Below are 72,089 nucleotides of genomic sequence, written 5' to 3' on the forward strand. Positions count from 1 at the left end.
TTGTATCTTTTAACGAAATGGTCCATACTGTACCTTATTAATCCATATTGTACCTTTGGGAAAGTGTTCATGGTACTTGTGTAATTCTTTTTAGTTTATTGTGGCATTGATTTCTTCAAAAAGTTTGATTTTACAAAATTATTTCTAAAATTGGGTGCTTGCTGCCCTATCAAGGGTTCGGAGCTCCAAAATGACTCCACTTGATTAATCCATGCTTGGGATCCCACAATATGGATTCAGTCAAGTTTTTATTCATGTATATACTATACATATGCTCTATTTTGTGCCAAGAGTGTGGATGGAAGAAGAACTTGAGTGAATACTAAGCAAATATTGGTTATTTGGCTAGTAACATGAACAAAAACTCAAGATTTGCACCCAAAAGCAATTTGGAGTGAACAAATGAATGAGGCAAAGGTTTGGACATGTGAAAATTGGTGTTGAGAATCATTTTGGTTTGTTATAGTAGCTTGATCCTTTTAAAAATATTCTCAATTTGTAAGCAAACAGTGAGTTCACTATTTTTGCAACTATGTTTGTCAAAATGCCAAATGGAATGCTTCAAAAGCATTATCCAAGCCTTGTAACTCTAAAGGAAATGTAATAAGAAGATTGATTGTTTTTTTTCAGAGCTTATTGAGGTATATCTCTAGTACAAACTCCTTGATATGCAGGTCCAAAGAAGTGGCAGCAGCTGACTGGTAAAAGGGCAGTTTTTGACAGTGAAAGTGTCAATTTTTTTCTACTTCGTCAAAGGCTTGCTAGTGTTTGGAAAAATGACAAAAGGAAAGGAATTTTATAGTGTTATATAGCTTAGGGAAGACCTACTCAGTCAGTGTTAGGCCTTGATACATCAAGGAGTTGGCAAAACAAGCCTTACATCCTCAAAACCCTCATGAAACCCTATGCTTATGCCTAAAATAGTGAACAATCACTAAACTAGGTTCAGTAAGCCTAAAACCACAAAAATATCTTAGCCTAGACTTAATCCACACCATCCAAATCATCTCCCATGGTCAAGAAGCCCATCATTGGGTAGGGTGAGCAAAACTAGGCCAATTAGGCCTCCACGGGCTAGTAGCCCTTTTTGTTGCATAACACACATTTTTCTAGAACCCGATTGCAAAGAGGAGTTTGAGGCTCTTGAGACTTGGTGTGAAATTTTTAAAGCAGTAAATCAAAGGACCAATAGGACCTTGGAGAGTGCATGGCCAGAGTTGGAGTTTTGACCCTTGGTTGTTGAGTTGAGTAGGCTAAGGCTATGGGCCTTCAACTGAATTGTGAACATCAAAACTTGAACAAAACTTTGTTGCCCCTACATGTACATGTAAAAGACTCCTAAATAACTTTGAAACATAGGGTTGAATGCCAATGAACATAGATTGAGGGTGTGTAGATGGATGGAGTGAGCAATTTGAGTAGATTTGGAGCATGGATGTGAGCAAACACCAATAGGGGAGTTTGTTAGTGAAGACTTGGAGAGAGACCTATCAAGTAGGACTAAACTAGATGTTTGCAAACATAAGGAGCAAACACAAACTATACATCTTGTTTCATTTTATGGCCTATTGAGAAAATTGGCCTTTTGAGTACTTTTCTACCAAACTCCCTATCATAGTGGTATCAGAGCCAACAAAAGATTCAGGAGGAAAGGAACATTAGGCAAACATGGTGACTAATGTAGAATTGGCCAAGAAGGTTGAAGATCAAGAAGAGGAAAATAGGGCACTCAGAGATAGATTAGATCAACTGGCAATGAAACTAGTTGAAGTATAGATTAGATCAACTGGCAATGAAACTAGTTGAAGTAGAAGTCAAAACTGAAGAGGTCCATGATAAGGTTGGTGATAAGGGTAAAATGGTGGCCATGGAAGATGAGGTTCCCATACCTGACCTTGTCATTGAGCTAGAACCATTCTTGAAATCCCTGAGAGCAATGAGTGGCAAGACCTTAGAAGGAGTTGCTCTTTTCAGTGGGAAGATGGATCCAGATGCTCTAATAGAGTGGATTGAAGGGCTAGAAAACATTTTGAATGTGATGGAGTGACTGAAGCACAAAAGGTTAAGGTGGCAAAATAAAGGTTGAGAGGGGTAGGCTTAACATGGTGGAAATTCATCCAAGAGGAAAGGGTGAAAGAAGGTAAGCAACCACTAGCCACCTGGAAAGTAATGGTAGCCAAAATCAAAGAGACCTATCTTCCTGAAGACTATGAGATACAACTTCACAAGAAAAGATAAAACTTGAGACAAAAAGATCTAGATGTCAGTAGCTACACTGAAGAGTTTCAGAAACTGTGCATGAGATCTAGAGTAGTAGAGGATGAGAGTATCAAAGTGTTAAGGTACTTGAATGGGTTAAGATGGAACATCCAAGAGGAGATTAGCTTGTTATGCCCACAAATAGTACACAAGTGTTATCAACTAGCACTTAAGGTGGAAGAGAAAGGTAGGAGGAAGCAAGAACAAAACAACAGAGGCAGAGGTAGGGTAAGAGATAGTAGAGGCCATAGAGGTAGTTTTGGGGGAAGGAGCATAGATCAACGATCCCAAGGAGAGTCTAAACTTCTAGAGTAAAGTGGGGACTCTCAGAGAAAACCCAACTATAGGGGTAGGGGATCAAGCAACCCGAGTAGGGGTAGATCTAATGGATGAGAGAGAGGGTCCTACTTCTCAACCATGAAGGGCTATAACAGCCAAAAGTTGGCCACCTTGGCCATCAGCCAACCAAACATAAACTAACAACAAAATAGGGGAGCACCCTAGTCCGAACATAAAAGAAAAAATAAACACAGGAAACAAAATGAAAAACACTCAAATAAGCGAGTGCACCGACTCCTTGATCTTTTGGATGGTAACCTTGTTGATTTCCTCAAATTCCTCCATAATGAACTTGGAGGTACCCTTACTGTTGCTCTTGCTTTTGGTCTTGGAACTAGGGCACGTATTTTTATTGCCACTAACAAAAGAGTCTTCACTACCCAGATCTTTCTTCCTATTACTATCATCATGATCACTATTAATAGGATTAGATCTGTACTTTGCAACCATGGAATTGATCTTTTACAACCCCTCCATACTATTATTCATGACCTCCTTGCTTATGTCAACCAGGTTCTTAAGGATTTTCTTGATCTCCTCCATAGACCGCTGAACCTTCTCAATTCTTTGTTCATGGTTACATTTCATAACCTCGACATCATGGGAGAGCTTCTGGGTCATGACAATGAGCTTCTCAGTTTTCCTAGGCTCAAGAGAATCCGTGAAGATATTGTTAGGTCCCAGAGACAACTGAGAGGGGGGGGTGAATAAGTTGTCTAATAAATTCAAACCAAAAACAACTTAACCAACCTTGATGCTTAATACCTATAAACCAAACATTATATCGGTAGATAGTTTATGAGTTAATTATAGTACCGGTAAAGATTAATTCATGAAACAAAAAGACAATAACATCCACAACACATAACACCAATATTTGTACGTGGAAACCCTATAAGGGGAAAAACCACAGTGGGAAACCTTACCCATAATTAGATGATACTACTGTAGATAGTATGTGTATACAAATGGGGTCTGCACATGCAGAAAGGCCAAGCACCTAGAGCTCATTGCTCAAACACAAATAAGAGTCATACTGACTACAATTAGATGGTTAAATCCAATAATGATGTACTGCTCAAAATAACATCTTCATATGTTGGATTCAGTACTGGTGTAGTTCTGATTGTCTTCACAAAAACCTTGTTTCACCTTCAAATGATGTCTGTGTGTATAGCTTTGCTTATTCTCGCATATACCTTCTTATAATTCTTTTTCCCTATCGCCTATCGATCTTACAAATAAGATCTTACATATATACCATAACCTAAGACCAATTTTAGTAGGTCGGCTCTAAAAGATATTACAATAAAATAATTACAAGTAAATCAATAACCGGTGTAATATCCGATACAAAATGTCGGCTTAATGCATTTACAATAACAACGAAATCATCTCCAAAGCGTGTCGTGCTGATTTGGAATAGATTAGCCTGTCGGTGTATAACCTGGACCTATTTACCAGTAACAACAAATATACAAATACAAATATACCAATGAACAAACCTCCAAGACAAAGTGTCCAAACAATTTATTCGACATAACTAGATGTTTTCCATGTCATTCCAAGTGCCAGTGAAAATATATCCTACCGGTGTACTAGATACCAGTGACTGTGTATAAGTGACTTGCTTGCTAGTGAACATTGTCAATTCTCCAAAGTGCCAGAGTTGATAAGTGTTGATAGGTGTTGACATCAATGACAAAACCATACCAAAAGACAAAAATCTCCCCCTTTGGCATTGATGGCAACACAAGATGGAAAAGCCATCAAAGTGCCAAAATAGAAATGCCAAATACCAAAAATCAACAATCTCCCAAAGAGATCTAAACCAGAGATCAAAATATAGAGAGTAATCAATCTTTCCTAGAGTAACAATCTCTCCCCCAATGAATAATCTCTCCCTAAAAGATAATGTGTTTGTCCATAAATATCTCTCCCCCTTTGACATCAAATGCCAAAGTTAATACAAAACCAAGTTCAAATACAAAATACCATTCAATTCAGTATGCCAACTACTCCCCCTGAGAAGTAGCTCTCCTCATCAAAGCTGGAGTAAAATATTTCTCTATTAATTCTGTCGGTTGGTGACAAACATCAACTATCTAAGTCTCTACCGGTGGGGGTATGACCCCAAGTTGGTCTCTGAGATATTCAAAAGTTTCCTTAGGCAAAGGCTTAGTGAAAATATCTGTAATCTGCTCTTTAGTATTCACATAAACTAGTTTTACTTCTTTTGCTTCAACATTCTCTTTCAGAAAATTCAGTTTGATAGAGACATGTTTAGTTTTAGAATGTAATACAGGATTCTTAGATATATCAATTGCCGTAGTGTTATCACAATAGATAGTTATAGGTTCCTTTCTTTTTACCTTTATGTCCTTCAACATTTTCTTAAGCCATAATACCTGTGTACAGTTAGTTGCTGCTACAACATATTTTGATTCTGTTGTTGATAAAGATGTACAACTTTGTTTCTTACTCAACCAAGAAATTAATCTACTTTCAAGAAAAAATGCTCCGCCGGTGGTGCTTTTTCTGTCATCCACATCTCCTACCCAATTTGCATCTGTATATGCACACAATTCAAATTTTTCATCTCTAGGATACCATAAACCAAGATTTGTAGTGCCTTGTAAGTACCGGAAAATCCTTTTTACACTCGATTCATGATTTTCTCTAGGATTACTCTGAAATCTTGAAACAATACATATTGCATTCATAATATCAGGTCTTGTTTGTGTCAAATATAGTAGGCCTCCTATCATAGATTTGTATCTAGTCGGATTAACAAGTGTAGATTCATCCCTTAGTGATAATTTGTCACTTGTAGTCATAGGGGTGCTTACCGGTTTAGAGTTCTCCATCTTAAATTTCTTAAGTAACTCCTTCAAGTACTTGGATTGACTCATGAATATACCTTTACCAGTCTATGAAATTTGTAGTCCTAAAAAGAATTTTATCTTTCCAATCATAGACATTTCAAATTCTTGTTGCATTTCAATAGAAAAGTCTTTACATAATCCATCTTCTCCTCCAAAGATTATATCATCAAGAAAATCTTCTATAACCAATATGTCATCATTAGTCACTTTATAGTATAAGTTGATGTCAACATTACCTTTTGAAAATCCAATAATGATGTACTGCTCAAAATAGCATCTTCATATGCTGGATTCAATACCAGTGTAGTTCTGATTGTCTTCACAAAAACCTTATTTCACCTTTAAATGATGTTTGTGTGTATAGCTCTGCTTATTCTTGCATATACCTTCTTATAATTATTTTTCCCTATCGCCTATCGATCTTACAAATAAGATCTTATATATATACCATAACCTAAGACCCATTTTAGTAGGTCAGCTCTAAAAGATATTACAATAAAATAATTACAAGTAAATCAATAAATGATGCAATATACAATACAACATGTCATCTTAATGCATTTACAATAACAATTAAATCATCTCCAAAGCATGTCGTGCTGATCTGGAATAGATAAGCCTACCGGTGCATAACCTGGACCTATTTGCCGGTAACAACAAATACAAAAATATGAATATACCAATGAACAAACCTCCAAGAAAAAGTGTCCAAACAATGTCTTCGACATAACCAGATATTTTCCATGTCATTCCAAGTGCCGGTGAACAATATATCCTGCCAGTGTACCAGATACCGGTGACTGTGCATAAGTCACTTGCTTGCCGGTGAACATTGTCAATTCTCCAAAGTGCCAGACTTGATAAGTGTTGATAGGTGTTGACATGAATGAAAAAACCATACCAAAATACCAACAGATATCATTTATCTCCTTAATCCCCTCTTTGAGGGTATCAATCTCCTTCCCCACCCACTTCTTGTAGTTCTCCTAGCTTCTAGTCACTTCCATCACCAGATTTATTAGAGTACTTTCCTTCTGTAAACCACTATCCAAATCTTTAGGTAGATTCCCCTGCTTCTCCTTTAGGACATTAAGAGGAATTTATATTTACTTCTTTTTAGAATAAGGCTTAGTTTTAGAAATCATCTTTCTAGGTGATTTATATTTACTTGCCACCCATCTAGGGGGATTCTTACTACTATGGGTTCCAGGAGTGACCAACATCTCACCCTCTTCAACTAGTTTATTATTAGGGTGAACAAGAGGTTTGGTGCTCCCACTATCCTCCATCTCCATATTTGAACCAAAGACATCTTGAATATTAGTATTAGGGATTTATCCTTTCTCAGAGAGAGAGGACACAACTTCATGGGATTTGGTGTACTCCATAATGAGCACAATAAGCCCTTCATGGAGGACTAGATTATTTAGATTCTCAGCATGTTTTTCAAGACTATTTTCCAAAGAAGAAACCAAATAGAAAGGAATCGAAATAACTTTTCCATGCCTAAAGTGATTAAAAATGGTAAAAAGATAAGAAAAGATACTGGCATATCTGCCATACATCTTAATGTACCTCATTATGATTTCGGCCATATCCACCTAGGGAGTAATTAGATCCTTTCTTTTGTAGCCACAATTAGCCCTTTTATTAACTCTTGAATGCTTCGTATCTTTATCAAAAAAATTTTGCATGTCTTCCTCCCTTGTTTTTTGTCTCTATAAAACCTTCTGCCATTCACAGCCAAACCTGTAACCATAGTCGCCAGGGTTTCATCAGGCTAGAATTCAGCACCATAATCCCTCAAAACCCCTTTCTTCCACCCATTGACAAACGTTTCTGTGAGAAGAGGAGAAGGGCCATGGAGTCTTTCCAAGAAGGGAACTATTCCCCCATCAATAATTTCCTACCACACCTCCTTATTTTTCTTCCATTTCTCAAAAGTGGGCAGTTCTTGCCTATTCTTGTCCACACCCATAATGATCTGGGTCACCAAACAAAAGCAAGAAATGGGCCACAACAGACAAGTCTCCAAATAAAATTAGGACATGGGCCATATAATAAGATAAAAAATCCAGGCACAAGGGAAGTTTCTAGATCTTCGAATAGGGAAATCAAAAGGCAACCATTTCCCCAACAACTTTAGCAAATCATGATTATTTTTCATTGATTGCCGCAAATGGATGGTATCATCATATGCCATGTCGCACAAGTTTTTTGGGAAAGAGTCCCAATTGGTCCACCATTTAGCTGCCATGTAGCCCACTGCCATATTGGCCAATAAATCTGCCTCTTTATTACCTTCCCAAAATACGTGATTTTTTTTGAATTCATCCAACTCTTTAATCAGATCACAACAATCTTTGATCAGGTTGGAAATGATCCAACTGGGATCCGTATGCCCATTCAAACAATTGATAATGTTGAGTGAGTCAAATTCCAACCATACCTTTCTACATCCTTCCCTTTTAGCCATGTGTAACCCAAAGTGGGAAGCGTTGGCCTTCGCAAAATGGTTGGACTGGGTGCCCAGAGGGAGTGCCGCCATAGAAACCAGGAGACTCATATGATTCATAGCCACTCCCCCACACCCAGCCAGCCCAGGATTCCCTATAGCCACCTTGTCCACATTGATTTTGATCCATCCCACATGAGGGGGGATTCCATACAATATTTTATCTGCAGTGTTTAATTTTGTGCACAGGGATGGAGATATTCCAGCCAGTTTGCCACCATTTGATAGTATCCCACTCCTCTTAGAGAGTAGGGAGGGGATTGTCATTCCTTCTACTGGGGCAGGAGTGAAGAAAATTCTCCTTGATAACATTTCTAATTTTAATAGACACAACAAGCGCAAGAGATTGCAAATCTCTAAAAACTCTATTGTTTCTTTCTTTCCAAATACCCCAAGCAATATGAGGAAGAGACATATTATAGAAGACTCCCAAAGCCTGATTGTCGAAGGGGAACTTCCATTCAAATCATATCCTTTCAATAGAATAAGGGAAGACCCAATTAGTGTTCCAGATATCAAGGAAGAAACTCCAGATATCCATGGCAAAAGAGAAGTGCAACAACAGATGACCAGCATTTTCCTCCACTTCTTTGCTTAGGAAGCATCTTTTAGTAAGATGAATGCCTCTTTTAAAAGGATTATTAATGGTAGAAATCTTACCCTGCATAAACAACCAAAACAAGATGTTACTTTTTAGAGTTAAATACTTATTCCAGATACCAGCCTAGAAGGAAGAGGGAGAGAAATTCTCGGAGATGAGCTTGTAGGCATCGCCAATCTTGAATTTCCCTCAAGAGGAGAAATTATAGAACACTTCATCCTCCACAGGAGAGCGAGGGATACAAATACAGTTTAACCAAGGTTGCAAATGTATTCAAAGAATTATCCATAGAATTAAGATCTAACCAGGCTCCATCTCTAATATAATTAGCCACCCAAGAGAAAAATTTTTAGAGACATAATTATTTGAAAGGAGGAGCCCAGGGCCATCACCAATCCACCAGTCCTCCCAAAATCTGATTTTGGTTCCATTGCCCAGCACCCATCTACAACCATGTGAAATAATATTGGTGGAACCAAATAAATTTATCCATAAATCCGAGACTGAGTTGGGAAGGTCATAAGATTCCAACATGTTTTGGATACCCTGAATGTGGTATTTATGTTTGAGAATCTCAATCCATTCATTATTCTCTTTAAGACATTTCCATAGTTTCTTGGCCATCAAGGCTTTATTGAAATCTCTCAGATTTATAATGCCTAGCTCTCCCATGGACTTGGGAAGGAAAACTTGTTTCCAAGCCACAAGATGCAATCTATTCTTAATTTCAGTCCTTGTCCACAAATTGTTTTTTGATTTTTTTCTAGTTTATCAACAATTTTGATGAGAATTTTGAATAAGCTCATAGCATACACTAGGAGGCTCTGTAGTAAATCTTTGAGTAGATGGAGCTTACCATCTTGGATATACTGATTGTTGAAGTATTTGTTGATGACATTATTTTTGGAGGTGAAGATAAATTATGTATAGAATTTTCTAAGAATATGGAGAAAGAATTTGAGATGTCTATGATTGGTGAGATGAAATTTTTCTTAGGTTTACAAATTACTCATGCTGACAAAGGCATTTTTATCTATCAAACTAAATATGTTAAGGAATTGTTGAAGAAATTTGGTATGGGAGATTCTAAACGGGTTAGTATCCCTATGGTTACAAGTGAAAAATTGACAAGAAAAGATGTTTCTGCACCGGTAAATCCTACAAGATACAAATCTATGATTGGAGGTCTTCTTCATTTGACTCAGACTAGGCCTGCCATTATGAATGTTGTTTATATTGTTTCAAGATTTCAGAGTGATCCTAAAGAAAATCATGAGATGGTGTTGAAAAGGATTTTTAGATACTTGCAAGGTACATCAGAATATGGCTTTGTAGCATCCTAAAATTGTGACACTTGCAATTTTGACTGCATTTCGGTCTTCACGATGGTGACACAACACGCAACCTGAATGGAGACCCCGAAACCTGATTATGACACCAAAAACTGCATTTTCAAGCACCCTGGCCTGAACCTCCTTTGCACCCTGCTGTCCCGGGAGGTGGGACCAGAGTGCCCAGCACCCTGGTCCTTCAGGACCAGGGCGCCCAGCGCCCTGGTCCCCCAGGACCATGGCGCCCAGTGCCCTGGTCCCTGGCCCTATTTTGGGCCCGGTCTCCTATGGGACTTCAGGTCTTTTTAGTTTGCAAATTGGAAATTATCTTTCTTGGTCGGCCTAAGGTCGGGAAAATCAGTGTTTTAACCCTAATTGGAAAGTATATAAACTACATTTTCCTCTCCCATTTGGGTAAGAAGGGGATATGTGTACAAGCGTGGAAACTATACTCAAACATTCAAGCATTCAAGCATTCCTTCAAGCAATTGATCATTTCAAGTCTCCATTCAAGGCTAAGTGTTGCATTCAAGACAAGGATTCAACCATTGAAGAGGAGATCACTTACAACATACTACTACAACATACAACATACAACATCTATACCTTCACACATAAGGATACAAACATCCTTACAACAAGGTATTAGTACTTGTTTTACATTATAGACATTTACATTTACAGCATTGCTCATTTCTTGGTTAATTCCAAAACCGGGGTTTGACCTAAAGGCGAACCCCTAATCCCTAACCCCCCAATCGTCTTCGCTTTTCTGTGTGTAGGTTGCAGGTACGCGGCTGAAATTGAAGATCTGGAATCCTTGTGCAGAGACGAACAGATCCCCCTTCATTTCGCGGATTTTTCGGAGGACCGTGGCGCTCGGGCGCCATCGTCCCAGCAACTTTCGCTCAAATTTGTAGGACAGCGCCGTATCGACATTTTACTGCTAATTCCAGGTCCACAGCTTCATCCTATATCCCTAACTCAGTTTATAAGCGAATCTTTCTCACTTTCTATGCATTCCTAGCTTAATTCTTCTATGCACATTCTTTACAAATGAGGGTAGCCTTGCTGTCATAACCCTTGAAACTCATTTAGCATCCAATCTTGCATTGCGTGGGATTGGATCTTGTGGGTTTCAACCCCTCTTTTGAATTTAAAGTCTCCCAAGTGAAAACCATCAACCCTAGCGACCTCCCTTCTCTCTCCTTGGAGTTGGAAGAGGGGAGAGCAACTAGGGTTCGATCGCGATTTTCCACTTTACATTTTGGTGAACCCGATGTGAACATCCTTTCTGATTATTCATGGTTAGATCTGAAAATTGGATTCCTTGATTACATTTCCATGTTGATCTTTTGCAAAATTTTAGAGGTTAATTGCATAAAAACCCTAAATTTTCTTTTTAGTAATTAAGCTTGTGAAATGTCTAAATGTTAATGCTTGTTTCAGATCTACCCTTCTATTACAAATTATCAATTCATATCTATGCTTTAATTTTGAAAATTAAGTGGTTAAGTGTCAAAACCCTAATTTTTGAAACCCTCTTGATTCAACCTTTGTCCGACAATTTCACTGATCAAAACATCTCCAAATCAGCTGTAACTTTGGATTCCGCAATAAAATCACAATATCTTTCATCCCTGAAAATTTGGAAAAAAGTTGCGAGGACCGTGTGCACTCCGAGCGCCATCATCCCCGACATTTTTTCCGAAATTTCGGGAGCTAGATCTTACTGTATTTTCCTGCTAAAATCTAGAATTTTGGCTGATTTTATCAAATCTAACACTTTCAAAATTACAGTCAAAGTTGGTCTTGTGATTGCTTGGATTAAGGCTTCTAAACATTCAAAAATCATCGAAATTGAAATTTTGTGTCAAAATTGTGTTCTTACTGTCCTAAATTTGAAAAGTGTCTTTGCATTCATTCGAAATTTCAGTGCTTTATTCAAATTCTTGCAATTTGTGACTTTTGAAATTAAGTGCTTAATTACAACAACTTTAATTTCCGCTTTCAAAATTGAATTTTGTGTGAAATTGAGTCAATTTTTAAATTTCAAAATTTGCATTGCTCTTGACATTCCCTCTAAAATCATAAAATTCAAAATTTCAGTTTCCCTCTCTTTTTCAAAATTCAAATTTTTGCATTTTTTGACAATCTTGGTAGGGTTCAATTTCAAGATTGCAACTTTAATTTGGCCTATCTACAGATCGTAAAACCACTCAATTTTTTCAGATTAGCTCTAAAATCATCATAACTTTCATCCCTGCAAATTTCGAAAAAAGTTGCCGGGACCGTGTGCACTCCGAAGCGCCACGGTCCCTGACATTTTTTCTAAAATTTCGGGAGATTGTCCTGATTATATTTAACAGCTTAAATCCAGAAGATTGGCTGATTTTACTAAAAATTGTTACCTCTAAAATCAAAATTTTCTCTCCCTCTCTAGTGCATGAGTTTTACAACAATAATCCCTACTTACACTATTCCCGTTAGACGAAGCCGTAGATTTAAGTCTTTCTGAGGTTTAATTACCAAGGAGATGGAACCTAATTTGAATAGCCTTTTTAACGAGGACATGGGTAATTCCTCTAATCCTCCTAATGATGAAGAAGCTCTCCATGAGGTTTCTGAAGAACAACTTTCGAAATTGGATAACCAATTTGACGATTTTCGACAATGGATGTCTCAAGAATACCCCGATAGTCAAGCTCTTCCTTTAATTGAGGGTCTAAAATGTATGCTTCAAAGTGATAAGAATGGAATTGATATTTTGCGTGGTATTGCACACATTGTGGATTCGAATGTGATGCCTATGAAGAGTTGTGCTGAGAATTTGGGTTATACACAACCTCCTACTCAAGTCAATCATTCTATTCCTTTGATGACTTCTATTGCTAGTGTACCTACCTTTACATCAAACATAATGGCTACTTCTACACAAGACATTCCTCCTGTGATCACCAGTCATGGGGGCAATCCTTCTTCTTCAATTAACCCTCTTCCTTCATTTAATCCGACTTCTTCATTCATTCCTTCAATGAGTGTCCCTATTATATCTCCACAAATGAACATGACGCAAGGGGGCAATTCGTTTAACCATTCCATTCCTCCTTGTAGTGTTCCTCCTATCCAATCATCTCCTATGACTAACTATCATAGAGTCCCACCACCTTACTCTTTACCTTCTTTCAATAACATAACACCTCCATCTCAATCTAACACATCTAATATGAATTCTTCGACTGAAGCGACCATTAACAATCTTGCACAAACTGTCTCTTCTTTACAGCAACAAATTGCCTCTATGAATCAATCTAAGTTTAGTGTGCCCACATTTGATGTTGCGAGCCCACTTTCTCTTGACATTGTTCGAGCTATCCCTCCTAAACATGTTGAAATCCCGCATTTGGAGCTTTATAATGGTAAAGGTGATCCTCTAACACATGTTAAGACTTTTCAAACAATATATACTGATGTAGCATCCTAAAATTGTGACACTTGCAATTTCGATTGCATTTCGGTCTTCACGATGGCGACGCAACACACAACCTGAATGGAGACCCCCAAACCTGATTATGACACCAAAAACTGCATTTTCAAGCACCCTGGCCTGAACCTCCTTTGCACCCTGCTGTCCCGGGAGGTGGGACCAGAGTGCCCAGTGCCCTGGTCCTTCAGGACCAGGGCACCCAGCGCTCTGGTCCCCCAGGACCATGGCACCCAGTGCCCTGGTCCCTAGCCCTATTTTGGGCCCGGTCTCCTATGGGACTTCGGGTCTTTTTAGTTTGCAAATTGGAAATTATCTTTCTTGGTCGGCCTAAGGTCGGGAAAATCAATCTTTTAACCCTAATTGGCAAGTATATAAACTACATTTTCCTCTCCCATTTGGGTAAGAAGGGGATATGTGTACAAGTGTGGAAACTATACTCAAGCATTCAAGCATTCAAGCATTCCTTCAAGCAATTGATCATTTCAAGTCTCCATTCAAGGCTAAGTGTTGCATTCAAGACAAGGATTCAACCATTGAAGAGGAGATCACTTACAACATACTACTACAACATACAACATACAACATCTATACCTTCGCACATAAGGATACAAACATCCTTACAACAAGGTATTAGTACTTGTTTTACATTACAGACATTTACATTTACAGCATTGCTCATTTCTTGGTTAATTCCAAAACTGGGGTTTGACCTAAAGGCAAACCCCTAATCCCTAACCCCCCAATCGTCTTCGCTTTTCTATGTGTAGGTTGCAGGTATGCGGCTGAAATTGAAGATTTGGAATCCTTGTGCAGAGACGAACAGATCCCCCTTCGTTTCGCGGATTTTTCGGAGGACCGTGGCGCTCGGGCGCCATCATCCTGGCAACTTTCGCTCAAATTTGGAGGACAGTGCCGTATCAACATTTTACTGCTAATTCCAGGTCCGCAGCTTCATCCTATATCCCTAACTCAGTTTATAAGCGAATCTTTCTCACTTTCTATGCATTCCTAGCTTAATTCTTCTATGCACATTCTTTACAAAAGAGGGTAGCCTTGCTGTCATAACCCTTGAAACTCATTTAGCATCCAATCTTGCATTGCGTGGGATTGGATCTTGTGGGTTTCAACCCCTCTTTTGAATTTAAAGTCTCCCAAGTGAAAACCATCAACCCTCGCGACCTCTCTTCTCTCTTCTTGGAGTTGGAAGAGGGGAGAGCAACTAGGGTTCGATCGCGATTTTCCGCTTTACAGGCTTGTGGTACCTTAAGGATGATAACTTTACTTTATGTTCATATATAGATGCTAATTGGGCTAGAGATGTTGATAACCAAAAAAGTACTTCCGGTGGAGCTTTCTCTCTTGGAAAGAAGTTGGTTTCATGGATCAACAAGAAACAATCATGTACTTCTCTATCTACTACTAAAGTTGAGTATGTAGTTGTTGCTACTAATTGTACACAAGTTTTATGGATGAAGTAGACGTTGAAGGATATAAAGGTGGATTGTGATGCATCGGTAGTTATTCATTGTGATAACTCTGTTGCTATTGATATATCAAAGAATCTGGTATTTTATTCTAAGACAAAGCACATATCCATCAAGTATAACTTTTTGAAGGAGAAAGTGGAAGCAAATGAAGTTAGACTGGTTTATGTGAACACTAAAGAGCAGATTGCAGATATTTGCACTAAATCTTTATCCAAGGAATCATTTGAGTACCTAAGAGATAGATTGGGGGTTTGTACCCCTTGAGTAGAGACTTGATTGATGCAGTTTGGCATCAGTTGGGCATGCATTATCTGAGATACTATTCATTCTGGCACTGATGTGGTATGGTACTGCTTAGGGGGAGTAGTCAGCTTTGTGATTCAGAGGCTTATGTTTTTGCTTTGATATTTCAATCAATTTTGTAGCATTGATGTCAAAGGGGGAGAGATATTGATGTGAAAAATTTCAGAGCTTTACAAAGATATTATTCATGGGGGGGGGGAGATATTGATATTCTGAACTATCTATGGGAGATTGCTGGTTGTCTTCAACATGGGGAGACTTGTTTGGCATTTCTTGGTACTTAGATGTTTTTCACATCTAGTGTTTCCATCAGTGTGAAAGGGGGAGATTGTTGGTCATTTGGTGGAATTGATTATGTGTTTGCATTAATGTTTTATCATTGATGTCAACACTGGTTGTTTGGATGCTTTACCGACACCCTTCTGGTCACGGTAGGTTAAGTGGTTTCTGGTTGACTTCAATTCGGTATGATCTGACAAGCTCCAGTATAATCTGGTGATGGAATTGGCTTGTTCATGATACTTATACTCATACTTGGTCAATTGGTTTTGGTCTGGTAATCAAATGCTATCCTTCTTGCTTAGAAGCTTGGTTTTTGGTTCCGACGAGGGTTTCACTGGCAGAGCTTTTGATGGAGATCTTTGATGAATTGTATAAGTAATGTTGGTATAGCCTCTGGTGGAGTTTCAAGATGCTGTTGGTGATCATGTTCGAGACTTGGGGTTTGGAGGTCTTGTTGAAGTGTGTGGACCTATACCTTGTCCCGGTTGATCTAGGTTATGGGTCGACATTAATGTAACGTGTGGATAGGACCTATTGATGTATTTCTGAGATGTCTTATGTATTGATATTATTTGTTTGGCCTTAGGCCGACATGGTTTTGTTTATTGTCTGGTGGTCGACTCGATTGTTTATGGTCGAGGGTTTATATATATAGATGTAAGATCTCATTGTAGATCATCATGGTTAATGTAAGAGGTCATGGTCAAGGAATGCAATGTTTGAATAATGTAATAGAATTCAAGAAGAGGAGTTGGTCAATCATTGGAGATTGAATTGGGTTTATGTAAGAGGATTTAGTCCTCTGGTATTGAGCTTAACTAGAACTATACTCAGGCATAGGAGATTCTATCTTTTGCAGTTCAACACTTCTCCAGATTGTAGTCTAGATTTGTATGTAGTCAGTGAGACTCCTTTTGTGATGAGTAGTGTGCTCTAGGTTGTTGTGCTTCTAGCAAGTGCAGATCCCTTCATTGTAATTCACATACTTACTGCAAAAGTATTATCTAGCTCTAGGTAGGCTTCCCACCATGGTTTTTCCCTTTACTAGGTTTTCCACATACAAATCTTGGTGTTATGTTAATTGATTTTATTTTGTGATTATTGTTTATGCTTAATTGGATTAACTACTATTATGGTATTATTGTTTTGGGTTCCGTTATTAAAGTTTAAATTGTTCAATTCTTCTGATAATCTATGACAACTGATTATCCCTCCTCCTTCTCAGTTGCCTTCTCGTTATCTGAACTTTCTAACATTACCACATGAGCCTAGTCCTTGTTTGGATTATGTGATAGCTCCATCTTCTATGCTCGATGTCACTCCTCTGGCATGTTGCTCGCCTTCCCAAAATAGTGATCAACAAGATTGGGAGGTAGATGTTCTACTAGATTAGCAATATTCACACTATGGATCTCTTCTCCCTCTTCGTTCTTGCTCTTTTGTGACCATTCTTCTATGTGTATCACTTCTCTTCTATTGTTAGTTTAATATCTATTTGAGGATGATGGAAAGAATTGAGATCTCTTTTGGTCTCTATCATGTTGACTCGAAAGACATCCTCTCTTCCCTTTATTCCAAGGAAGTTTCATTTCTTTGGGGAATGATGATTATTATTTGCATATACATAAATGATATACATGAGTTATCATATAGCATACCAACCCCAAGGACAGAGAAACTGCCTCATCTTTTGTGTTCATTATCCTTGGGTTTATTGCTCACTTGGGGGCTAAGCCCATGTGATAATGTTCTCCCTCTCTTCTCTCTCTCTTTGATGTATCCTACCTTAAAGAAATTGCTCCTGATAAGGTGTGTGCAATCGCTTTAATGTGGGGGCATACACTCCACTCATATTTTCCTTTTCTATACTTAGAATTATTTAGTGAATGTCGATTTGCTTCATAATTTGGTATCTTTTTCATGACTCATAGTGAGGGGAGCCTTGCTACTTGCAGTCATGTGTTTCCCTTCTTGATCTTCCCTTTTACTTTGTCAATTGATGTCGTAAGATCATTAGTCCACTAGGGGCTTTGTGCATCTTGCCTCCTTGATGTGGTAGAAGTCTTTCAATCTTGTTTCCTTGTACTTTATTGACAATATTGGCATATGCTTATAATCTCGGTAAAGTGGGGGATAAATGTAGTGTCATAAAATTGTGACCCTCACAATTTTTAACCACATTAGGGTCCTCACACATGGGAATCAAATCCCTAAGTCTGATCAGAGAACATAGACTTGCTCAGCACTTTAAAAATTGGATTTTTCTTCCCCTCTCAACTAACTAAACTACATCTTGTCCTAGAAAAAAGGGCAGGATAGGGGCATGGAACCCTTGTCCCTACCCTATTTTGGGGTAGGACCCTTCAAATCATACTTTGGTGGTTGTGCATTGAGTAGGAAAACTCCCCCGATGTTGGCCTGTGATGGAAAATTAGTCAGTTAACCCTAATTGACAAGTATATAAGTTGTATTCACCCTCCTAATTTTTCATAAGTTCAATAAGCGATAAGGTGGGCATGAGATCAAGAATTCAAGAGAATTCAATAATTCAAGCATTTCTTTCTAGCATTGAGCATTCTCAAGTCTCCCTTCAAGGCTAGGTGTTCCATTCAAGTCAAGGATTCAACCATTGAAGAGGAGATCCCTTTCAACATTCAATTCAACATAAGAAAATCTACCAATATTCTATCTAAAACCTCCCTTGAGGTGATTCACATTTTAGTCTCTGATTTGCATTTACTTGAAAGTAATTTCTTTCACCATTTGGTTAGTTCCAAAATTTGAGGTTTGATCTAAAGGCAAACCCCCAATCCCAACCCCTTTTCCTCTCTTTTTCTATGTGTAGGTTGTAGGTGCGGAGCTGTACTTTCAGATTTGGACTCCATTTGCAGATGCAGAAAAAATCCTTTTTTGTTTCGTGGATTTTTTCGAAGGACTGTGTACACTCTCGCCATGGTTTGGGCAACTTTTTCTCAAATTTGCAAAACAGCTTCATCTCAACATATTATTGCCAGATCTAGGTGCACAACTTTATCCTATGCTTCTATTTCAAGTTATAGTCAGATCTTTATCATTTTTTCACTTGGTGATATGTACACAATTCAATCAATTCAAATCTCATTCTAGAAGAGGGGGTTAACTTACCATTCTTATATCACTAACAATTCAATCTCCTTTTCTAGATGTTGAATCTACTGCATTTCCCCCCCTCTTCTAATGTAATATGGGATAAGTGTTTGAAAGGAAATCCGAAGTGAAACTTTCATCTCTCCTTAGAGGGAATAAAATATTTCCTCTAGATCCATCATTCACCTTTTTCCACCATTAAAACTTTTAAAGATAACAATAAGTCTTTCGGTTACAGATCAAAGTAACTCTACTTTACTGATTCTCTGTTCTTCATGACTGTGACTAGAAAATCCATCATAACTCGCTCAATACATTAAATCCACTGATGTGGTTTGGCACATAGGTGCATGTTCCTGTCTCAAACACTCCTGTAAAATCACAACATCTAACTCTTCTCCAATCATCTGTACTAGTTGCTTGATCATCACACCATTCCTATTTACCAATTGACAACAACTTAGCAATTTTGTTGTCTAACAAATTCCACTACCGATTAGGCTATACCGGTTGGTCTAGATGACTAACAATACATGGTTTCCATCAATGACAACACAAATAAAGTCATAAAAAATCCAATTACAACTCTATCATCATCAAGCCAATAGTTCCATGTATAATTTTGTAACAAACTTATGTTTTTAATAAATCAACCAATGATTATGAAGAATAGTTAAGAGAAATACTATTTTAATTTTAAATTTTATTTTAGAGAAGAATGACAGTTAAAATATCAGAATAAATTAAATTAAAATAATCTTTAAATGTGATATTGGACTTGAATTATTTTATTATAAAATGAATAACTTAACACTTTTCTCTTTGAAAAGTGATACAAATAGTTAAATAAGGAAGATGACTATTTTGATATAATTAAATAATAATTAACTAATATATTATTATATTTATTTTAAATAATTTGTTTCACCAAATTACTTCTATATCTATATCTATATATCTGTATTTATTTATTTATTTATTTCCAAGGGTCTATATTATGACATAAATTATATAGATATAATGAAATCAAGTTTCCACAATCCATATAATTATAGTAGTTGCTTCTAGATTCAATTGTGTTCAAGAATTTTTAGGGTTTTAGATCACACTCTTTGATCCGTCATCAAGATGATAAAGAGAGCATAAGGAGATAAAAAATTATATGTGATCCATCATGAACAATTTTATCTCTTTATGCTATCTTTATCATCTTGATTATCGATCAAGGAGTGCCATCCGAAACATTGATGCTACTAAAAATTCTTGAACACAATTGAATCCAAAAGCATCTACAATAATTATATGGATATAGTTAGTATTATTGTATTTCTTACCGAATAATTTTTTAAATAAAAATATCAGTAGTATGGATATCCAGAATACATTTATATTAAAGATGTACACAAATATTTGTAGTAGAAACATATATAGGATTACATATATTTAATATATTTATGCTCTATTATTATATTTTATGTAGATTTATAATTGAGAAAAATGAATTCTTCGTCAAAATTATATCTACTATTTTTTATCCACACACTCTATTAACCATTTCATTCCATTATAGGTATTCTTATCAACCTAAGAATTAAAAATTTAGGGTATTAGTAGTATTAAAATTTACATTGGCCAACAATAAATATTAAAAATAAATTAATGTCAAGGGTCTTTATATGTCCATATATCATATTGTTACAATATTTCATATAGTCAAGTTTCAATGGGTGTAACCGATGGGGGATATAACATATGATTAAAAATGAAAGGTTTGGATTAGAGGACAAAATGTGGTCTATGCTCAAGTCAAATCTCAAGGAGAGTACACAAATAGTGGTTCATATATCCCTTCCTTTGCAATAGGAGCTTCATTGTTATCAATCTAGGAAGGAAACATGTTGCATTTCATTACAACTATAGGGAAGATCTAAATTGAGATGACAAAAAAACCAATTTTAATCAATCACTACAATCTTCCTTCTAAAATATTAGAATGACCAGCTACTCAATATGATTTAAAATGAATTATGGTCCTTTATTAGGGTTGATGAATCTTTTTGAAAAGGGGAGCTCAAATTATACATCAAACTCTATGTGGAGATTTATTTAAAAGATTGTTTTTGGGAGAGGTTGGATATTATTATAAGAAATTGGCAATGGAAACAAAAGGTTAAGGTGGGAACTTTCCCAATGAGAAGTAGGGATTGTAGAATCAATTGGCACCCATTGTTGGTGACATTAATTACTCATCCTTTTTCTAAAAATAGATATAGAAATCAAGATATGAATCCTTCAATAAATACATCTCAAGTCATTAGCCAAGAGTAATAGCTTGGAGGACACTATATATAAGGAAAAGAATATGTTTCTCGAGAACCTTCACAAACTAGTCCACCTAAGATTAGTTTATCCATGATAGAGGAAAAGGACAATATTCCAATTAAAGCTCTATTTGATGGGATATATTATTATCCCATACACAATGAATCCTCAATTATAGAAGTATATTACAGTTCACCTCCAAAATAGATGTTATCCCCTTCTAGAAAAGGATATAAGACCAAATTTGAAGGCTATAGAATAAGATGAAATTAATCTTGTTGAGGGTGGTATTTTGACAACAAAAAGTGAACAGGGTAATTATAATGTGGAGGAGATCATCAAAAACATGGGTAAAATGGTCCTTTTTCCCTAATAGTAACATGCTAATCATCTTCACCACCCTTCTACATGGCTAGCCTCTATTTTTTTATCCTCTACTTTGATTTCTCATACCTTCCCAATAGTTTGTGATATATATTTTACATTATAATGTGGAGCTAGTTAATCAAATAACCCTTCAAGGTACATAACATGTGATCAAGGATTCAAACTTTTTCAAATCAATAGAGAGTTTATAGGGAGAAGAACACATATATGGCTCCAAAATATTTTATTTTTTCATCAAGCTAGAATTGATACTTAAGAAACTAATTTTTTTTTAAAAGAGAAAAATTTAAAAATATATTTGAGACAGAGAATTAAATAGAGGAAGATCTACAGTCTCCCAATAAGGATGTCATTTTCCATAGAATGGAATAGGAAAGGTTTTAAAAGCAGAAATATCTCTTGAAATATTATGAAGATGTTATAGCCAAGGAAGAGGTCTTTTGGAAGTAGAATTGTAAAAGAAAATAGATAAATGAGGGGGGAAAAGATTATAAATATTTTCATAATCTATGACAAAATATCACATGGAGTATAATACGACTTCCACAATCAAACGGGCTAAGGGGAATTATCTTGAAGAGTCCAAGACTAAAAAATCCTATAGTTTAATTCTTTAGTAATCACTTTAACAACAATAAATGCTCTAAATTAGTGGCATACCAACAAATTCTAAGAATATCCAAAGGTTGATAAGTAAAGAGAAAAACAAAATGCTTGATGCTAGCTTCGCATTTGATGAGATCAAGATGGCTCTAAACTAGCTCCCCCAAGACCAAGCCCTAGGGATAGATGGATTTCTTGGTAGCTTTTTCTAAAAATGTTTGAATTCAAAGGATATAGAATTGGTGGAGGTTCTTTATGATTCCAAAATCTTAGGGAATCATCTTAAGGAAATAAATAGCACCTTCATAGCTCTCATTCCCGAAAAAAGAAATTATAGTTGGCTAAGATGACTTTAATTGAATCTTATAATTCAATACAATTTACAAAATCATCTCTAAGACATTGAAAAGTAGGCTTAAGAAATTTTTTCACCAGATATCATTTTGGATGAGAAAATAGAGTTTGTCTCATATATTATCTTGGCCTTTATATTTCATTAGACTTTTGGAATTTATAATAAAGTATTTTCCTTGCACTTATCTAAGTGTTCCACTTTCAAATGGACTTAGACTGAAAATTGTAGGACCTCTTAGGGGAGAAGATGCCTAGTAGGTTGGCCTCTTGGAAATAATGACATATATCCTGGGCAAGGATGAATACTATGCTAAAGGCCATCATTTTTATATTCCCATTTATTTGTGGTCCTATATTTCTCTCTCTACTAGGGTTAATAAAAAGATAAATTTGAAAACATGGAGATTATTTCAACAAGAACCTTTGACAAAGATGAAAGAACATTGAGTGATTGAGAAGAAGTATGTAGAGAACAAAAAGTTAGGGGTGGTGGTATATGAAAATGAATTTCCACAAAAAATATTTAGGAGCTAAGCTTTCTTTTTGGAAGTTCAAAATATCCCTTGAATTGGGTAAAACACCCTCAGGGTAAATACTTGAAGGGTAAGGATCCTACAAGCTTCCTTACTCTTAGCAATCCCCCTTGATCCTTACGATTTTAAAAGTTCATTCTTAACTATAGGTTTTTAAACACCAATCACCTCTCATGGGACATTAATGAAGGTAACTTAGCTCTTTAATAATAATATTCTTGGGGGAGGTATCCATGCTTAGATAAGTCTATTACTAGGAACTACACGATTTTTCCATGCAACATGTAGCTTATAGGTGTATGTTTTTTAATTACATGAAGATGACAAGAAAGTGGGACAAGAGGTAGAAAGGAAAATAGAAACAATATTAAATCAGTAGATGGAACAATATTTTTATTTTGTTGGAAAATTTGATTGAGGAAGGCTTTTTCAAACTTGTGAGTCAATGGTTGAAATTAAAAAGCATAAAAATGAATATTAACATTTTATGAAACAAAAACTAGTAGCTAGAATTATATTAAATGAGGAGAATAAATTTAATATGCATACAGGGATGAATATATATAAGTAACATATACATGCATATATGTATATAATGCATATATACTTGTGTATAAATGTGTGTGTATGTATGTATGTATGTATGTATGTATGTATGTATTTAAGTATGTATGTATGTATGTTTGCATGTATATGTATTTATGTATGCGTATATATGTGTATATATATATATATACATATACATATACATATACATATAGATGTATATATATATGTGTGTGTGTGTGTGTATGTATATATATATGTCTATATATATATCTATATATGTATATAAATGTATATATATATACATACATACACATACACATACACACACACGCATGTACAAATGTATCTATATGTATATATGTATGTATGTATGTATATGTTTGTGTGTGTGTATGTATGTATGTATATGTATATATATGTATACATATATATACATATACATATATGTGTGTGTGTGTGTATGTGTATGTATATATATGTATCTACACACACACACACACACACAAACACACACACACACACACATATGTATACACATATGTATATGATAGTTCTAATACTTAATATAAGTACAGATCCAATAGCCAACAAGATGAGAGGGGGGGGGGGTGAATCATACAAACTTAATCATCCATAAAAACATCAGATTCAACCTCGGTAACATATATATTAGTCATATAACCAAAAAATGTCAAACATGCAAACTCAAAAGCATATGAACAATATAAACCTCATAACACCAGATTTAATGTGGAAACCCAAATAGGGAAAAACCACTGTGGGATTTCAGACCCACTAAGAAATATACTCTTCTAGAGCATGCTCGGTTAAAAGGAAATCATGTTAAAGATTACAAACACATTGCTAGATGTGACCTGGTTAACGGATTTCCCTTAGATCTGTTAGGATCTTCACTTTGTTAGAAGTGACCTTGTCAAAGGATTTCAAACACTTAATCAGAATGTCACCTTGCTAGAGGATTTACATATAAGACTGTTAAGTCCACTCAGTTAAGAGATTTCCTGTCACTTTCACAAAATAACAGTAATAAAATCTATCTACAACTTCACATCTAATATGCTAAAGTAGATTCCTATTTGTTTAATACAATCTAGACATAGAACTAATCTTGTCTATCTTCTGGGCATCAATACTCTGTTATTCTAACAAGTCTTCAACCTTCTGTGCTCGGTAATCACTATGTAGCATCCCTGTGCATACACTTGCCCACATACATTGTTTATCAATAGTTTCCTATTTATAAGCAATCTTCTAACCACTTAATCTCCTTGATCACATTTCCCATGATCAATCATAGCCATCAGATCTTCAATCTTGTCCAGGTTCATTGTATCTTTCGATCTGAAAACGTTTTACCCCGCCTTGGAACTTGCATATTCACCTTGGAACTTGTGTTAGGGTAATGCAGTTCAATCGTAGCTATAGATCTTCCTGCCGACTTTCCATTGCCTTAGATTCATTAACAAACTTCTTCCATGGCTTACCAATCATTGGTCCGCTCCATCTCATCAGCTTCTTTCATTAAATATCACATGTAAAAATTTAATACATTCTATTATAGCTCGGTTACAACTCAGTGAATACTAAACTTCACTCGGCAGACATTCTGCCTTCATTAACCGACAACAATAACCTTATGGTTTACCGACTAGGTTCCTTAGGGTTTACCGACTAGGTTCTTTGCCTGATAACATAGTATAGTATTAACCTTAACATTTTACAACATATGTATGATGTTAAAACAATCTAAAACATCAAGATCTCATCATTGTCTGACTTGCTAGTAGTTGCCCATTGAATAACTTATCCCCTCATTCATCATATTCTTTCCTGTGTCTTTACTGACTTCTTTATAATCTTCATATCATACTTCTCAAGATATGGCAACATCATACTGAATTAGAAAATCAATTTCTTGACATCAATGACAAAATAATAATATCAAGATAGTAAAACATCTTTAATGAGTTATGTCCATAATCATCAACAACCTTCTCAATATCCTTATTGAAATGTCAACAATCTTTCATTGTCTGTTATAATGTAATATTGCCAACAATCTCCCCCTTTGGCATTGATGGCAAAACCAATTGATTTGACCTTTAAAAGATTCAGATTGCTGTGATTCTAAAATGCTTGAAATGCTCTCCCCCATACACTAGACTTCTCTTTTGTTTTCTGTCTTTTCTCTGTATTATTCCAGTATTACTTCCAGTACACTTTCAGAAAAGACATTCTAAAGTGTATCACTCCAGCATCAACTTCCCAAAAGATATTCAATAGAGTCATTGAAGTGATGCTTTCACCGAACTTGGTCAGTGAGTAGAAGATAGGGGTAGGAACCCTAACTTACTTCTGAGATATTCAAAAGTGTCCTTTGGTAGTGGCTTGGTGAAGATATCTGCTATTTGCTCCTTTGTGCTAACATATTCCAACACCACTTTCTTCTCTTGAGCTTCTTCTCTAAGATAATGATATTTGATAGATATCTGCTTTGTCTTAGAGTGCATAACAGGATTCTTTGAAATATTAATGGCACTAGTATTGTCACAGAATATAGTTACAGGCTCGGTAACTTTCTCATTTATACCTTCCAATAGTTGTTTGATCCATGCAATGTTGGTACAATTCAATGCTGCAGCAACATATTCAGCTTTGGGTGTTGACTGAGAAACACATCCTTGTTTCTTGCTAGGCCAGCTCACTAGTCTTTCTCCTAAGAAGAAAGCTCCTCCACTTGTGCTTTTCCTGTCATCAATGTTGCCTGCCCAATCAGCATCAGTATAAAGTTTTAAATCAAAATCATTTCCTTTCTGATATACTAAGCCATACTCTTCAGTGCCTTTCAAGTATCTGAAAATTCTTTTGATTGCTGTCATGTGTATTTCCTTAGGATCTGCAGAGAATCTTGCAACAATACCTACTACATGTGCTATATCTGGCCTACTGTGAACAACATATTGCAACTTTCCAATCATAGATCGGTAGAGTGTCTCATCAACAGATGCAGACTCATCATTCTTTGTCAGTTTACAGTTGGTAGTCATAGGAGTACTTATTGGTTTTGAATCCTCTATTCCAAATTTCCTCAAGGTTTCCTTTATGTACTTGGATTGGGTAATGAAAATCTCATTTTTCATTTGCAGTATCTATAAACGTATAAAATACTTTATCTCACTGATTAATGACATCTCAAATTCTTTGCTCATTTCATTTCCAAAGTTCTTGCATAGAGAGTCATTTCCACAAAATATAATATCATCAACAAATATGGCTGAGATTAGTATTCCATTTTCATCATTCTTCATGTACATGTTGTTGTTCTCACTTGTCCTTATAAAACCAATCTTAATCAAATAAGAGTGCAATCTCTCATACCATGCTCTAGGTGCTTGTTTCAGACCATATAAAGCTTTGTTCAATTTACATACCTGATCTTTATTATTGTCTTTAACAAATCCTTCAGGTTGTTCAATGAAAACTTCTTCTTCTAATATTCCATTCAGAAATGCAGATTTGACATCCATTTGATATACCTTGAAGTTCTTGAAAGCTCCATATGCCAACAATGTTCTTACTCCTTCAAGTCTAGCAACAGGTGCAAAAGTCTCACCATAATCAATTCCTTCTTCTTGGGCATAACCTTTGCAAACTAATCTTGCTTTATTCTGAATGACCTCACCTTTTTCATTTAGCTTGTTTCTAAAGATCCACTTTGTACTGATTACATTTTTGTCCTTTGGTCTTGGGACTAGTGTCCATGTGTCATTCTTCTTGATTTGATCAATCTCTTCTATCATAGCATTTATCCAATCTTCACTGTTATATGCCTCTGTCACTATTCTTGGTTCAAATTCAGATATCAAACATGTCTTCTGTCTCAATTTGTTCCTTGTCATCACTAGATCATCTTTATCTCCTATAATCTGACTTGGTGCATGATGTCTTCTGACATACTTGGCTAATATAGGCTCGGTAGGTTCTGTATGATCTTCTTCATCACTTGGTAACTGGATATCTTCTTCATTTTCTTCAACAGTTACCTCGGTAGGACTTCTCGGTTGCACATAGACAAATTCATCATAGGCTTCTGGTTCTTTGGAATTTCCTTCATCAGTTCTTTCTGTAAATTCATCAATTTTCACATTTGCACTTTCTACTATTTTGTTAGATGATTTGATCAGACATTTAAATGCTTTGCTTCTAGAAGAATATCCTAGAAATGTTCCTTCTTCACTTTTCTGATCAAACTTGCCATTTCTATCATCTTTATGAACATAGCATTTACTTCCAAAGATTTTGAAATAACTTACATTAGGTTTCTTGCCATACCAGATTTCATAAGGTGTCTTTAAAGTACCTTTCTTCAATTGAACTTGGTTCAAGGTGTAAACAACTGTGCTTATTGCTTCTCTCCAAAATGTTTGTGGAACCTTCTTCTCAATCATTAGTGTTCTAGCACAATCCACTATAGATCTGTTTCTTCTTTTATCTATTCCATTTTGTTGTGGAGTTCTTAGTGTAGAGACTTGTCTTTTAATACCATGGTCATTGAAAAATAAGTTGAATTCATCAGATGTGAACTCTCCTCTTCTATCTGATCTAAGACATTTCAGTTGTCTTCCTATTTCATTTTCAACTCTAGCCTTGTACCATTTAAACATTTGAAAAGCTTCTGATTTTTCTTTTAAAAACATTACTGACATCATCCTTGAATAGTCATCCACAAATAATATGAAATACTTATCACCATAATAACTTTGAACTTTCATAGGACCACAAAGATCAGTGTGCACAAGATCTAAAATTCCCTTAGAAGTGTAGGACTTACTTGTAAAGCTTGATCTTGTCATCTTACCCATCTGGCATCCTCGGCACATAGCATTCTCAGGTTTTTCAAGACTCGGTAGACCTCTTACTCGGTGCTTCTTACTTATTTTGATCAGATTATCAAAATTAACATGACAAAACCTTTTATGCCATAATCAGGTATCATCAATCTTTGCATGCAAACACTTATTGTGAGTTGAGTCAAGGTGAAATGTATTACCTTTTGTTTGTGTCCCGGTAGTAGCTAACTTTCCATTCTTGTTATGAACTTTGACAATTTCTTTTTCAAACTCTATTCGGTAACCTATGTTGTTTAGCTGTGCTACACTCAACAAATTGTATTTCAAACCTTCAACCCAATAAACATAATTGCATCTTGCATTATCAAGAAGTGTTATGGATCCTTTACCTCTTATCGGACATGGTGCATCATTACCAAATCTAACATAGCCTCCATCATAATCTTCTAACATAACAATCTTGTGTTTATCTCCTATCATATGATGTGAGCATCCACTATCTATAATCCAAGAATCATTAGTGTTCATGTGAGATATAAGGAATTTTTCTTCATACCTTTCTTCATCTGATCCATCCTTGATAGCCACATAAACAACTTCCTCTGTATCTATCTCATCTGATTTATCATCGTTAGATTCCTCATCAGCAATTAAACATGTCTTTCTATCTCTTCTTCTGAAGTCTCGGTGTCCTCTGTAATGGTTATCTTTCTGTCTGTCATCTTGGTAATCTCTCTTTTCAGTGAAATCTTTGTCAGGACAGTTAGAAGCCATATGTCCAATTTTATCACAATTGAAACATTTCAAAGGTAGTTTTCCTTTATACTTACCTTTGCCTCTCGGTAACCTTTTGGCTAATAGTGCTTCAAACTCTTCTTGCTTTCTGATTTCTTCATACAGTTTGTGTACTTCTTCCATGTTCTTCCAAAATCTTTCACTTGCTCCACTGTGATCTCCTTCAGAGTACTTATACTTTCTTTCATTGTAATCATTAGATTCATTCAGATGAAAAGAACTAAATGCAGATTCAACTTTATTTACTGAAGATACACTGTTATCAAAATTACTTAACTCAAATGCATGTAGCTTACCAATAGTAGCATCCAAGGAAACTGGCATATTAGGTACAAACCTCAATTCATTGATTGCAGAGACTCGGATTGCATAGGCAGGTAGAAGGGTTCTTAACAACTTACTTGTTACATCCTTTTCTTCAATAGTTCCTCCTGCTCCTTTGATTTGATTTACAATCTCCTTTAGTCTTGTACTGTACTGGGTTATGTTCTCACCTTCATTCATCCTCATAGATTCAAGTTGTCCTCTCTCTTTGAACATGTTCATCTCCTCCATATACAGATATGAGCTTAGTCCACATTGCCTTTGCATCAATACATCCTTCTAGATCATTAAACTCTGAATCGGTCAATGCAGATGTTATTTCAATCATTGCTTGAATATGTTCTTGCTTCGCCTTTATCTCTTCCATAGTCAATGGATAGGTGCTCAGTCAAACAAAATCATTCTCCAGATAGTATATAGCATATTCTCCAACTCCTGATAGATGTAACTTCATCTTTTTCTGCCATGTAGAGAAACTTGACTTGTTCAGCTTAGGTGCATCCCTCTTATACATCTTTGGATCTTTAACTCAAGTGCCTTTAAACTTTCCTTTAGGAGTCCAATGCTCTGATACCAATTGAAAGTTTTGATACTTAATATAAGTCTAGATCCAATAGCCAACAAGATGAGAGGGGGGGGGGGGTGAATCATACAAACTTAATCATCCATAAAAACATTAGATTCAACCTTGGTAACATATATATCAGTCATATAACCAAAAACTGTCAAACATGCAAACTCAAAAGCATATGAACAATATAAACCTCATAACACCAGATTTAACGTGGAAACCCAAATAGGGAAAAATCACTATGGGATTTCAGACCCACTAAGAAATATACTCTTCTAGAGTATGCTCGGTTAAAAGAAAATCTTGTTAAAGATTACAAACACATTGCTAGATGTGACCCGGTTAAGGGATTTCCCTTAGATCTGTTAGGATCTTCACTTTTTTAGAAGTGACCTTATCAAAAGATTTCAAACACTTAATCAGAATGTCACCTTATTAGAGGATTTACATATAAGACTGTTAAGTCCACTCGGTTAAGAGATTTCCTATCACTTTCACAAAATAACAGTAATAAAATCTATCTGCAACTTCACATCTAATACGCTAAAGCAGATTTCTATTTGCTCAATACAATCTAGACATAGAACTAATCTTGTCTATCTACTAGGCATCAATACTCTGTTATTCTAATAGGTCTTCAACCTTCTGTGCTCGGTAATCACTATGTAGCATCCTTGTGCATACACTTGCTCGCATACATTGTTTATCAACAGTTTCCTATTTATAAACAATATTCTAACCACTTAATCTCCTTGATCACATTTTCCATGATCAATCATAGCCATCAGATCTTCAATCTTGTCCAGGTTCATTGTATCTTTCAATCTGAAAATGTTTTACCCCGCCTTGGAACTTGCATATTCACCTTGGAACTTGTGTTAGGGTAATGTGATTCAATCTGAGTTGTAGATCTTCCTGCCAACTTTCCATTGCCTTAGATTCATTAACAAACTTCTTCCACGACTTACCAATCATTGATCCGCTCTAGCTCATCAGCTTCTTTCATTAAATATCACATGTAAACATTTAATGCATTCTGTTATAGCTCGGTTACAACTTGGTGAATACTAAACTTCACTCGGTGGACATTCTGCCTTCATTAACCGATAGTGATAACCTTAGGTTTTATCGACTAGGTTCCTTAGGGTTTACCGACTAGGTTCTTTGCCTGATAACATAGTATAGTATTAACCTTTACATTTTACAACATATGTATGATGTTAAAACAATCTAAAACATCAAGATCTCATCATTGTCTGACTCGGTAGTAGTTGCCCATTGAATAAGTTATCCCCTCATTCATCATATTCTTTCCTGTGTCTTTACCGACTTCTTTATAATCTTCATATCATACTTCTCAAGATATGGCAACATCATACTGAATTAGAAAATCAATTTCTCGACATCAACGACAAAATAATAATATCAAGATAGTAAAACATCTTTAATGAGTTATGTCCATAATCATCAACAACCTTCTCAATATCCTTATTGAAATGTCAACAATCTTTCATTGTCTGTTATAATGTAATATTGCCAACAGTATATATATATACACACACACATGTATAGACACACACACACATATATATATACACATATGTATATATATGTATATATATGTGTATATATATACATATATGTATCTATATATATAGATACATATATATATGTGTGTATATATATGTATATATATACATATATACGCACACACTCATATATATGTATACATATACATACATGCATGCATGCATGCATACATATATATATACACACACACACACACATATATATATGTATGTATATATATATGTATAAATATATATATATATGTATAAATATAAATATATATATATATATATATATATATATTTATACATATATACATACATACATATATATATATATATATATACATATATATATATACATACATATATATATATATATATATATACATATATATATACATACATACATACATACATACATACATACATATATATATATATACATACATATATATATATATATATATATATATATATACATACATATATATATATATATATATATATATATATATACATACATATATATATATATATATATATATATATTCTTGTAAAGTGGGAATATGGACATGAAATTGTATTTAAGTGCAATAAAAGAAACAAAATTGTATCCTTATAGAGATGGATGTACAAGCAATATAATTGATGCATTTTTTTCACAAAAAATATAAATCATTTTATTACTTAAATGTGGGCACAAACATTTATAAATGTAACATTTCTATGTTTTGCAAAGTGAAAAAGTAGAAATGAAAATGTGTTTATATGCAACGAATTATGATGGGTGAAAATGAAATCAGGTATACTAAGGACTAATCCCACTCTCATTCGCACATTGGAATATGAAAGAGCCTAAGGAAGTGATTCACTTTGACTTCCTCTGGTGAAGAGAGTCAAGGAATAACTTTAGGGTTTATATTCCTTTGCTGATATGAGGGAAATGAGTTAAATGTCAGGTAATGATAAGCTAAGCTAATGAGATGTATGAAAGCTACTATGTTAGCTACAATAATAGAAACATGCAAAAGTAAGAAAAAAATGTATAGACCATAACTATAATAGAGTAATTATGATGTGTACCTAAAACCAGAAATTGATCCTGATTGAGTAGGACTAGGGTGTTGGGTGCTCTGGTCCCTGTTAAAGAACTAAGTTGGGAACCTGGAATCTAGAAACTAAAGTCTTGGAAATCTGAACTACCGATTCTTGTCACTGAATATAGAAGACCATGGTGTTAGGTGTGTTGGTCTAGGACTAGAGCATTGGGCACTCTTGTCCCAAGGATCTAAGACCCACTTCTGGATCTGGATATCTTTGTGGATTCCAACCTCTTGAATGTTCGCAACTCTATTGGAAACCTGTTAAATGTACCTATAAGTTGGAAAAAGGTGTATGGGTGGCTATATAGGGTTTTGCCTTAGTCAAACCCCTCATTTTGGTGATTTCAACCTTCACAAATAGCTAGTAAATTATAATACTACCAAAACATGATCTTGAAATTCAACGAGAAAAAGTCGTGACTAGCGTGATTCACACTGATCCGATCAAAATTTTCCAATTTTTTTAGGGATGCAAGGTGTAGACACCCTAAAAATGTCTCATTGATCATGTACTAATTATTCATCTAATTGATTAAATAATTATTTAATTATTTAATTAAGTTAATTAATCGTATTCTTCTAATTTCATTTTTTCTCATCATCTTACTAATTATTCTATTTCCTATTCTTTCATCATTTAATCATTAACCATTTTCTAAATTTTAATTAAATATTTATTATTTAATTAATTATTATGATTAATTCCCCAATTTAAATAATCTTTATTATTTAAATAAATTCTATTTTCAATTTCTATCTCTAATCATCTAATCATTAACCCTTTTCTAAATATTAATTAAATGTTTATTATTTAATTAATTATGATTTAGTCCTTTAATTTAAATAATATTTATGATTTAATTAAATTCCATTTCTAAATAATTTAATAGTTTCTCTAAATTATTTAATTAGCTAATTAATTCTTCAAATTCTAATTCCATTTCAAATTCATATTTCTTCTAATTTTCATCTAATTTCATTTAATTTCATATTTCTTCTAACTTCATATTTCTTCTAATTCCATTAATTATTCAAATTCTACTAATTAAAATTCTTCTAATTTATTCCAAATTCAAATACATGTGCGTGATTTCAAAAATCAAAGTCAAGTTCTAAATATATTCAACAACAAAATTGAATTTAAAATAAATTGAATATTTGAATTAAAATCTCATGCAAAGATTAATTTGAAAATCAAAGTCAAAGTGCACGCACATGCTAAATTAATTAATTCAATCAGTTAATTAATTAAATCATTATCTTTCCAAATCTTATTTCTATCTTCCACTTTGCTTTCTTCCAAAAACCATTCCAAAAACTTTCAATCACTTAACTATTCCATCTAAATTAATTAATTAATTCAATCAATTAATTAATTAATTCAATTATCTCTCCAATTCCTATTTCCATCTTCTAGTTAGCTTTTTCTAAATAAAGCTTTCTTTGTCATCCTCTTTATTTCCTCCAATCATTCTTTTTCTTCTTTTAGTTAGCTTTTTCCCAATCAGTTAATTCAATTAATCTATTTACTCTATTCTGTCTCACCTCTAAATCAATAGTTCAACTATCAATCAATATGTGAGCTCACCTGAGTTCCACCTCTTAATCAATTTATTCCACCTTTCAATCAATCCTCTCCAATAATCTATAAATTGAGCATTCAATCTCCATTTTCAACAATCATGAACTTTGAATCTTTGTGTCATTTGCAATTTGCCAGTGCGATATCTGAGAGACACCATACCACAAAGAAGAGAAGAACAATGGAATCCATGATGCACAATAGGAAGTTTTACATTTTATTCTATTTGGTATCCATTTCATTTGGTTTATGTTTGAATTGCTTAGATAGTTAAGGGATTCATTATTTTCCTTATTTCCTATTTAGCAACGATGATTTTGAGCATACGACATTTTGGTGAACTTGATGTAAGCAAAAACTAATTAACCTTCTCTATTTTCTGGGTGATTTTTGTAGATCGTACAATTTTTAAAATTTTTTTTGTAGGTTTTGCATGGATTCCAAAGCATATCTCATCGTTACGTAATCGCATAGATAGGGTTACACAATCGAGCATATAGGGTTACACATTCATGCAGAATCCATCATGCAAAAGCCCTTACAACATCATGCAATCGCTCTGATAGGATCACGCATTCATTAGGAATATTGTTGTTCTATTTATTTTGTCCTTGTTTATTTTCTTCTCTCTGTTCTATGTAATTTTGCATGAAATTGCGTAAATCTGAAAAGGGTTTATTTCTTATTGCATGTTTAATTATGATATTTTATGGCACATAAGGTACAATTTAGAATTTCAGGTGCCAGAAGGATGAAGGAGCAAAGAAGACAAGCTAGATGCTATCAGCGAATCCTCAAAGAAAAAACGAAGATACAAGATCTAGAGGACCAACTAACCATCGATAGATACGATAGCCTAGTTATCTCATATCGGGTGAAAAATGATTTGATTAATATAAAATGGATGATGAGAGATCTTCCTAGAGCATCATAATCTATTTTGTAGGTTCTAGATCAGAATTAGCTTTATTTTTTTAATTTTTTTTTGTTTTGTCTTCCTGTGGATCACGCAATTGCTCTATTATCATCACACAATCATTCTGTTAGAATCACATAATCGCTCTGCAGAATTATGCAATCGATCTAACATAATTACGTAATCTCCCATATAGGATCACGCAATCACTCAAGTATTGTCATGCATTCATTTTTATCATAGTTGATTTCTTTGTTTCCTGTGGATTTTGTTATTTTTTGGAAATATCTCTATTTTATACATAGGCTTTGTTCTTCGTGATTTTAATTTTGATGCAAAATATGTCCTAAAAAATTAGATCTTTAAAGATTAGGGTTTTTCATTATTTTGATCAGATCTCAGAAACAGATTTGAATTTTGGAATCAATTTTTTTTTTCAGGTCACAAAAATTATCAGAGGTTCTTAGTAAAAATTTCAGATTTTTTCGATCAATTTTTCATTTTATATGAATTTTTTATGTATTTTCCTAAAAAAAAAAATTTGAGAGAAAATAAGTGAATTTTTTGGATTTTCTTACATTTTTGGAAATCTCTCAGAATTATACATAGGATCCGTTCTTTGTGATTTTAAATTTGATGCAACATAATTCCTAAAAAATTGGATCTTTGAAAATTAGGGTTTTGCATTATTTTGCTCATATCTCACAAACTGCTTAGAAACTTTGTAGGAAATTTTTTATGTAGGTTTGGAATGTCATCAGGATTGTCCAGTAAAACTTTCAGATTTTTTGGATCAATTTTGCATTTTATATGAAATTTTTATGATTTTTCATAAAAAATTAATTTTTGAAGCAAATTAGCAATTTTTTTGGATTTTCTTACATTTCTGGAAATATCTTGAAATTTTACAGTTGTTCTTTTTTTGTGATGAATGAGATCTTTGAATTGGTCAAAAAACTACATTGTTGAAGGCCCCTATTTCACAAAGTCTTTTGGATCTAAAATTTACCTAACTTGTGTGCTTGCAGGAAGGGGTGATTATTTGAAACAATCCAAAATACTAAAAGATCTTTGTTGTAGGACCTTGGCAAAGGTTTTTTATCTTTATTGTGTGCTTTGTTTTCATAGTTTAGCAAACACTTCAATTGGTGCACTAAAATTGAACCAGTGTCCTTTGTGTCTTGGGCAATAGGCTCTTTTTGTTTCATCTTTAGAGGACCTATCTCCCCATGTTGTCATTAGGACTAATAGTGAGGAGAGAATGACCTAAGAGGTAGCGAGGAAAACCTACCTCTTCCAAACCACTATAAACAACTGTATCCATGGTGAAAACTATGGATAATGTGTGCTGATTAGTTCATACCAACACTATGTCTCCCCATAAACCCGTTTGATCAAATTTATTTGATCAGTTGTAGGGTGCAATCCCTACTAGTTGGGAGCCTTCTGTATTTACAGAGCTAAAGTGTCACATTTATAGCCACATGAGTGGATGCCCTTACTAGCACCTTTTGTTTTAGAAGCCAAAATCCTTCTAGTTGTTGGGGTAGGAGGTCGGACCTCTGGAGCGGCCCACACACATACGATTCTTAGTAGAGATACAAAGTTCACCACGGGGATTGATGCTTGGCTTCCTCAAGAAGTGAGTGCCAAGGGTGGAGCCAGTGGGGTCAAGCATCTAAGTATCCGCTCTGAATAGCGTAGCCTCATGTGGGATCAACAACTATTGTCCTGGCCAACCATAAGAATTGTGCTTGTCGTATCTTGAACAATCAAACATTCAAGATCAAACATCAAAACACACTTTTCTTTGAGTCATTTTGAGTCTAAACACTTGCAAACAGAGAGTCTTCATCAACATTGTGTCCTCTTGTCACGGAAAAAAAGTTAAAAATTCAGATTTGGTCACAACAACAACTTCACAAATTGGAAAAATTTACAGTCCAACAAACAAGAGCAATTAGTTTCAGAATTCTTGAGCTTCCTAAGTTATTTCTCTAGATTTTCATCTAGCATTCAACCTGTGTTTGGGTCTCACAAAGTCCATCATTGCTTTACACCTTGCATTACATTCACATTTTTCTAAACTTGAGTCAAAAGGTCACTTGCTTGTCCTCATCATACTTTGCCAACACATTACATACAACAACATTTTGCTAAGTGGTCCCTCATCAAGGTCTATCACCTTTGGGTCTCATTTGGTCTTACTTAGAGTCAAGGTCAACTTACCTCATCAAGAGAAACTATCATCTCTTTGGAAGTCACACCTAGTCTACTACATACATACTTGGTCTTACACTTTGGACATTGCAAGTAAGCTTCAGATTCATTTGCATTCCATCCAACTCTTGGTCTTCCATACTCTTTCCATTTTCATCTAGTCTCAAACATCTTGGTCAATACCTAGTTCATGGTTGAAACCCGTTCCCAAAAAATTAGGAGAGAAGCTAAAGAGGCTCAAGAGTCCGCAAACATGAGTTCCTATGAGTATGACAATGATATCTTTTTCAATTCTGATCATACCACATTACCTGACATGGGTGCCTACAGAAACATTCCAAATGTTGAGAACATGGACACTACAAACAACAATGATACACACAATGACAATATGGACAACATTTTAGTACATTCAGCAAAAGTGGAAGACTCCATTATGGATCCCTGTTTCAATCGATTGGTTGAGGAAATAATGAGGAGAGAGAGACCATACTTCTTACAAGTGATGGCACAAAGTGGAGCCAAGATCCCTCATGATTTTGAAATGTCTCAAATAATGGAAAATTGACCTTTGCAACAACCTCACCTCAACATGGATCAAAGGAGGCCTAATAGTGGAGGCAATAGAGGACCACATCTTGTGCCTGAATCACCATCATCTTTGTTTCAAAAACTAGAGGTCCCATACACACATGGTCAAGCATATGATACTCACCTTCGTAGACCATTATGGAGGTCTTATGCAGAAAAATATACTCCATCACAAACCAATGCTAAAGATCAACCACCAAAGCAATTGGATATCCAAAGGCATGTTCAAAATTTGGACACAACGAAACCCCGTGTCAAATTTGGGGGCAACACACTAGAAAAAACTTATGACATTCCAGTAGAGTATGGTATACATGGACAAAGTAGATATTCCATTCCTCATCATGACTCTATACCAAGTGGTCCTGATACATAGCATCACTATAGACCTCCTCCATATGAACATGTGTATGATCAATACCATCATATATGCAACATGTTCCTCCTCCACCCAGTGGTTCAGGTATGGGATATGGTTCAAGAACTCGATCTCCACCTAAGAACAATTTGGAACAGCAAATTAAAGACTTACAAAAGAAAATGGAGGACATAAATATACCAAAGCCAACTTACACAATAAGAGACATATGTCCCTATCCATTTGACAAAAGCATTCCAATGCCTCCATTTCATACACACTTTGTGAGACCTAAGTTTGATAAGTACAGATGAAAAGGGGATCCTAAGGCACATATAAGACAATTTTTCATAGCTTGCATTGACATAGCAACAAAAGAGACATATTTGATGAGATTATTCCCACAAATCTTGGGTGATCAAGCTATAGAATGGTTCTCCCAACTCCCACCTGGAATTAAGTCATGGGGTGACTTAGTAGAGGCATTTATCCAACATTTCTCATACAACATAGAGATAGACATATCGATCACTACTTTGTGCAACACCAAACAAAAGGATGGAGATTCTTTTTCATCATTTTTACAAAGATGGAGAAATCTAGCCAGCAAATTCTCTTGTGAAATTCCACAAAAAAAAATGGTAGATATGTTCACCCAAAATATTAACAAAAACATTGGTTATGACTTAAGAAAAGCTTGTTTGTCCACCTTCAAAGACGTCATTGAAAAAGGCTTAGCAACAGAGAAGGTCCTAATTGAACAAGGAGTCATCAAAATATTCAAAGAAAACAAAGAGGACTTTAAAGGAAAAGACAAGCCAAGATTTTGGAATAAAAACAAAAACAGAGTCAATGATGGTGTTGTTGATGCCAATATAGTACGACCCAAAATCTTTTTTTCTGGATCAAGCTCTACAAACAATCAAGTGAATACTCAAACAACTTCCAAATCACAAAGGAAGTACACCCTATTGGGAGAACCACTAGAATCAGTTTTCAAGAAGCTAGTGTCAAACAAAATAATAATAATTCCAGATTTGCCTCCATATGAGCCAAAGGTTAAACCAAATTGGTGGAATGATGATGAGTATTGTGAATTTCATTAGAGCAAAGGTCATAATACAAGAAATTATCATTGACTAAAGAACATCATACAAGATCTTATTGATAAAGGTGACATTGAGATTGAAGGAGACTCATCCAATCGAGAACATGAAATGTTTAAAGAACCATTCCCAAAACATGACAAGGGAAAAACCAAAGCCACAGATGACCAAACCAACTATACCAGAGCATCTTATAACTATGATTCAACTATCAATCACATTTCGATGGACAATTATGTCTCTACCATTATCATCAAGGACAAAACACCTGAGAATTATACCCAAAGACCCAAGATTGTCCCAAAAGGCATTGGATCCTCTTCCGAACCTACCTTTGAATGTAATGTCACAACTTGTTGAGGTAAATTCACCTTGAAAGGTGCTCCAGCTAAAAACATTGCTTCCTCATCAACCAAACCTGAGTATGACCTTGTAGAACAGTTAGGGAAAATATCCATGCTTATCTCCATCCTTGAAATTTTATGCATATCCCCTGCACATAAAGCCATTCTTGACAAAAATTTGAGAGACACTTCCATTCCCACTGATCTGAATGTGGACCAGTTTCAAGCCATGGAGGGATACCTTTCCATTCCACACTCCCTTACATTCATAGAAGCTGACAATGCCTCCATTAGCCAACCACATAATGCACCTTTACACATTGAATCCTTCCTACACAAACATCAAATAAAATGAGTCCTGATAGATGGAGGAGTAGGTCTAAACATTTTTACATTGAATACCCTTAAGCAATTGGGATATTATAAAAAGTCTATGAATTCTACACATGTAATCACCATAAAAGCATATGATGATGAAGAGCATTCATCCAAAGGCACTGTCACCTTACCTCTTAGAGTTGGGCCAATTACGAAGGATGTGGCCTATCAAGTCCTAGACCTCGATTTCACATACAACATACTTTTGGGACGTCCATGGATTCATGAAATGAGAGCTATTCCATCAACATATCATTGATGTATCAAGTTTCCACACAATGGAGTTGAAGTGACCATCAAAGTGGATCCAAATCCATTCATATATTGTAATAACCTGTGACCTAGATCAGAAATAACAATACCAGTCAATCGAGAAGTTGTTCCATCTTCAACATATGTGGATCCAGAATCCTTGAAAGCTTCTACATCCAAACAAATGAAGATCAAAGAAAAGTTCAAGATTAAATACCTCGGATGTGGTGAGTATATCTTTCATGTTGATCAACTCCCACTATCTCTTAAGACATTCAGTAAATAGGAATAGTCTATAAGCAGTATGCAAGACCAAGGAATTAGGTTTGAACCACCTAGTGTTGTGGCTACTAAGTCTGAATGTAAATCTCCTCTAGTGGTGCAAGCAACTCTTGATATCAATAATCCTAAGAGTGGTTCCAACAAAGAATCTATTGAGCATATCGCCAGCCCTCTTGAGGAATCCTATAGCCTTACCATTTCATCCACTCATTCCATTTCCACTCCTCTCCTAGACTTGGATCAACAAGAATCACAAAAGCCCTTACTTATTGGGGATGAAAAATCAAGCTATGAACAGAAAAATATAAAAGTAAAAAATAAAGAAAAGTCCTTTAGTCCAAATCAAAATCAAAAGCTATTGGACTCTACAAAAATCAAAGTCAAGGATAAAAATCCTATGAAGCAAAAAGAGAAAGAGTTGATCTCCCCTAATATCAAAATAACTGGGGGCAAAAGTTCTAAAATTTCAAGTGAAAAAGCATCTTTGTTGATCCTAAGTCTCCATCATTCTATCCTACTTTCACTTCTTTTCACAATCATAAGCCTTCATCACTCATCCACTTGTTCCACACATTCATTCCTTCTGGTGATACATCATGGACCTTTAATGGAGCTTCCTCAAAGGACTTTGTTATTAGGGATGCTCAAACTTCTTTAGGTGACACGCATATGGGCCTGTGTAGTCCACACGCTAGTAATTCTATCTCAGTTCCTTTATAAAGGAAGATACTCACTCGAGCTACACATCATTCGATGAAGGAACAATGCAGCTACAATCATAAAGTCAAGCCTCATACATTTGAGGTGGGTGACTTAGTTCTCAAGGAAAATCCTAAAAATCAGCAAGACAGAGAGAAGAAGGGTGAGTTCAAACCAAATTGGACTGGTCCTTACATCATTACAACAACCTATGGATCAGGTGCATATCAGCTCTCAACTCCATATGGTGAACCTTTGGAGGATCCTATAAATAGCATGCACCTTCACAAGTTTTACACATAGCACTTTGGAGTATCCTAATTCAAAAATACAAAAAAATACAAAAATACAAACAAATACAAAAAAATCATAAAATAAAAAATCGTTACTTGGTGTAAACCTAGTAAACAGCTACCTTGTGACACAAAAAATATGAAAAATTGAAAAAAGTAAACTGAAAAACATTTCGTCCAAGAGTGAAAACCACTTCAGTAGTGCCCTGGGCAAGTACCATGGTGAAAAATCGGGTCACCAGCACCATGTCATGTAGAGACATTGTTCCTCCCTCCTTCAGGATTCACTTTCATCCTTTCACTTTGCACACACTCACAACCTATCCATCCATAATAAATATACCCATTCCCATCATGGCTTGTTATTGATCTACCTAAGGGTGGTTAGCCATCCATAATAATCCTTCCTTTTCACCCCTTTTCATTCATAATAAATTAGCTTCTATCTCTGGCTAAGGAAAATTCCACATCTAGTGATGGGGGTGGAATTGAGAGTATCACACATTCTAAGGAGTACAGTTTCTTCCAGTCTTCTTCATTCTATCCGTACACAATCCACAGTAAAGCAGAACTTGCATCACCAATCCATAATAAAGTTTCGTATTCTTCGCAATAAAGTATCAGTTTCATGGATTCAGTCAGTTTCAAATGAGACACAAACAACAACAACAATGGGCTTCAACAAATCAAATCTTTCAACAGACTCAAACAACATTATGGTTCAGCACTATCTATCCTTTTTGTGAAAGTAAACATTGTGACCACAATCAACTAGACTTATACAAGTGATAAGAGACACTAAACTTGAGGACTGTAGTGGATGTTGTTGTCAATTCTTGGTTTTCTTTTGATTTTATCTTTCTGGTGACACGTCTTTTAGCTTTTTCAGGATGTCTTTGACTATAGATTCTATCTCCAGGATGTTTTTGACTAGAATGGCAAGGATGGTGTATCGTCACCTATTTTTCTTTTGTTTTCTATGGATTGTCTCTTAGTAATGCTATGACTTGTCCAAGGATATGATGACACTGTGAGTCTAGTATGAACAGGGGTGTTCCTTGTTTGCAACTGTCTTATCTCCATGCAAATAGGTACAATAATTTTCTGGGTCAAACATATATCTGGATTTTCATAACCTATTTGCCATAATAAAGCTCAATGATGATAATGCACAAGAAGCTCTCTTTCACTTTCATATCTTCTATCTTCCATCCCCCTTTCTTTATTGACATCTATCATCCTTCTTGAGTCCGTGTAGCCCGCTATCACATGACTGAGTATAATGACATGCCAAAAACATGTGCATTTCATGTAGTTACACCTGCATTACCACATATAAGCATTTCATACATACATATAGATATCACAATTGCATCACATCCTGCACACAACACATGTTAGCACATTTTACATTCTCATCATGTAAATAATCATCATTATCATATTCATCTACATTTCATACATTCACATAGGCATAACATATAAAAACATAAAAGAAAAAAAACATATTGCATTTCATCATGTACATATTTACATCCATATCATAAGCATCACATAGAAACATACATCACATAAGTAGACATGCATGTAGCTGTCGCAAAGATAAATCATCTCATATATATATATATATATCAAAATCATAAGTGTCATGATACAATTATGTCAAATACATATGGCTACAATCACTCGAAGGTGTCATCATACAAAATGATACAAAACTGATACATAGGGAGCCCTTTAAATATATGATGAACTCCCTCCCTCGAAGCGGGCTGACCTCGATGGAGTCTGAGTCGTGGAAGGACCCGCCCTAGGATCATCTCTCTTGTCCCATCTATCTAGTGGTGGTGGAGGACCCATGACCCCTCCCCTAGGCACTTGTCACATGTCTCTCCCTCTAGTGGTCGTCGCAGTCTGCGATGGTCTCCGAAAGCTCCTAACCCACTGATCTATTGGCACCACTTCATAGTAAGAGTCTCTCTAGTATCCTATCTCCTCCCTTTCCCACAGAACATAGGCGTATCCAGCCCCTGTGTCCTCTGTTGCTTGCCTCCCTACCCTTAGTGTTGTCTCAAACTCTATATAGTGCTGAATAGCCTGCCTCCCTATCCCGCTCAGTATCTGTTAGCTGTCTCCCAAGCCTAGCTATATCCCTCTCCAAAGTCCTCCCCCATCCCACAACCAATCCTTGTGTAGCCCTATTCGGACATAGGAATCCACTGATCACTCCTGCCAATACTATCGGTAGTGCTAATCCTATCCATATCATGGTCTCCCAAGCCATGTGTCCAGCCCTCATCTCCAATCCCGGATCCTAGAACACTCATCTCAATGCATCCCTATCTCCATCTCGATCGTAAGGAACTAACTCCTCATTGATCGGTATCCTTAGAATCTTGTAAACATCCTCTAAGGTGACTGTCATCTCACCCATCATCAAATGAAAAATACAAGTCCCTGAGTGCCATCTCTCAGCCAGCACAGTCAGCAACCCCATGTTCACCCAAAACTCAGGCACATACAGAATATGGCGCAAGCCCATAACCTCAATCATTGCCCTATCCTCCAATTTTAGCTCCAGTCGTAAACTCTGAGTCGATGGGAATCTCTCCCGTGACTCCAGCACAGGTAGGTACTCCTACAGTGAAGCAAATCAATTGTGTCAATCAAAGTAGCATTCCTTGTTCATCACAAAGTGTTGCTTTTATCCTAGTAGCACTCCTTGTTCATCACAAAGTGTTGTTGTTTCTCCTAGTGGTACTCCCTATTCATCACAAAGTACTATGTGTTTTGCACTCCCTGTTCATCACAAAGTGTTGCTCATATTTGCACTCCCTATTCATCACAAAGTGCTACTCATTTTAGTATTCCCTGTTCATTACAACGTACTATGTTTTGGCATTCCCTGTTCATCACAAAGTGCCTAAATCTATCCTATCCTAGGGCCTCTGCTTGAGTGTATCCTCTTGAGTAGTTTCCTAATTGGCAACGTATGTTCTATCATAGAATTATCAATCCTAGCCCTATCTGCTACCCTAGTATTCCCTAGAGGACTTTCTTGAGTGTATCCTCTTAGCAACTTATCCAATCGACAACGTATGTTTATCACAAAACTGCCGATTCGACCTTGAAGACATAAATGCACCTTTATGACACAAACATGCTTACATACTGCACATATGCACCTGCACAACATAGATGCACTCGCATATGACATAGACACTATTTCATTCGCAGACATGCCTGACACAAACATAGATGCGCCTAGCTTACCCAGACGGGCCTGGCACCAACACAGACGCACCTTAGCATTTTGTGACCTTGTTTGACATATCTAAATGTGCATTTATTTCCCTACCTAGAATGCATTAATGAGAATATTTATTGCGATAAAGTACAAGGAGGTTTTGTGGTAGTTACTGGCTCTCCTACATATGCTGGCCTCTGAAATTGGCGAACACGATCGAATCTGTGCACCAATGCCATTATTGCTGACTGCTCTTTGCTCTCTTTGCACTCTGATCTCTTAGATGTGTGGGTGACAATGAGGATGTTTTCCCTCGTATTCTATCTTATAGACTACCCTAGCCCTCATTTCTCGAGTTAGTCTTCTTTATCCTGTGACTCTATCACTTTATCCTATCCAGTCAGTCCATTCTAGCCTTTCTTTCTTATCGAGAGATTGTTTGTGATCTTTTCAGACATTTTTATCCAATCTCTTGAGGGTGCATATCATTCCCATCTTGGGGGAACTTTGTATCAGTTCATATTATCTTCTTCGAAACAACATGACAATCTGCATTGTCTCAAAGAGGGGCAAAATGTAGACACCTAAAATTGTCATGTCTAATTAAATAAATATTTTATTTATTTAATTATTTTAGCCTAACTCTTCTATTAATTGAATAAATCGTTATTTATTTAATTAATTCATTTATCCTCTTCTAGCCTTATTTCTCATTTAAATAAATACTTTTATTTATTTAAATTATCCTTTTCTAAATTAAATAGATAACTTATTTATTTAATTGATCCCACTTCTTCTATTAATTAATTAAATCTTTATTTATTTAATTAATTCATTATCCTTTTCTACCTATGACACATGTCATTCATCTCTTCATTCCTACAATACCTACCCTCTCATTATTTTCTTATTTCCTCTACCTACCCTTTAATCATAGCCGGCCATTTATCTTTTACACCTCTTAATCTTATCCCTCCATTTCTTATAGTGTCTTCTATATAAGAGGATACTTCCTTCATTATCAACCCTGATCAGTTGACTCCCCGACTACACTATACTTTTGAACATTCATATGTGATGAAGCCTACTTACAACCACATTTTCATTTTTTGTTGAGCTCTTGTACACACATAAAATTTGAGAGCAAATATATCAAGCAAGATCAATGGAGATAGGATGAATGGAGATCCAAACCCTATTGGACATGTGATGATATAATCTTTATGATTTCATTTGATTTGCATTGTCTTAGGTAATCTTCATATGTTATGGTGGATCTTTTTTGTTGTTAGGGTAGGGTTTTGTGGTTGAATTTATTTAGTCTTTCAATATTGTTTTATCCATTTTCACCATATACACTAACAACCATAGGGGATGGTTATAAAAAGTGATGAGAGAAGTGATGACCATGAGGGAATCAGTATCAGGCCAACCTTCTTCTTCTTGTGAGACCATTCAAACATTCCAACCTTCATTCTTCAACAAAATCATTCCTACCTCAGCTCAATCAACATTAGAGTCATGTCAACCTTCTTTTTCTTTCAACCCACTATATCAATCGTACCAATCATACCAACCCAACAATCAAACCCCTTTCAACCAAAATCAAACCCCATTCAACTAAAGTCTAAAACAAAATTCATATTAACCCAACAATCAAACCCCTTTCAACCAAAATCAAACCCCTTTCAACCAAAATCAAACCCCATTCAAGCAAATTCCAAATCAAAATTCACACCAACCCAACATTCAAACCTCTTTCAACCAAAATCAAACCCCTTTCAACCAAAGTCCAAATTAAAATTCATTCAACCAAAATCAAAAATCTTTCACCCAAAATCATACTCCTTTCAACCAAAATCAAATCCCTTTCAACCAAATCCCAAATCAACCATATCTATCCACCATTTCATCATCCCTTGAAGTCACACAAGACCAATCCATGCCATCGATATCTAATAACACAACCTCCCAATGGCTATCCATCATATAAATCCAATCTAAATCAAGTCATGATTTAGATGATCTCATTCAAAATCTTTCTTCATTAGGCCAATGTGTTGAAACATTCCAACAATCTCCCATGTATTTCCAAAATACTTCCTCGTGTCAAGAGGATGATCCAAAATCAGAAGAAATGAGTCTAGAAACAAATAAATATCAAGAAAAACCACTTCCATCCTACCCAATTTTTGATCAAGATCCCACCAACCAAGAATCTTATGATGATCCCCTCACTCTTTTCTATTCCATTCATAATCAAACCCTTCCATCTCAAGAACAAAGTGTCCTTTCAAGTCCCATCCAACATCCACCTCCTAAGCAAGATCAAGACATCCCTTCTATCCTTCACAATAATCCCTTTCTAAGACAAGATCAAAGCATACCTTTACCTTCATGTCCTAAACAAGATCCCATTATTTCTCCAAATCCTGATCAAAGGTCCCTCCATCCCTTCATCTCCATGTCATAATCCTCAATGGCCTTCACAATATTCCCTCTCAGATGAATTTACCATTTCTCCTAGTTGCCCTCATGATCGCAATCCCACTATACAAGTTGTTCATGAACCTCTTATCAATGAAATCACCAATCCAGATCATACTACATAGAGAAACTTGTCAACAATTGTATGTGTGCCATCACCAAATGCTAATGTAGTGACAAAAATAAGCATAACACCAACTAATGACTTCAATACGCCATTGACTTCATCATCCTCTTCAAGTACATCAATAGAAACAAGAATAATGCTTGCTCATGTCACAACTTCATAACTAGTATCTATTTGCCTCATATACCCACTCTTGAAAGAGTGGGGGCAAAAGAATCTACCATAGTTGGATTGCTTTAAAAATGATAAGGTTATAGCTGAATTCATGGGTTTCAGAGATGGATTTCCATTTGATGATCCACAAAATCCAAAAACTAAATAAATAGACATTGGAGATGCTAAACATGTACACTTAGCTGAGTCCTTATATCCTATTGTAAAAGACATCTTTATTCAACTCTTCAAACAAAGACCAATGAACTACCTACATAAAACTCCTTGATCCTATGAACAACATGCACCTTAAACGATATTATATCTAAGGGTTGGGTTAGTTTAGGTTTTAATTTCCACATTGTATCTCATTTTTTTCAAAGCACTGCATCGTGTTTAATTTCTTTTTTCAAATGCATCACATTCACAAAATTTCTGCATTTACATATAGGAGCACCAATAAAACAAGGCAATTGTCCAAGTTTATCATCTGCTTGCATTCAATGAAAACAAGGATCATCTTTTTTCTTAGATATTTGGACATTAAGTCTTTGAGGTCCTAAGGTCATTCATTTTCAACATTACCCTGTGACGTTGCTTTAATTATGGTTGGGTAGTGATTGACTATTTGAGACTTGTTAACCCAAAATCTATCAATTGCTTTACCTCAAACATATTAAGAAAATCTCTTATTCATTCTAGACACCTAATTGATCATATGACTAGTTAAAAATCTAAAATTCTACTTCAACACCATTGTAATTGTCACACCCAAGTAAGTTTCATTACTTACAAGTCAAGGCAAGAAAATAAAAAGAAAAAGAGCTACGCCAAATATTCATCTCAAGGTAAAAGAGAAATGATATATAACTAAAATATCACACATACAAAGTGCGACAAAAAGCTTTACTATGGGAACATGCAAGTAACTCCATCAGGGCTATGAACACCTACTAGCAGTGGAGAAATATTTGAGAAATTATAGTCTATAACCTCATTGGAGCTCTAAAAGCTTGCTGGCAGTGAGGCTCTATTCAGGATGCTTTTGAAATTAGGATAATCCATGTAGCTAGTCATATAGGATTCTAAGGATCTTTAGAGAACACAAGAGTAGGAATTAACTCATTTGCACACACATGGGCAAAAGAAGATCAAAGTTTCAAGAACCAATGGGGAATTTTTTCATGTCTCCATTTGTAAATCCTAGTCACTAAGTGTGTTAATTTGGATGTTCCAAAGGACCTTAGGGATAAATTGACCTCTTATCTATGAAATTTTTTGTACCTACAATTCAATTGGTGTATCACAAAATGCTAAACAAACACAGTCATCCTTGTTCGAATAGGAAATGCACCTTCATCATGCATATTCCATTAATATAGGTCATGTCAAAAATTCATTTTCTCCACATGCATTTTGTAGATCATCATGTCATATAGGTATGCACACTGGGGGCATAACTGAAAAAATCCAAACAAAATCATAAAATGTCGTGAAAAAACCCTTAAAATTTTTTTAAAAAAAAAAACTGAAAAATCAATGCAAGAAAGCATAGACCGTCCATCAAATCAAATCAACAAAAAACAAACTCTCAAAGTCTACAATCAAACTGATCACATGTCTTGTTAATCAATTTATCGATCAAACTCTATCAAACATCAACATGTCTTATATAGGGAAGGGTACACTCAAAACTAGACAGATCAGTCTTACATGGGGTATTCACTCTCTTAAGCCAGACATTCCTATCAATCATCAAATGATCAAAATAATGACATAGATCAATATGGTTGTTAGATTTTGTCCAAGTTAGTCTTATCTTTATCAATTGATGACGGGTCATTTTTCATCAAATCCAAAACATTGAAGACCAAAAAATGCCAAAAACATCCATATAAAGCCTGAAAAAATCTTAAAAATCATAAAAAGTCCTGAAAAAATCTTTAAAATCATATAAAGTCCTAAAAGAATCCTAAAAATCATATAAAGTCCTGAAAAAAATCCTTCAAAAACCCACAAACATTTGGAAAGAGTCCTGAAAAAATCAACCAAAAACATTCAAATATGTGAAAAACATAAAATCCAAAAACATTCGGAAAGAGTCGTAAAAAAATTAAAAACATCTACAAAATGTCCTAAAAAAATCAGCCAAAAACATTCAAATATGAATCCACATAATCCAAAAACATCGAAAAAGTTCTTGGAAAAGAACTAAAAATAAAAAATCAATCAATCAAAAAACTTACAATAAAATATCTTGCGAGAACCAAACATCCTAGCAAACGCTTGCCACGAAGTTAATAAAGGATATGACTACCGAGTCAAGCATCTACAATCAATTGATCAAATTGTCTTATCAATCGTATCATATCTATATCAAGTGATCATTATCTTGTCTTAAACAAAATATGATACACTTGAAATTAGATAGGTCAGTCTTAAATGGGGTTTGCAACTTTCTGAGATCAGACATTATCAACCATCACATCAAGCAACTGAGAATGAAGACACAAGGTCAGTATAGCTGCTGAATTTTGTCGAGGTCAGTCTTTATCTTTTATCATTTGGTGATAGATCATGTTCCTTTGCTACTTAAAGATGTCCACAAGTGACTAGAGGAGCTCGGATGCTCATGATCTTTTTCTTTGTTTGTTGTTTATGGTGTGGACCAATGAAGTTTTGGGGTAATAGATCCAGTGGGTGTTTGTGTTGGTATGTTCATTCGGCAAATATCCTATGCAAAAGTCAAGGATAGTTATGCTTGTGACTATCCCACATACCTTGACCCCTGGCACTACAAACAGAATGGAGGGTTTCACTCCTTGTCTACTATGTGTTTGTTTCTTCAATGAGATATCTTTATATCTTGGTTCCTTATACCCTGATGTGCCAAGCTCCATTGTTACATAATAAGGCCTAGTGATGAATATATATTACGCAATAAATAATGAAATAGGTTCGTGATTCAATCATTCTCATTTTATCTCATTTGCTTATTTCTAGTTTGCTGATTCTTTTTCTAATCATCTGTTTCTAAATCATTTTCTATCATCTAACATTATTCTATTTCATTCTAAGGTTCATTCTCTTATATTCTATCTCAATATCATCTTCACATCACCTATCTCTATCTCTAATAAACTAACCATTCTTCTATCTTTCATGTCACATTCTTCTTTTTTTGAGAGATCATTGATGTCTTTAATGCACAATCTTTCGAGGGAGGATTACACCCTAAGCGTCACTGGGGCATACTAGGGCATGATTTTTTTTTGTTTTCTTTGAAACAACGTCATTTTGACTTTGTCTCAAAGAGGCATAAATGTAGACACCAAAAAATGTCTCATTGACCATGTACTAATTATTCGTCTAATTGATTAAATAATTCTTTAATTATTTAATTAAGTTAATTAATCATATTCTTCTAATTTCATATTTCCTCATCATCTTACTAATTATTCCATTTCCTATTCTTTCATCATTTAATCATTAACCATTTTCTAAATGTTAATTAAATATTTATTATTTAATTAATTATTCTGATTAATTCCCCAATTTAAATAATCTTTATTATTTAAATAAATTCTATTTTCAATTTCTATCTCTAATCATCTAATCACTAACCCTTTTCTAAATATTAATTAAATGTATATTATTTAACTAGTTATGATTTAATCTTTTAATTTAAATAATCTTTATTATTTAATTAAAGTCCATTTCTAAATAATTAAATAGTTTCCTTAAATTATTTAATTAGCTAATTAATTCTTCAAATTCTAATTCCATTTCAAATTCATATTTCTTCTAAGTTTCATCTAATTTCATAATTCTTCTAATTTCATTAATTCTTCAAATTCTTCTAATTTATTCCAAATTCAAATACATGTGCATGATTTCAAAAATCAAATTGAAAATCGAAGTCAAAGTTTTAAATATATTCAAATACTAAATTGAATTTATAATAAATTCAATATTTGAATTAAAATCTCATGCAAAGATTAAATTGAAAATCAATGTCAAAGTTCAAGGACATGCTAATCTAATTAATTAATTCAATCAATTAATTAATTAAATCATTATCTTTCCAATTCCTATTTCTATCTTTCACTTTTCTTTCTTCCAAAAAGAATTTAAAAAGCTTTCAATCACTTAACTATTCCATCTAAATTAATTAATTCAATCAATTGATTAATTAATTCAATTATCTCTCCAATTCATGTTTCCATCTTCTAGTTATCTTTTTCTAATTAAAGTTGTCTTTGTCATCCTCTTTATTTCCTCCAATCATTCTTTTTCTTCTTTCAATTATCTTTTTCTCAATCAGTTCACTCAATTAATCTATTGAATCTATTATGTCTCACCTCCAAATCAACAGTTCAACTATCAATCAGCATGAGAGCTCACCTGAGTTCCACCTCTTAATCAATATATTCCATTTTCAACAATCACGAATTGTGAATCTTTGTGTCATTTTCAAGTTGCCAGTGCGATATCTGAGAGCTGCCATACCACAGAGAAGAGAAGAACAATGGAAGCCATGATGCACAATAGGGAGTTTTACATTGTTTAATTTTATTCTATTTGGCATCCATTTCATTGGTTTATGTTTTAATTACTTAGATAGTTAAGGGGTTTGTGATTTTCCTTATTTCCTACTTAGCAATGATGATTTTGAGAATATGGCACAAGGTATCATGATTACAAAGTAAAATCCATCTCAATGCATCAATCCAAGATGTTTAGATATGCAAAAATGAGCCTTAAGTGTTGAAATAGGACTTTATTAGGATTTAATTTAATTAATTAATTAAGGAAGGTAAAATAAAAAGGGGCACACTTACGGTTAGGGGACCAATTTTATATTGTGTGGAATGATAAGAGAGGACCTTATATTTAATTAAATTAATAATGAAATGCTTAAATTAATTTTTAAAATAAAAATTGCAATACACTAAGGTGGGTGATAACCTAATTGTGAAATTAGACAACCCTAATCAAGGGTGTATAAATTTATGATGCTACATTTAGCCCCCACTTGAGCATTCATATGACACTACATGCATATGAAATCTAAAGTACATAAAATTAAACATTCATGGGAAAAATGATATGTCCATAAGATGTCGAACAAAGACCCCAGTGGTATTTGTAGTACAATATTAGAAACCGTATCCTACAAAGCCATATTGTTAGTTAAAATCCCAAAATCACCTAAATTTTTACTAAGAGTGAAGAAATTATAGGGTAACTATATGCCCCCCTATTTCGGCTTGCTAATTAGTGAGTTGAAACATGTTATCATGTTTATCACATCAAATTGTGAAGGAAAATTGATGACAAATACTCACAAAAAGGTTTGATAAAAGATAAAACTAATGGAGAATCATTTGGTAAGATAGAGATTTAAATCATGATTCTAACATAATCAAGTGTGGAAGAATCAAAGCTCTCTAACACAAGATGCAAAATATTAGAAGTAAAATATAGAATTAGGGTTTGGAAAAAGAATTACCTCTTAATAAATAACACATGTGAAGGGATATTTTTGATGGATAAAAGGAGGAAGACATCATTATTTAAAGAAATCCACCTTTAAGAGGACAGGAGATCTAAATGATAAAGATAACATCTTTTAAAATAAGAGAAGGAAATGAAGAATATACACCTTCTCCAATATTTAGGAAAATAGGATTCTTAGTGAAGGATTTCATACTTCCACTAAGGGGAGATTACTCATGAAAGATGCATTATTTAAAATAGAGAATAGGTCCTAAACAAAGAGAACACATATTATATGCAAGAAATGACATCAAATGGAAGATGCAACTCAACAAAGGAAAGATGAATCATTGGGAGAAGAGATAGAAGATTAAATATCACCCTTTCCACCCAAGAATAGAGGCAAGGATATCAAAGATGGATCATTTATAAAATAAAAACTCTTCTAAAAGAAGGAAGTAGATCTTCATTAGGGATACTTGTTCCAATATGAGAGAGGGGATTCTTAATAGGAATATACACCTCTACAATCAATAAGGAATCCTTATAGAAGACACTTCTTCACAAAAGAGAAAATTTAATCTTAAGAAGGAGAGATGTTTGAAATCATTCTTGCCCCCTTACCTAGAGAAAATAAATGGTACAAAAATAGGTTCTTTTGCTTCCAAAGTATGATTTCACGTGAAATTGTACTATCATGAATGACAATGAGCCCCCAATAGGCAAGCTACAAATATCACATAAGGAAGAGAAACATAATAGCCATTAATATTATTTAAATATATGATAGATTGGATGAATTATTTGAATACGAAATGTTAAATTCTATAGAATAAATGAGAGCAAAAACATGTAGAAGATGATAAGTTTTAAAATGTCTTGATCAAAAAAGTAGTCTATAGTAGAAGAATAGGCCTCTAAGTCATGTTCCTCTTGCACACAAATTTACTCATACATAATAGAAACTTAGGAGAGGGACAAGTATAATTCATTAGGGCCTCATTTATAAGAGAGGATATTAGAATGAATAGAAAATAAAGCCTCATAAGTGGGATTGTCAATCTCTTGGGGAAATTCATAAAGAGACTTGTCAATAGCCGTAATTTCCTTATGACAAGTACAAGTGTGGAGAGATATACAGGATGCTCTAATTGAGAAGAAGTCGTCATCACTATTAAATATAGTATTTACATTGATAGATGGTCTTTTAGATGCTTTGGTCTACATTGAACGGTTATATCCAATTCTAAATGAAGCTTCACATATGTTATTTTCTAAAGGAACTTTGATCCCATGTTCATTTATGCCACAACCATTGCCATTATACCCACTCTTAGCTAAAATGTGAAAACCCAAACCATAAAGGGATGCTAGATCACAAAGAGATTGTGGGACCTCATAGGTCTCAATGTCATAACTAGGTGAATTAGAATAATATTTTAAAGAATTGTTTGAGTTAGAAGCAGGAACATAATTGTTACTTAGTTGTTTAGAAAAAGTGGGTTGCATTTTAGATTCATCCATGTCTTTCTCTTTTTTAGTCTTAGGTTCTCTTTGAGGGAGTTTACACTCCCCTATAAAAGAAGGTGTAAATTATAAAGACCCCCAATAATCATCTAAGAGAACTTATTTTGGTGAAGAAGTATCTTCGGGAGAAGATGGTGATTCAGTTTGAGTGGAAGGATAATCAGGACTACCTGAAGGAGTGCTTGAAGAATTATAATTAGTTGAAGAAGATTTAGAAGATGAAATTTACAAACAAGATTGTAAATTGGTATCAACAAACATAGTATATATCTTATTGTTATAAATGAATTCGATGTAGTAAGTTTATCGGGCATTATATGGATAGACGTAGCTAAAATAACAGGTTCTACCTTAATAGGAAAGGTTATAGTAACTAAAGATTGTTTAGAAACATTGTCAAATACACAGATAGTAGGAGAATCGGGTTGAATTAGAGAGGGGTCCACTTTAATCTTATGCAATAAATTGATGCTACAAATATTAAGGCCAGATCAATTATCCACAAAGGTTCTTCTTATAACACTACCATTGATAAGAAAAACAATCATAAGAGGATCATATTGGTTTTGAATCTCCTAGGAGGGTAACTCATCTTGTGTATACACAATTTGAGCTTAAGGTGTTGTCATGGAGTCAATCAAAGAAGCCACATTATTAGGTGTCATTGAAGGTGGGAAATCTAAGTTATTTGAAGCATCTTGTAACATTCCATGAGGTGTGGATAAAATTTGAATTAAATCCCAAAGAGATATCTTGGCAGGATTATCTTTAAGTGTTGGCCATTTGGAGGAATTGATTATGTGTTGCATTGATGTTTTGTCATTGATGTCAATACTAGTTGTTTTGGATGCTTTATCGACACTCTTCTGGTCTTGATAGATTGTGTGGTTTTTGGTTGGTTTAGATTTGGCATGATCCGACATGCTCCAATATGATTTGATTATGGAATTGGCTTACTCATATTCATATTCAATCAGTTGGTTTTGGTTTGGTGATCGGATGCTATCCTATTTTCTTGGAAGCTTGGTTTGTGGTTCTGGCGAGGGTTTCACTAGTAGAGATTTGATGAAGATCTTTGATGATATCCATAAGTGGTGTTGGTGTAGCTTCTAGTATGGATTCAGGATGCTAATGGTGATCATTGCTTTAATGGATATAGACCTATATTGGGTCCCGATTTATCTAGGTTATGGATCGGCTTAATGTAACATGTGGATTGGACCTCTCAATGTGTTTTTGAGATATCTTATGAGTTGGATATTATTTTTTTGGTCTAAGGCCGACATGTTTTATAATTATGTAATTGGTTTATTGTCTAGTGGTCAGCCTGATTGTTTATCATTGAGGGTTTGTATATATATGTTTTAAGATCTCATTGTAGATCATCAGGATATAGGAAAGGGATATGGATATGTAATGTGCGAATAATGTAATATCATTCAAGCAAAGGATTTGGTCGATCATTGGAGATCGAGTTGGGTTTATGTAAGAAGATTTAGTCCTCTGGTATTGAGCTTAACTGGAAATTTATTCAGGCATAGACGATGCTATCATTGTAGCTCAATCATTTCTCCAGATTGTAGTCTGGATATCTATGTAGTCAGTGAGACTCCTTTTGTGATGAGAAGAGCGCTCTAGTTTGTTGGCCTTCCTACAAATGCAAGCCCCTCAATTCTAATTCACATACTTATTGTAGAAGTATTATCTGACTATGGGTAGGCTTCCCACCATGGTTTTTTCCTTTACTGGGTTTTCCACATATAAATTTTACTGTCATGTGGATGGTGTTTATTCTCTGATTATTGTTTAACCTTAATTGGTTTATTTGTTATTCTAGTATTTGGTCTAAGAATTCTAGTATTAATGTTTTGGGTTCCAATATTAAAGTTTTAATTGCTAAATGTTTTGGTAATCTGTGACAATTGATTCACCCCCCTCTTAGTTGTCTTCTAGTTATTTGAAATGTCTAATAATTGGTATCAGAGAACTGGTCCTCTCTATAGAAATTTTAACCACTGAAGATCCTATGGCTACTAATAGTTCAAGTTCATCTAGCTCATCTGGAGCTTTCTTTCAAAGAGATATTCCTAAGCTTGATGGAACAAATTACACATTATGGAAGATTCAGATGGACACTCATCTGAGATGTCTCAGTAAGGAGATTTGGGAGATAACATAGATTGGTGTTACACCTCATAATACGACATCTGGAAATCCTCCTCTAGAAAACTTGGATAAGGAGCTTGATAATTATTATAGAACAAGAGAAGCCCTCTTGTGTGCACTTTCTAATCAGCAAATAATAGGATTAACTGACAAATCATCTAGAAAGGGCTATATGGGATAAGTTGGAGACTCTTAATGTAGGTGACCCTATTGTGAAGATTGCTAAACTTGATGGATACTGGGTGAGATATGAAAACCTGAAGATGGAAGAAGATGAAAGGAACACTTCATTCATGGAAAGGGTAAATGAGATTGTTATGGGAATTCAATATTGTGGTGGAACTTTGAGCGAAGATGAAATTGTTTCTAAAGTTCTGAGAGCCCTACCATCGGCTTACAAGATGAAGGCTACTACAATTAATAAATTAAGAACAATGGCTAATACTTTTGTCAACAAAGATACCTTGGTTGGGAAATTATCTTCTTTTGAGATTGAAGAATTTGGACCTTCCAAAGCTCTGAAGTCTGAATTTTATTTTCATACATCTGCATCATGAACCAGTAAGAAAGATTGAAAAGCTTAATATGCAAAGGAATTGGATGATATGAAGATAGAAGATGATGAGTTTGAGCAACTTGAAGCATTATTTTTGAGAAGAGTACCTAAAGGACCGATAGGAAGTAAGTACGAAGGAAAAGAACCTTTAAAATATTTTGCATGTAATAAGATTGGTCATTTTGCATCTAGATGTCCTAAAAGGAATTCAAGATATGAAGAAAGAGTTAGAAGATCATTTAAGACTAACCATGGATATCAGAACAAGTATAATGTTGGAAATTGAGACTCAATTGGTTGGTTTCACTATGTTGTCATTGATGGAAACATGGTGTCTTGTTATGGCTTCGTGTTTTGGTTCACTTATGTACTGGCAAACACTTCATAGACACTACACCAATAGCGATAGGATGGATGAATTTCTTTGGTTACCGTTAGTGAAGCAAGACATGGTTTAGAATATGGTTATCGGTATTGGAGGTCGACATCTCTAAGATCTGTCAATGGCAATTGATTTTGTTATTCATGTATTTATTTTATCTAGCTGACATGTATATTGACATTGTAATTATCTTTGTAAGATGAAATAAGGCATGATAAGTTGTATAAGGTATATAGGTCAGTTGGATTAGATCATTATTGAAAAAGAAGATTATGGAATATGTGGATGTGATATGATGTGAAATATATTAGAGAGATCATGTATGTGAGGATATTTATGTAAGGGTTATTCCGCTAAAGCATTTAGGGTTTCAGACCGGAACAAATAGAGTTTAACCAGAATTGTATTCTGGCATAGAAGATGAAATCTTAGAAGTTCACTCACTTCTCTAGATTGTAGTCTAGATTTCTATGTAGTCAGTAAGGCTCCCTTTGTGATTGAGTAGTGTGCTCTAGGTTGTAAGCCTTCCTACAAGTACATGCCCCTTATATTTTGTAATATATCTTCATATGCCCAGTGGATTGATATTGTGGATCACAAATCCCATCGTAATTTTTCCTCTTTAAGGTTTTCCACGTATAATTCTCTGTGTTATGGTTCTCATTTATGTGATTGGCTTATTGGTTGCTTTACTTCTTTCAATTTTGTATGTATTAGTATACTGGTTGGTGTATGCATGTTGTAATAAGGCTTAAATCGATCATTCTGGTATAACACTAATTCACGCCACCCTCTCAATGTTATTGGATTCCAATAACTAGTATCAGAGCCTTGTGCCTCGAAGGAAGATTAATAACTTAAGGAAGATCCTGAATCCAGAATCCATGGATATGGGTTTGGAGAAGCAACTTGAGATGGCACTTGAAGATTGTGATTCTGAAAGGTTGAAGAACTTGAAGATACAAGATGAAATGAATTTATTCTTGTCCTATAGGAGAGGTTGTCATTTGTTTAGGATATGAGGAATGAACTTTTACAAAAATAGGATGATGAAGAGAAAAATGTTTAATGAACAATGCCATAAATTAAGTCAGGAGAACATGGTAATGAGAAATCAAATGCAAGCTATAACCATGAGAATATCCAAAGAGATTGTGGACCGGAATAAAAATGAATAAAATTTTGTTGTATCTTTGAAGAACAAATTTGAAGAATGTGGTAGGTTGGTTCATGAGAATGATATGATGAGAACTGATTTAGTACAATGCAAGAGTAATGAACAAGAGCTTGAGAGACAAATGATGATTTTGAGAGATGATCTAACTAGTGCAAGTGAGTATAAAGAAAAATTCTAGATTATTTTAGAACAACAAGATGAGTTATTAAAGAGACAAAGGCAGATTAGAGATTTCGATAAGACAATTTAATGCTTATAAATTTAATGGTAGATGTTTTGTTTGCAATATATTTGGTTACATGGCTAGGCAATGTAGAAACAAAGCTAATCAGAACATAGATTTTGCTCTCGATCAATGATCTAAATGTATTAAGTATGGTTATAAGACAAAAGATTGCAAAATGAATCTTAAATGCTATGCATGCGGAAAATTTGGACATATGGTTAATTAGTGCAGGTCAAGCAATTTCACCTGTTTTAGCAAAGAAATTCAAAAGAACAATGTTACATGTTATGCATGTAATGAGGTTGGACATATTGCTAAATTATGTAGAAGCAAAAATCCACTGGTTGGTAATGGAGGATCAAATGAGAAAGGGAAAGAGAATATTAATGAAATCTAGCAAGATCACACCCAAAGATGGGTCAGGAAGAGTGAAGAACAATTAGCAGATGGGAATGCACGGGTTTCTTATCCGACAAAAGAGGTTGCTCCTACACTGACATGAAGCTCATCCGGTAACTAAGCTAGCTGCCTTAGGGATAGGAAAAATTCATGAAGATGATGTATATGGCCCGGGAAGAGGTTCTAGAAGATATTGGAGATGCTTATCCAACATGGAGATGTTTTGTTCGAGATTCGGTATCTTTCACTGAGAGTCATTGATGTTAATGAAATATTAGAGTTTTTCTTGGTGGATAAGAGGTCGAATTCAATTAATTTTTTATCACCTTTCCTTCAGAGTGATTTTAGTGTGATTAAGAGCGATTAAGAGCTATCAAAGGCAATTCAAAATGATCAAATCTCTTCTTGAGAGATGTCACCTCTGATTGGAAGAGTTAGTTAAGGGTTTCACCGGAAGTGATCGCCAGGTATTTTTCTTTAATCATGGAAGTGAGATCATCATATATTCCAATCTTTATTTCAAATCTGACTATTGTAGAGGTCAACGACCATCTCAAGCCAATTTTCAAGGGATATCCACATGTGGCTACCCTAGATGATTTTATTGGAGCATTTTCCCATTTTCTAAAAGGAATTGTTTATGTCAAAGATTTTAGGGCATACATACATTGTCACATTGAGGATTTGTGGACATGTGAAATAAAGGGCATGTACATGAGTGAGCTGATTGGAGAATTTGGAAAGGTCAAACCCAAATACAAGAACATTGAAGATTTAGGGTTTACCGACATTTTGGGCATTCCAAAATTCGAAGATGAAATCATGAGGTATATTTTGAGAAAAGTACATGCAGAGTTTATCTGGTTGGATAGACCTTACAAGATCACCAAGGAATCCATTATCTCACTCACCGGTTTACCATAGGTTGGGAAATGTCTAGATAAGAAGGTTTCTAATGATTATGTCAAAAAAATTACTGGCGCAACATCTAACAAGAGATCTATGAGAATAAGAACTATTATTGACACAGACATCAAATTCAACATCATGATCATTGGTTATAAGGTAACTCAATCAAACTGACTTAATTTTGTTTCTAGTTCGTGCATTTTTGCAGCTTATAAAATGATGAGAGAAAATGAGAAATTGGATCTATGTGGTTGGATGTTAGATGGGCTATTAATAAACCTAGGAAATATTAAAGGTGAAAAGAAAGGAACTTTCTAGTATGGAAACTTGATTGTCTGCTTAATGTTATTTTTCATGAATGACACTCCCGGTTTTGGGAAGAGACAATGGGAATTTGATATCCTAGTGGTAATGCAAAGCAAAAGACACAAGAGGTTGAAATAGAGTTCAACCGGAAGAAAAGAGAGAAGTAGGAAGGAAAAGCAAGTAAGTTTGTAGAGAAGGTTTCACAGGACATTAAAGCATTAATTGATGTTGTCCCAGAGAAAGATGGGAAGAGAAAAGAACCTAATGTACACATTGATCCTATTACAATAGATTCTAAATCTAAGGATGATACACCCCTTACATTCAAAAGGGTTATAAGGAAGAAACGAGAGGAAACCAAGGTAGAGGATAAAAACAAATTGGTTACAAAAGTTACTATCAAGTTACCAGCATAGTAGAAAGAACCAAAAGTAACACCTTTAGCTCCATATGGTACTACAAGAAGGAAGAAGAAGGGAGATATTGATGAGGAATTTGAATCTAGTAATGTAACTATCATTCCACCAAAACCTTGTGCAGAATTAGTCAATGAGATTACTAAGGATGGTATGTTAAAGAATGTACAATTTTATTATGAATATTTGGAGGATGATGGACAAAGAAAAATAAAGGAGGTATTTTTGTTATATTTGGATATCTATAAGAAAAAATTGATAGAAATTGAAAACCAAATACTAGCAAAATTATATAATATGTTAGATGCTAGAAGACTGTCAGCAATGGAAGAAGACAAGCATATTAAAATTGAAGAGTTGTTATCTATTTGTGTTACTATTTCTCTAGAGGAATTGGATGGGACACTTGAGGTAGTAGGAAGAAAAATATTTCACAACAAACATAGAATAACCAGTCTTATGCTAGGAAGAGTAGATGAAATATTAAAGGAGACTCAAAAGGCATGGGCTAATGGTGCAGGAGCACTTCATCAAATTTTGGTATGAAATGGCCTATGTTGGTACCAAATGAATAATTGAATTGTTGTATGTCAAAAGGGTGTGTGTTTTGTGTTTAAGTGTCCTTCGTGTATTTTTTTTTTTGAGTTTTTGGTCAATTTTTGACATTTTATGCTTTGTAAGTCGAGAATGGAGAAAATGTGGAAAAATGGTTAAAACGTCTTATAAAGCCTTGTTAGGAATTTAAATATGTTTGTGGGGTTATATTAAACCATTTCAAATGGTAGAGTTAAGTCTATTTGGCTCACAAGTAAAAAATGCTCATTATACCAAAAATTGTCAAAGTTGTCAAGCAACATTTTGACAATTTTTGGAAAATTTGTAAAAATAAAGAAAAAGGTGGTTATTGGTTTGTACCTGGGCATGATTTAGGTTTTGAGTTACTATTTAAATCCCCACACAACTTTGTATCAGGTAGGGATTCGAAAACAAGAAGAATTCAATACAAAAACTAAGAATTTTGTCACTTTTCTGCAATTTTTACTCCATATGTTATAGCAGTGCATACTTCCTACACATTTACCTATATTGTTTCCATTTGTTCAGTTGTGACATGTTGTGTTAAATATTTCTCACCTGGGTTTGTGTGCTAGTGTGAAGTTTTAACATTGTATCAAAATTATTTTGTTTTAGCCCTATTCTCGGTTGAGTAAGGTTTGGTTTCAACAATGGAAGCAACTTGATTTTCTTTGGTTCCTTCTCCATGGCCTCTAAGAATCAAGTTTCTATACATAGCCTTCTTGTTTATACAAGTTTTTTTTTGATGGAAATGACAAATAAAATGGTTTTTGTTGCTTACTAGGTGAGCTCCTATAGCTCGGCTAGTGAATTTTCATGGTGTAAAACAAAGCTTCTTTGCAAACCCCCACCAAGTGGACCTCATTTTTAGTTTCCTAAGGTGGAATGAATTTTGGATAGAGCTTTTAAACCAGATGGGAGGATGTTTCAAAGAATAGTTTGTTGGAATGCATTTTGAGTAGCCAAAGTGTTGACTACAATAATTTTTGAGCACTTTTCCTCTTGAAACTTGGTTGCACATCAAGTGTTTGACATTATGCTTTGCAAGGTAGGAAGTTGAAATGATTTATAATGATGGTACAGACCTTCTCAAAATATTTTCTGGTATGAAGAAGAGTTTGGAATGGTGATAAGGTGTTTGAAGACTCAAAACCCTTGAAAACCTTTGCTTTTAGGCACATTTATAGGACAATAATTGTATGATCTTTTTTAGACCTCCTCATAGCACAAACTTGAAAGATATTAATAAATAAAGGGTATCCAGATATGCAAGGGTTTCATGAAGTGTTTTCACAGTTTGTGGAGTTATAAGCATTTTAGTAGTTTTGGAGGGCTAATTGGGGCTCTTTTCTTGTACCCCTGTTTTGAGCTTTTCTTCAAATCGGGTAGGAAGACAATTGAATAGATCACCAAAAAAAGTTGAAATAATCATAATAGGATGTTAGAAAATGTACTAGACCTCCTTCAAATCTTGGTGAGATATTTTGGTGTTTGGAGCTAAGAAGCAAAGCTTCACTTTTGTGAGACTTGAGAGCAGGTTTGAGTGAAAACAAGAACTAACATGGTAGGAAGATATCAAGGTTGATATGAAGCATAGAGAGGGAAGACATCAAATAAATAGTACCTAAACAAGTGACTAATACTTCAACAATTAGCTTTGAGGGAACTTGCAAGCCAAATTGATTGCAAACACACAATTTGAGCCAATATTTTAGTATCTCGCTATCATAGTGGTATCAGAGTAAGAAGTAAGTCTTGGGTAGAAGTGAGTAGTGTCAAGATGGTGACCAATGCTGAGTTAGTGAAGAAGGTAGAAGACCAACAAGAGGAAAATAGAGCACTAAGGGAGAGATTGGAGCAGCTAGAGATAAAACTAGTTTCAGTAGAGGTCATGACTGGAGAAGTGAGTGATAAGGTGGACGATAAGGGCAAATTGGTAGTAATAGAAGATGAGATCCCTATACCTAACCTTGTTCTTGAACAAGAACCTTTCTTGAAGGCCTCAAAGGCTTTGAGTGGCAAAACCATCGAAGGTGTAGCTCTTTTTAGTGGCAAGATGGATCCAGATTCAGTCATTGAGTGGATTGAAGCCTTGGAGAATCACTTTGAATGTGATGGGGTGGTAGAGGCCCAGAAGGTGAAGGTAGCTAAGTATAGGTTGAGAGGGGCTTCCTTAACATGGTGGAAGGTCATTCAAGATGAGAGACAAAAAGAGGGGAAATAACCTATAGCAACCTGGAAAGAAATGGTGTCTAAGGTCAAGGAAAACTACATACCAAATGATTATGAGATCCAACTACATAAGAAGAGGCAAAATTTGAGGCAAAGGGAGTTAGATTTGAGAAGCTATATAGAGGAGTTTCAAAGACTATGTTTGAGGTCAAAGGTTGTGGTAGATGAGAACATAAAAGTTGCAAGATATCTCAATTGCTTGAGATGGAATATACAAGAAGAGCTGAGTTTATTGGGTCCCAATGCAGTGCATAAGTGTTACCAACTGACACTCAAAGTGGAAGAGAAAAGTAGGAAGAAGAAAGAAAAAATAAATAGAGGCAAAGGTAGGGGAAGAGATGGTAGAGTCCATAGAGGCAATTTTGGTGGAAGATGAACTGATCAAAGGTCCCAAGGAGTGTCCAAACTTATAGATAAAAGTGAGGATTCTAATAGCAAGAGCAGCAATAGAGGAAGGGGATATAGCAACCCAAGAAGTGGTAGATCTAGTGGAATAGGAAGAGGGTCCTACTTGTCCACCATGAAATGTTACAATTGCCAAAACTTTGGTCATTCCGCCTATAGATGCCCTGAGAAGTTGGTGTTTGGAGCTAAGAAGCAAAGCTTCACTTTTGTGAGACTTGAGAGAAAGTTTGAGTGAAAAAAAGAACTAACATGGTAGGAAGATATCAAGGTTGATATGAAGCATAGAGAGGGAAGACATCAAACAAATAGTACCTAAACAAGTGACTAAAACTTCAACAATTACCTTTGAGGGAACTCGCAAGCCAAATTGATTGCAAACACACAATTTGAGCCAATTTTTTAGCATCTCACTATCATAGTGGTATCAGAGTAAGAAGTAAGTCTTGGGTAGAAGTGAGTAGTTTCAAGATGGTGACCAATACCAAGTTAGTGAATAAGGTAGAAGACAACAAGAGGAAAATAGAGCACAAAGAGAGAGATTTGAGCAGCTAGAGATAAAACTAGTTTCAGTAGAGGTCGGGACTGGAGAAGTGAGTGAAAAGGTTGATGATAAGGGAAAATTGGTAGCAATAGAAGATGGGATCCCTATACCTGACCTTTTTCTTGAACAAGAACCTTTCTTGAAGGCCTTGAAGGCTTTGAGTGGCAAAATCTTAGAAGGTGTAGCTCTTTTTAATGGCAAGATGGATACTTATTCAATCATGGAGTGGATTGAAGGCTTGGAGAATCACTTTGAATGTGATGGGGTGATAGAGGCCCAGAAGGTGAAGGCAGCTAAGTATAGGTTGAGAGGGGTTGCCTTAACATAGTGGAAAGTCATTCAAGATGAGAGGCAAAAAGAGGGGAAACAACTTATAGCAACCTGGAAAGGAATGGTATCTATGACCGAGGAAACTTACATACAAAATGATTATGAAATCCAACTACATAAGAAGAGGTAGAATTTGAGGCAAAGGGAGTTAGATGTGAGAAGCTATACAGAGGAGTTTCAAAGACTATGTTTGAGGTCAAAGGTTGTGGAAGATGAGAACATAAAAGTTGCAAGATATCTCAATGGCTTGAGATGGAATATACAAGAAGAGTTGAGTTTATTATGTCCCAATACAGTGCATAAGTGTTACCAATAGACACTCAAAGTGGAAGAGAAAAGTAGCAAGAAGAAAGAACAAAGCAACAGAGGCAAAGGTAGGGGAAGAGATGATAGAGGCCATAGAGGCAATTTTGGTGGAAGACGAGCTGATAAAAGGTCCCAAGGAGCATCCAAACTTATAGATAAAAGTGGGGATTTTAATAGCAAGAGCAGGTATAGAAGAAGGGGATATAGCAACCTAAGAAGAGGTAGATCTAGTGGACTAGGAAGAGGGTCCTACTTGTCCACCGTGAAGTGTTACAATTACCAAAATTTGGGTCATCCCACCTATAGATTCCCTGAGAAGTTGGTGTTTGGAGCTAAGAAGCAAAGCTTCACTTTTGTGAGACTTGAGAGCAAGTTTGAGTGAAAACAAGAACTAACATGGTAGGAAGATATCAAGGTTGATATGAAGCATAGAGAGGGAAGACATCAAAGAAATAATACCTAAACAAGTGACTAAAACTTCAACAATTACCTTTGAGGGAACTTGCAAGCCAAATTGATTGCAAACACACAATTTGAGCCAATTTTTTAGTATCTCGCTATCATAGTGGTATCAGAGTAAGAAGTAAGTCTTGGGTAGAAGTGAGTAGTGTCAAGATGGTGATGAATGCTGAGTTAGTGAAGAAGGTAGAAGACCAACAAGAGGAAAATAGAGAACTAAGGGAGAGATTGGAGGAACTAGAGATAAAACTATTTTTAGTAGAGGTCAGGACTGGAGAAGTGAGTGATAAGGTGGACGATAAGGGAAAATTGGTAGCAATAGAAGATGAGATCCCTATACTTGACCTTGTTCTTGAACAAGAACCTTTCTTGAAGGCCTTGAAGGCTTTGAGTGGTAAAACGTTAGAAGATGTAGCTCTTTTTAATGGCAAGATGGATCTAGGTTCAGTCATGGAGTGGATTGAAGGCTTGGAGAATCACTTTGAATGTGATGAAGTGATAGAGGCCCAGAAGATGAAGGTAGCTAAGTATAGGTTGAGAGGGGCTGCCTTAACATGGTGGAAGGTCATTCAAGCTGAGAGACAAAAAGAGGGGAAACAACCTATAGCAACCTGGAAAGGAATGGTGTCTACGGTCAAGGAAACCTACATACCAGATGATTATCAAATCCAACTACATAAGAAGAGGTAGAATTTGAGGCAAAGGGAGTTAGATGTGAGCAGCTATACAGAGGAGTTTCAAAGACTATGTTTGAGGTCAAAGGTTGTGGAAGATGAGAACATAAAAGTTGCAAGATATCTCAATGGCTTGAGATGGAATATACAAGAAGAGTTGAGTTTATTGTGTCCCAATATAGTGCATAAGTGTTACCAACTAACACTCAAAGTGGAAGAGAAAAGTAGGAAGAAGCAAGAACAAAGCAACAGAGGCAAAGGTAGGGGAAGAGATGGTAGAGGCCATAGAGGCAATTTTGGTGGAAGACGAGCTGATCAAAGGTCCCAAGGAGTGTCCAAACTTATAGATAAAATTGGGGATTCTAATAGCAAGAGTAGCTATAGATGAAGGGGATAAGAAACCGAAGAAGAGGTAGATCTAATGGACTAGGAAGAGGGTCCTACTTGTCCACCATGAAGTGTTACTATTGCCAAAAGTTGGGTCATCCCGCCTATAGATGCCTTGAGAAATATTCGTCATCTAAAGGAGGTTAAAGAAGAGTGACATTTTTGCAAGAAGATGTAGCAAGCGGTAAGACACAAGAAGTGTGTTTAGCTTCAGAACATGGGGAAAGTTTAATGATGAGAAGAGTCTTGATCAAGGAGGCAAACAAAGGGGAACCAACTCAAAGAAGATCTTTATTTAGAATCAAGTACAAGATCATGGGTAAGGTTTGCAGAGTGGTGATAGAATCAGGGTCTTCAGACAATATTATGTTTGAGGAAGCAGCAAATAAACTTAAATTGGAGAGAGTTCCACATAGTAGTCCATATAAGGTCACTTGGCTCAACAAGGAGTAGCATGTGGTGGTGAATGAACAAGCTTGGGTTGAGTTCACAATTGGGGGTGATAAGGATAAAATTTTGTGTGATATACTCCCAATGGATGCTTGCCACCTACTTCTGGGTAGGCCATGGCAATTTGATAGAAAAACCATTCAGAATGGTGAGAAGAACTCTTATTCTTTTCGAAAAGATGAAGTCACATATAAAATTCAGTCATTAAATAATGAAGGAGAGGGCAGCAAGTCAAAAAACCCAAATGCCTTGTTGGTGAGTGAAAAAGAGTTCACAAACAATCTTTAAGAGGAGGGAGTCAGATTCGCTCTCATAGTGAAATCAAAGGAAGAAAAGAAAGAAAAGAAGGTTCAAATACCTCATGAAGTGCAGAAAATACTAGACAACTTTAAATAAATCATAAGTGATGGAGCACCAGCAACCCTACCACCTACTAGATCCATAAGCCATCAAATTGACTTCATTCCAGGAGCCTCATTACCCAACAAAGCAGCCTATAAGATGACCCTAGAACATAATAAAGAAGTGGCTAGACAAATACAAGAGTTGTTAGATCAAGGTTTGATAAGAAAAAGCACAAGTCCTTGTGACGTACCTACAATGTTAGTACCAAAGAAAGGAGGAACATGGAGGCTATGCATAGATTCAAGAGCCATTAACAAAATCACTATCAGACATAGATTCCCTATCCTAAGGATTGAAGATTTGATGTATTGCTTGGGAGGTGCAAAGTGTTTCACAAAGATTGATCTCAAGAGTGGTTACCACCAAATCAGGATAAAGGAAGGTGATGAGTGGAAAACAACCTTCAAAACTAATGAAGGACTTTATGAGTGGCTTTTTATGCCATTTGGTCTCACTAATGCTCCTAGTACATTCATGAGACTCATGAATGGAGTGCTTAAAGATTTTATTGGTAAATTTGTTAATGTATACTTAGATGATATCTTGATTTTTTAGTAGAACTAAAGATGGATATCTAAAGAATCTCAAATTTGTATTGCAACAATTGTATGATGAACAACTAACAATAAACTTGGAGAAGTCTAAATTTATGTAGCAGGAACTAGTCTATCTTGGTTTTGTAGTTTCAAGTGGAGACTTGAAAATGGACACATCAAAGTTGGAAGCCATCACCAATTGTCCAACACCAAAAACAACAAGTGAAGTGCAAAGATTTCATGGTTTGGCACAGTTCTACAAGAAGTTTATAAGGGGATTCAATGAGATTTTTGCATCTATACTAGATACTATTAAAGGTGGAGTCAAGACAAAGTTTCAGTGGACCAAAGAGGCTAATAAGGGGTTTGAACTATTGAAACAAAAGGTAGCTACACAACCAGTACCCATTCTTCCTATTTTTGATAAGTTGTTCACTATTGAATGTGATGCAAGTAACATAGCAGTTGGTGCTATTTTGAGTCAAGATAATAGACCGGTAGCTTTCTTTAGTGAAAATATCAATGATGCAAAAAAGAAGTATTCATCCTATGATCTTGAATTGTATTCTCTTGTCCAAGCTCTTCGAAAATGGAGGCACTATTTTCTACCCAAAGAGTTTGTTTTTTAAACAGATAATCAAGCTCTTCTTTTTTTGAATTCACAAGATAAGTTGAGTCATAGACATGTTAAATGGGTTGAGTACTTGCAATCATATACATTTTCCATTAAGCATAAGAAGGGACAATATAATAAAGTAGCATATGCTTTGAGTACAAGGCTACTAACAGTGCAAGAAGTGTAGATTCAGAGTATTGGAGTTGATTACTTCAAGGATTTGTATCTGAATGATGAATATTTTGCATCCATTTACAAGGTTTGTCAAGAATTTCAAAACAATTTTCATTGTGAATATGCTGACTTTACCTTGCAAAATGGTTTGTTGTTTAGAGGTGGATAGTTGTGTGTTCCCAAAGGCTCAATGAGGAAAAATATGATCCAAGAGAAGCACAATGGGTGTTTGAGTGGTCATTTTGGTCTAAACAAAACATTGGAACTTGTGCAACATTTCTACTATCAGCCAAGAATACAAAGGGATATCAGAAGGTATGCTGAGTAGTCTATGGTTTGCCAAAAGGCAAAAGTCACTTCTACCAATGCTGCTCTTTATCAGCCATTACCCATTCCTACAAGGCCATGGGAATGTGTGAGTATGGATTTTGTGGTTGGTTTACCCAAAACAAAGCTTGGTTTTGATAGCATTTTTTTTGTTGTTGATAGATTCAATAAAATGGCACTTTTTGTTCCTTGCAAAACTACTCATGATGCTAGTCACATTGCACATTTTTTTTTCAAAGAGTTTATTCGAATCCATGGTTTTCCTATTAGTATTGTTTCAAATAGAGATGTCAAATTCCTTGGACATTTTTGGAAATCTCTTTGGAAAAGATTGGGTACTAACTTGTCTTTTGGTTCAGCCTATCATCCTCAAATCAATAGCCAAACAGAGGTGGTCAATAGAACACTTGGTAACCTCTTAAGGTGTTTGAAAAAAGAGTATGGATATAGTTGGGATCAAATTCTTCACCAAGCAGAGTTTGCCTACAATGATAGTGTCAACAGGTCTACTGGCAAGAGTCCTTTTGAGATAGTGTATGGTATGCACCCAAGGGGTGTTATGGAGTTGAGAAACCTTGGTAATGTGCAGCAAAGAAGTGGTCAATATGATGATGTATCTTAGTCTATGAAGGAGGTCCATGATCAAGTAAAGAAAGCTCTCCAAGATGCCTCACAAAAGATCAAAGCTATAGTTGATGCAACAAGGAAAGATGTACAATTTTTAGTTGGTGACTTTGTTATGGTGCACTTGAATAGGTACATACTTCAAAAAGGAATTCCCAAAAAACTCCAAATGAGGAGGATAGGTCCTTGTAAGGTTTTTGCTAAGTATGGCTCTAATGCTTATAAGATTGATTTGCCTAATGATGTTGTATTGTCTCCTATCTTCAATATTGTAGATTTGGATGGATACAAAGGGAAGCTTCCCAAGGAGGATGAGAGAGTTTCAAAATTTAACCAATCACTTTCAGACCCGCCTCTTCCTTCGACACCCATGCCTCAAGCTAAAAAAGTTTTGGAATCTAGGATTCTCAAAAAGACTAGGCACCAAGTCTATATGGAGCATTTGAGAAAGTGGAGGGAAAAAAAAGACTCTGAGGCTACTTGGGTACCTAAATAAGACTTTCTTGAGTCTTTAATTTATGCCTCATTGGTTCCAAACTGAGTCACTTGACTTCTTTGTCTTTGGGGGAGTATGGTGCAGGAGCACCTAGTGAAGCTCATGGAGCACTTCATCAAATTTTGGTTTGAAATGGCCTATGTTGGTCCCAATTGAATAATTGAATTTTTTTATGTCCAAAGGGTGTGTTTTGTGTGTTTAAGTGTCCTTTGTGTCTTATTTTTTCTATTTTTTTTAGTTTTTGGTCAATTTTTGACCTTTTATGCTTTGTAAGCCTAGAATGGGCAAAGTGTGGAAAAATGGTCAAAACACCTTATAAAGGCTTGTTAGGCATTGAAATATGTTTGTGTGGTTATATTAAACAATTTCACATGGTAGAGTTAAGTCTATTTGGCTCACAAGTAAAAAATGCTCATTATACGAAAAATTGTCAAAGATGTCAAGTAACATTTTGACAATTTTTGGAAAATTTGTAAAAATAAAGAAAAAGGTGGTTATTGGTCCATACCTGGGAATAATTTAGGTTTTGAGTGACTATTTAAAGCCTCACACAACTTTTTATCAGGTTGGCATTCGAAAACAAGAAGAATTTAATACAAAAACTAAGAATTTTGTCACTTTTCTTGCATTTTTGCTCCATATGCTATAGCAATTCGTACTTCGTAAGCATTTTGCTGTACTATTTTTATTTGAGAAGTTGTATCATTTTGTGTTAAATATTTCTCACTTGAGTTTGTGTGATGGTGTGAAGTTTTAACATTGTATCAAAATTATTTTGTTTTAGCCTCGTTCTCGGTTGAGTAACAGTTTGGCTTCAACAATGGAAGCAACTTGATTTTCTTTGGCTCTTTCTCCATGGCCTCTGAGAGTAAAGTTTATGTACATAGCCTTATTTTTTATACAATTTTTTTTTTTTAATGGCAATGACAAAGAAAATGGTTTTTGTTGTTTTCTGTGTGAACTCCTATAGCCCTGTTAGTGAATTTGCATGGTGTAAAACAAAGCTTCTTTGCAAACCCCCACCAAGCGGACCTCATTTTTGGTTTCCTAAGGTGGAATGAAGTTTGGATAGAGATTTTAAACTAGATTGGAGGATGTTTCAATGAACAATTTGTTGGAATGCATTTTGAGTAGCCAAAGTGTTGAATACAATAGTTTTTGAGAACTTTTCCACTTGAAACTTGGTTGCACATCAAGTGTTTGTCTTTATGCTTCTAGGGAAGGAATTTGGAAGGATTTATAATGATGGTACATACCTTATCAAAATATTTTATGGTCTAAAGAAGAGTTTGGAATGGTGATAAGGTGTTTGAAGACTCAAAACCCTTGAAAACCTTTGTTTTTAGGCACATTTA

Source organism: Cryptomeria japonica, chromosome 3 (genome assembly GCF_030272615.1).
Source record: "Cryptomeria japonica chromosome 3, Sugi_1.0, whole genome shotgun sequence".
NCBI lineage: Eukaryota > Viridiplantae > Streptophyta > Pinopsida > Cupressales > Cupressaceae > Cryptomeria > Cryptomeria japonica.